This window comes from Salmo salar, chromosome 17, assembly GCF_965601325.2.
Source record: "Salmo salar chromosome 17, fSalSal1, whole genome shotgun sequence".
In the NCBI taxonomy this organism is placed as follows: Eukaryota; Metazoa; Chordata; class Actinopteri; order Salmoniformes; family Salmonidae; genus Salmo; species Salmo salar.
The window spans coordinates 58834466-58905601 of NC_138307.1; the positions used below are offsets into that span (position 1 = coordinate 58834466).

Consider the following 71136-nt stretch of genomic DNA (forward strand, 5'->3'; position numbering starts at 1 on the left):
ATTTAAGTTATGTACCCAGTAGGTCCCTCAGGTCCTCTGGCACTGGCCTTTTAACTATCCTAAAGCCTAGGACCAAGAGGCATGGAGAGGCAGCCTTTAGGTATTATGCCCCCAGCCTCTGGAATAGCCTGCCAGAGAACCTGAGGGAGGCCGAAACTGTGGACATATTTAAAAGAGATCTTAAAACACACCTTTTTAGATTTGCTTTTCCTTAAAGTGCTTTTTAGTCATTTTTATTGTTATTTTGTTTTTTATCCTCTTATGTTTGTTGTGTAGTAAATATTTGTATTGGTTTTTTCCTGTGAAGGACATTGGGTTGCATTCCATGTCTGAAATGTGCTGTATAAATCAAGTTTGATTTGATTTCACACTGTAGGTGTGATCAAGGCATACATTAAGTGAGACTGCTTATAACAGTACCACCTATAGGCCAATCAGTGCCATTCTGTTTGGCCAAGTTACTCATGGCATCTTGTTTCTGTGTGTCAAATTAGATTTTTTTTTTTTTACCAATGCTTGACTTATTTGACCATGCTTCACTGTGAACCTCTAATTATTCTATAACCACAGCATGGGCACACACACATAGTCTATACCTTTAACATTATGTTAGACATACAGTGAGGGAAAAAAGTCTGACCTCTGTGATTGCCAACAAGGGTTTTGCCACCAAGTACTAAGTCATGTTTTGCAGAGGGGTCAAATACTTATTTCCCTCATTAAAATGAAAATCAATTTATAACATTTTGACATGCGTTTTTCTGGATTTTTCTGTTGTTATTCTGTCTCTCACTGTTCAAATAAACCTACCATTAAAATTATAGACTGATAATTTCTTTGTCAGTGGGCAAACGTACAAAATCAAATACTTTTTGTCCCTCACTGTATATTCTTAAATAAGCACTTAGAGGTTGTGTGATTAAAATGTCATTTTTGTAAACATATATAATGGTTTTAGACACACAAAATAAAGGAGTTTAGTGATTAAATATGTAGACATCGAGTGTAGATGCATGAAGACACATTGACATTTAACATTATATATACTGTGGAGCTCCAAGGACTCGGGGTTATTGCATCCAGATTCCACGTTCAACTAGTCAACTAGCAGTGGTGGAAAAAGTACCCAATTGTCATACTTGAGTAAAAGTAAACATACCGTAATAGAATATTACTCAAGTAAAAGTGAAAGTCACCCAGTAAAATACTACTTCAGTAAAGCCTAAAAGGATTTGGTTTTAAATATACATAAGTATAGAAAATAAATGGAATTAAGAATCAAAAGTAAAAGTATAAATCATTTCAAATTCCTTATATTACGCAAACCAGACGGCAAAATGTTCTCCTTTTTTAAAAATTGATGGATAACCAGGGGCACACTCCAACACTCAGACATACAGTAATTTACAAACAAAGAATTTGTTTAGTGAGTCTGCCAGATCAGAAGCAGTAGGGATGACCGGGGATTTTCTCTTGATAAGTGTGTGAATTGTACCATTTTCCTGTCAAAATGTAATGAGTACTTTTGCGTGTCAGGGAAAATGTGTGGAGTAAAAAGTACATTATTTTCTTTAGGAATGTAGTGAAGTAAAAGTTGGCAAAAATATAAATAGTAAAGTAAAGCACAGATACCGCAAAAAATGACTTAAGTAGTACTTTAAAGTATTTTTACTTAAGTACTTTACACCACTGTCAACTAGTATAACTTGTGATTGACTCTACAATGTGAAAAGCATTACATGGATGATGGAATACAACTGAAAGAGATGGTTGTCTGAAATGTTTACGTGAAATTAACAAATGTTAGATCAGCTTTAATAGGATATGATGAAACAGAGGGGTTATAAATGGGAATTTAGATTATTTTACAACATATGACATACATTTTACCCACACAGTATATAAAAATGTTCACTTCTGCATTTGCAAATATCTGTATCAGCAAAAAATACACTTTTTAAGAGTAATACTTTGTAGTTACTGTGTTTGTTTTATTCTGTTTGAGGTACTGAATGAGGTATTGATATTGAGGTTAAAACCAGAGTTTCTGACACTGTTGACATAACCAAGTCACGTGTGCCTAAAGCTAAAGTCAAAGTCTGTTTCATACGGAACTTTTTGAGGTCAAATGTAATTAAATTAAAAGAACCAAAGGTATGACATCATTGCACTGTATTTGACTTTTGATAAGAGATTCTGGTACAAGCCATGCACTGAAACCACGTTCTCGACACTCTTAAATTCGTCATACACTCATGTATTACACATATGAGAACATTTGAGAACTTGTTCTCAACTTGCCTACCTGGTTAAAGGTGAAATAAAAAAAATAAAAAAAGATGGTCTCTAATCTTTCCCTCCAATTGGTTCTGTCTATTAAAAATAGTAAATTAACTGACTTCAGCTCCCCAGGACCAGGGATGGAGAGTTGGAGACCATTTATTTTATACCTCAGTACATTGCCCTCTACATGTTAGTTCATAGTAAAAGCTGCCAGTTCTGTTTCGCCCTATTTAACGTTCACTACAGAAATAATGTATTTTTAATGGCCAGGTATGAATGGGCAGGGCAGGTTTGCTCTCAGTCCGTTCTCTCTGATAAGGTGTGTTTGTTAACCTTCTCTCTCTACTACTTGACTCTGTAACAGTCCCATATTTCCTGGTATCCATTTACCTCACTCCATCGCTACAAGACAATGAAGGATACACACACCCTGCTCAATCTGCTTCTGCTGTTCGTGTATCTTGCAGGTAATATGATATGGAAAACACAACGTTATTTTGAGATAATATTTTGTCAAAATCTATTTTTGAGGATGCCGAATTCGGTTTGACATCAGTCAGTAAGTCTATATGTTTTGGAATCTTTCTGTTAAGCTCTATAACCATGCATATGTTCAGTGTCTGCTGAGGTTAAACTTTTGTTTGGACAACAGGCTAACATATTTGGGTCTAAGCATAATGATAGTTTTCGTGTTACATATACATTATAACGTCTTGATGATAGACTGTGAGGCTGTTTTTATGAACTTCCAGGATCAGCTGTGACCACTGATGGAGGGAAGATCAGTCCCAGTAGGTAAACCACAGACACATGACACAAACTAGTCAACGTATTATAGTATGGCAACATCATTATTTGGAGTGTTGGGTCCTCTGGATTGTACCTGTGGTAGGGCAGTAGTGCTAACAGCTAGCAGAAAACTACTGTACAGAAATGAGGGGTCCATTTGAAATGCCATGACTTTTAATTTTATTATCATTGTAGTAATTTATCCCTATTACAAGTAAATTTACACCCTGTGTGCCGAAAATCCGGTAGGCCTACATTGCCTGATTGTGCACTGTAACTTTCAGATGGTCCCTTGGAACTAACCATTTTGGGACCTGACTTTGTGACTGTGGGCGTGCCATGCAGTTTTGACTGTTACGCCCAGTGCTCTCCCTCCTGTAGCTACAGAATGAGTATCGACGGACAGATTGGGCAGAGGAACGAAGTGTTCTTCACAGCCCGGCAATGGGAGGAGTCCCTAAACCTCACATGCACTGCAAGGAATGATGACTCTGGGAGGTCCTCTACAGTAACAAAGATACTGCAGGTTTTAGGTGCATGGGTGGTTTGTTGTTTTAATGACACTTCACTTGAAATTAGAGGTGATGGTCTTTATGATATTAGGAATGGAGGGATAATTCAATGTGTTGTAATTTACTGACAAAATGTCTGAATTACTGGATTAGTGCTAGATTAAATTATTTTGCTCATGTTTTCACATTGGTCGTAGGATCTAGACTATTATCTAAATGTGTATGTGTTCCTCATTTTAGCTGGACCAAGCAACGTATCAATCACAGGCCCTGACTTGATGACCCCAGGTGCCCCACAAAGCTTCAAGTGTAACGCCAACTGTCGTCCCTCCTGCAACTACACCTGGGGGATAAAGGGCCGATGGCTCGGGGGACAGGGGAATGAGATTACCGTAACTCCCGAAGAGTTAGCCACCTCTGTTACCCTGAACTGCAAGGCCATCAACAGTGTGTCTGGGCTCTATGCCATGGAAACCAGGACAATACCTGTGACATGTAGGTTATTGGGAGATTTAGAGCTTCCTCTAACAATTGTAGATTCTTTATTGTCATTAGTGTAATGCAATTGTCCATATTCGTATCCAGGGCCGGATTAAGATATCCTAGGCTTTGTTTTTTTATAGGCCCCCTGGTTGGATATTTTTTGGGGCCTCTCAGACCCCATTGAGTCTTGGGCCCAGGGGCTTTTCAATAGCTTGATCTATCAATTAACACACTTCCCTTATCCAGTATACATTCTACATTTGATGATTAAAGAGTGATGTTGGGGTTTTGGTTGAAGTGATACTTGAACCAGCTTCTTCCTTTACTTTTTGTCTCCTATCAGTTGGTCCATCAGAGGTCCACGTCATTGGTCAAGACTCTGTTGCAGTCGGCTTCAAGTCCAAGTTTCGGTGCACTGCCAAATGCATTCCTGCTTGTGACTACTGGTGGACCGTTGATGGTCACACTGTTTATGGCAGTGAGATGGAGATGACGGTCGAGCGACATGTAAAGTCAGAGAAGATTAAGTGCTACGCTCAGAATACGGTCTCAATGAATTTTGACTTGGTAACCAAGACCGTACGGGTCGGAGGTACAGCAGAAATCTCATGATTATACATTTGAGTAACTACAGACATTAAAAAAAATATGTCAAGACAAATCAAATCCAAATCAAATGTATTTATAAAACCCTTTTTACATCAGCAGATGCCACAAAGTGCTTATACAGAAACCCAGCCTAAAACTCCAAACAGCAAGCAATGCAGATGTAGAAGCACGGTGGCTAGGAAAAATCTCCCTAGAAAGGCAGGAACCTACTGTAGGAAGAAGTCTAGGGAGGAACCGGGCTCTGAGGGGTGGCCAGTCCTCTTCTAGCTGTGCCAGGTGGAGATTATAAGAGTACATGGCCATTAAGGCCAGATTGTTCTTCAAGATGTTCAAACGTTCATAGATGACCAGCAGGGTCAAATAATAATCACAGTGGTTGTACAGGGTGCAGCAGGTCAGCACCTCAGGAGTAAATGTCAGTTGACTATTTAGTGTTCCTTTTGTAATATTTTTGTTGTTGTGTGTTACAGATGATGGAAAATCCATGGCCACACAGGCTAAACAGACTATAGACCTGCTTCTGTTTGCCTTTACACTCTCACTCTACACTGTAATATCACCATAATCCAGGAGAGAGCAGTTTTGTACAAGGATGTAAGCTTTTCTCCACATGCACATCTGAATAATTTGAAAACATGTCAGCATTATTAGACAGTGATGGAACATGTGGTTTATTGGTAAAGAACAAACAGTTCCTTCCATATCAGGATGTTAACCATATTTGCTAATGATAAGTGAACTGGAAAGGCTTGGCTGAATCTTTCAATATTAAAGCACTACGTGTGTGTGCAAGCACCATCACGTGTATAGCCTATTTGGATTAAATATTTAATAAAGACAAATTTACATTAATTTAGTAGCATGTCTTTTTTGCAATGTGTAACTTTTTCCAGACTTTGAGATGGAGTTGAAACCTGTAAGCATGCCATCTTCATGGAAGGCACAGACTTAGAAGTAATGTATTTTAAATGGTGTGCTGATGTGGACAGGCTCAAGACAGGCCAGGTCCAGCTCAACACGCCAATTCAAATACATTACTTCAAAGTCTGTGCCTTTGGGGGGAACAAAATATGTAATATAGATCTTGTTTGCTCAAATAATTTACACTCCCAATATTTGTCTACAAATGTGAAATAGTTCGGTATTGTTAGTTGAAGTGTTACTTTCACATATCGTCTGACTGATGATTTGCATTAACTTCACAACAGATGAGGGGCCCACCCTGCATCTACATGTACATTTTGATCTTGAATGTAATCAACATGAGTAAATATGAAAACACACTTGATCATGGAGTGCGATTAGTCCGCTTTTGATTATCACTGATTATATATCAGGAGTTTATTTTATTGTACATAAGAACAATCAATGTTCCAGAGAGGCAATGGTATCACCTAAACACACACCCTCTCTATCTTTTCAAGTTTTTCCATGCATAACCCTTTTATCATCTTGAATTATAGTTACATTGGTTATGATCAAAGTGAATTAATGCATTTTAAATGGGAAAATAATAAGTATCCTTTACTAATATAATTATTACACCAACAACCTCTGTATCTGCATAAGAGCTATTCTACATAATAGGATAAACAGATTAAAACATGTTTGCACACTTTCTTTTGTCTGTAACCTTCACCTGTCTGAATGGACGAGAATCAAACAAAGTGAATGCTCCCTAGCTCAGAGACATGACACTTGGCAGTATCAAAAGGCTCAACCGCAGTAGATAAATGCCTATGAACACAAGAAACTAGCACGCACGTCCTAACCAGAACAGAATGCCGTGAAGCTGATTACCCACATAAAGGTCCAAACACTAGCGGCGCTTTGCTGGCACTGTTGGATAATGTCCTGTTTTTGAATTGGTTCCTGATAAGATTGTCAGACTGTTTTTTTCCGGAGGTATAAGGGGAGAACAGCTCTTGTTGTTCTTGCATTTCACAGCTCTTGCATTTCAGCCACTTAGTCGCCCGGATCTCGGCAGCAGAACCATGGTTCTCCTCTGCACATTTAGTCTGCCTCTGCTGCTCACCTGCCTGGCAGGTAAGATAACACATACAACTCAATCTGTTAGTGTTGAGGTCAAATCTACTTCAAGTCAGGAATTACATTTTCTCATGCACATTTGTAATGGAAAAAAAAATATCGGAATTTTTCTGAATTGTCAAAGTAGCGAATAAGAATGAAAATCCAAACGTTTTAAACAGGGTAGTGCCTGCATGTAATGTGTAGCTAGGGCCTAGGTCATATAAATGTGTTATTAATGCTTTATAAGATAGTTCATGTAAAGTGAACCATTGTGATGGCATGGGATTCTTTTTCTTTCTGTGTTTCTGTAGGAACACTTGCCAGTGAGAGAGAGCAGGGCAGGACATCGGAGGAAACCACACCATGTAAGATACATTAGGTTTCTGGCATCATTTCTAAGTATACAAAATAAATGTATGCCAAAAAGCTATATGCATTAATCACCCATTGTTTATCCTTACACTAACATTATAACATTATGGTGAACAATAAAAAATGTAAATCCACTTCGTCCTAATTTTTTCACATTATGTTTATGACTCAGGCGCTTGTTTTCCATTCTGTCAGATGGGCCGTCCTTTGTGGAGATCAGTGGGGTGAACACAGTGACGGTGGAAGTTCCCTATGGCTTCCAGTGTTCAGCCAATTGCTTCCCAACCTGCACCTTCACCTGGACCAGAGGAGGACTCACCACCCAGGGCCCAGAGCTCAACCTCCAGCTGAAGGAGCAGGTTCCTCCACAGGTCCTGATCTGTATGGCTATAAACCCCACCACTGGGAAGTCAGTGACGGTCAGAAAAACAGTCAACGTGACGTGTAGGCTACTTATAATCAGTTTTCATCAATCTAAACCAATATTTAGAAATCATACCATGCCAACAGATGTTATGCTTTTGTGTCTCTGTACTGCACATCCAAAGTTTGTGGAGCTCTGTTCTACACTCTCCAACCTAATTCACCCAAGAACAATTATCTATTTTCTACCTGGACCGTCCAATATAAAGATCACAGGTCCTGATACACTGTCCAGTGGAGTGACGTCCAACTTTTCCTGCTCTGCTGATTGCTACCCGTCCTGCTTCTACACCTGGACAATTAGTTTTGAAGCACAAAGCACAGTGACCACCAAATATGGTCAAACCATCTGTCACACCTGACTCCTGGGAGATTGCAGAGGAATTGATCTGTGATGCTCAGGACACTGTCTCACTCCTATACATCTCAACCTATGTCACACCTTACGTGGCCCGTGAGTGGAATTTTTGTCATTTTTTTCAACTTTGGAGTGGTCCATTGAAGTCGCATTGGATAATTATTACTATACTATGTTAGTCATATATTCTGTGTACACTGCATTTTTAGAAAGCTCTAAGAGTTTATAATCACTTAAACACATAATCAAGTGTTTACTTCCACCTCTTCCCAGGCGGACCGGGGGCCATTTTGATCACGGGTGCCAGCTCAGTGACAGTAGGAGACACAACTTTGTGTGCTTTGTTGACTGCACCCCCTCCTGTAACTTTACCTGGATATTCAATGGAAAGATCTTCAATGGCGACGAGATCCATTTGCCCATCTTCCATAGGGCGATAAGCCCATGGTTGCCAGTAAACTGGTGGTTACTGTTGATGATTACAGGCAAAATGAGGTACTGACGTGTGAGGCCAAGAATGTTGCCTCAGGGGTCACTGCTATTAGCAGCAAGATCCTGAGCATCACTGGTAAGTCATAGTTTTTGTGACAAAAGACTTGTCACAAGCCAATATTTAGAATCAGATGTTTGAACGTGAAAGCCCACCATTTTTGTAAAAGCCAACTCAAAGTATTTAACTTGGTATCTCTCTGAAAATAAAATGTTCCTCGTTCTTTCTGTCCTCTTCACCTCTTTTCCACTCCCCTGTCTTCCAGATCCTATCTCTGTACAGCCGGTGTCCCAGGACAAGCCCTTGGCACACCAGCCCTTCTCACTGCAGTGTGTGGGCTCTCAGAATTCAGCCTCCATTTTGTGGTTAAAAAATGGCCTCCCTGTAGCTGTGTCCGGCAGGGTCAGTCTCTCCCCCAACAATATCACTGTGTCTTTTAGTCCTCTGCTCCAGTCTGATGGTGGCCTGTACCAATGCATCGTTTCTCAGGGGGGAGCACCCATCAAAGGGTTTGGGTACCAACTGAATGTAAATTGTGAGTATGCAGAGATGAATTCTATTTATACAGTCATTTTTGCTCACCATACACCGGTATTTCAAGAAAGATCATAAAAGACATCCAGTTATTATTTACAGGAGCAATTAGGGGTTAAGTGCCTTGCTCAAAGGCACATCAACAGAACCCTTAGGCTACTTGCCACCCCTATGTGTGTGTGTGTGTGTGTGTGTGTGTGTCTGTATATATACTGCTCAAAAAAATAAAGGGAACACTTAAACAACACATCCTAGATCTGAATGAAAGAAATAATCTTATTAAATACTTATTTCTTTACATAGTTGAATGTGCTGTCAACAAAATCACACAAAAATAATCAATGGAAATCCAATTTATCAACCCATGAAGGTCTGGATTTGGAGTCACACTCAAAATTAAAGTGGAAAACCACACTACAGGCTGATCCAACTTTGATGTAATGTCCTTAAAACAAGTCAAAATGAGGCTCAGTAGTGTGTGTGGCCTCCACGTGCCTGTATGACCTCCCTACAACGCCTGGGCATGCTCCTGATGAGGTGGCGGATGGTCTCCTGAGGGATCTCCTCCCAGACCTGGACTAAAGCATCCGCCAACTCCTGGACAGTCTGTGGTGCAACGTGGAGTTGGTGGATGGAGCGAGACATGATGTCCCAGATGTGCTCAATTGGATTCAGGTCTGGGGAACGTGCGGGCCAGTCCATAGCATCAATGCCTTCTTCTTGCAGGAACTGCTGACACACTCCAGCCACATGAGGTCTAGCATTGTCTTGCATTAGGAGGAACCCAGGGCCAACCGCACCAGCATATGGTCTCACAAGGGGTCTGAGGATCTCATCTCGGTACCTAATTGGCAGTCAGGCTACCTCTGGCGAGCACATGGAGGGCTGTGCGGCCCCCCAAAGAAATGCCACCCCACACCATGACTGACCCACCGCCAAACCGGTCATGCTGGAGGATGTTGCAGGCAGCAGAACGTTCTCCACGGCGTCTCCAGACTCTGTCACGTCTGTCATGTGCTCAGTGTGAACCTGCTTTCATCTGTGAAGAGCACAGTGCGCCAGTGGCGAATTTGCCAATCTTGGTGTTCTCTGGCAAATGCCAAACCTCCTGCACGGTGTTGGGCTGTAAGCACAACCCCCACCTGTGGACGTCGGGCCCTCATACCACCCTCATGGAGTCTGTTTCTGACCATTTGAGCAGACACATGCACATTTGGGGCCTGTTGCAGGTCATTTTGCAGGGCTCTGGCAGAGCTCCTCCTGCTCCTCCTTGCACAAAGGCGGAGGTAGCGGTCCTGCTGCTGGGTTGTTGCCCTCCTACGGCCTCCTCCACGTCTCCTGATGTGCTGGCCTGTCTCCTGGTAGCGCCTCCATGCTCTGGACACTACGCTGACAGACACAGCAAACCTTCTTGCCACAGCTCGCATTGATGTGCCATCCTGGATGAGCTGCACTACCTGAGCCACTTGTGTGGGTTGAGACTCCGTCTCATGCTACCACTAGAGTGAAAGCACAGCCAGCATTCAAAAGTGACCAAAACATCAGCCAGGAAGCTTAGGAACTGCGAAGTGGTCTGTGGTCCACACCTGCAGAACCACTCCTTTATTGGGGGTGTCTTGCTAATTGCCTATAATTTCCACCTGTTGTCTATTCCATTTGCACAACAGCATGTGAAATTTATTGTCAATCAGTGTTGCTTCCTAAGTGGACAGTTTGATTACATAGAAGTGTGATTGACTTGGAGTTACATTGTGTTGTTTAAGTGTTCCCTTTATTTTTTTGAGCAGTGTATATGTTTACAAGCTAATCATAAAGATATTTCATGACATTTTCCAGATGGACCAGTTCAAGCTGTTATCATCCAATCTGGCAAAGGCCCAGTAGGTAAAGCCCTGTATCTCCTGCCTGGATCAAAGACAGCACTTCAGTGTTCGGCCCTGTGCTACCCCACCTGTACCTACATCTGGATATACAAGGGGAGGCTGGCAGAGATGAACACCTTCTCCCTCACACCTGAGACCACCATGGACAGAGGACCCCTCAGCTGTGTGGCTTACAACTCAGTGACCAATGACAACAGCACTGTTAATACCTCAGTTGTGTTACTTGGTGAGCAGCAGTTAGATTGTATTTGTCAAAACATATTTCTATGCAGACCTTGAAACGGTGTTGTCTTGTCACTGTCGTATGAAGTATAAAAAGAGGTAGTGCAGAACGAACGAGCCATTCTAGGTCTAATGTTGACCTTTCTTTCAGATGGACCATCTAACGTGACCATCTCAGGACCAGGTGCCCTAGAGGTAGGGGTCAAGGCCAGCTTCAAGTGTATTGCCCAGTGCTCTCCCTCTTGCAGCTACACCTGGAGTGTGTATGGTCGGACCATGCACGGCAGCGTGGTCGATTCAACTGTTACGTGGCCACTGAGTCTTTCAGCTGCGAGGCACACAACACAATCACCAGGAAGACAGCCACAGCCAATGAGACACTCAGTGTCACAGGTATGGTCAAACTACTATGATCCATCAATTTAATTGTTGGTCTTATAACACTTTCTACTACTCTATTCAACTGGGCACGGCATCTCGAGTAATACTTCTCATGCAACCGGCCACAGTTATTGCCATAATCGTAATTTTAGTAGAATAATTTTTTTTCTCTTTTGTAATGTATCATTATGCACGTTTAAAAATGTGCTACAACAAACCTAATGAATACAATACAGCTTTGGTGAAACACACGTCTCAATAATTAATAGTTAACTGCTTGGAACTTTTGGAAATTAAGCTTCTCTTGACCGTGCCGTCTTGCTTGTAAAATGATCACCAACTTCACGAAAAACTGCTATTGGGTAAACTATTGAGAAAAAAAATTGATTCCCCCCGTGCTAAAATATAGGTATTAAGACAATTGACACTGTTTTTAGTTCACGCTTATTCTCCATAATTGTCAGTTACACGCTAATACAATTATCGTGCCAGCTATTAACATTTCGCCCCTTACTCCCAAAGAGTCTCACTGGTGTGGATGTTGAGAACAGTCAAGAGAAGAATTCCATTCAATGGCAGTGGGGCAACAATGCAATCTAACAGTGTCTTTATTATCTTGTACTGCTGTCTGGAAAATGTGTGCTTTGTTAATGCAGTTTGACAGACTTTCTGTAATTGGTTTATTTTCCACATAGTGTATACTTTCTTGCCAACCTCTTAGTCCACGTGTAGACGTCTTAGTCTACACTAAAACCTATATTTTACAGTTAACATGTGAAAATGCTACTTGCTGAAAAGTGTCATCTCCGTATCTGCACTTTCAGTGATAATCAAAGATTGTCAATTTATTAGGTATTCACACTCATTTACTGCAATTAATGTCTTGAACATGAGATGTATGGTCCTGGACAGAAGAATTAAAAAGAACAAAAATATTTTTCCTTTATTCATAGTTCAGTTCTCCTGGCTTTCTGAGAGTGGCAGATGCATATTTGAACTATTACCCATAATGGTTCTGTTGGGCCGCAGTCAGATAGAACATTCTTGTTTTGGCCATGCATAGTAACTACTGTTCTAATATAAGGATAGACCTTCCAATATGGCAGCCAAAATTAAGTGATGCATTGTTGCGTACATACAGCAATGTTTAGATTAGTAACATGTACTAGAGCATTGAAAAACACTACTTCAATCGATTGCTTCCTGAAGTAAACACCAATTTTGCTCTCTGTGGTAATGTCCATTTTTAGGGTTCTGCACTCACATCACACTCCATACTTCTTTTGCAGGGCTCCTACTGATGTGTCCTCAAGTCCAGCTTGATGAAGAAAGTCAAACAATTCTTGTAGAACTAGAAAAAACAAAAAGTTTGCAGTTATCAATGTCGTATAATAATTTCGCATTTGGGTTAAATAATGTAATCACAAACTGTGCCAGATCGGTACCTTTCTTCTCAGGGTTGGACATGAACATGACAGCCATGTCGAACCGCCTCACACCGGCCAGATTCCTGAGGATCTCCAGTATGACAGGTGGCTCTTCCTTCCTTAATTTGATAAAGACAATGTGATAACACAGTCACATTTCTTGTAAGAGCCATAACAGTCATAATGGCATGGTATTTGTACAGTACTTACTTGATGTAGAAGCCTTGTAACGTCCTTAGAATCTGATTGAGCATGTCTGGTTCAAGAGAGCTCTGGAAGATCTTTGCGTAAGCCTGAGGCTGGATTTGCTAAAACACAGACACACAACAAATAAACATCAGTCCTTAGTGGCATCTACATGTTTTTCTCAGCAGAAAAGACAAATCTCATTGTATGGTGATTTTTTAGTGTACAAATAGAACTCCAAACAAGAGATCAGGTCTCTGTTGAAGAATAGATGATCACAATAAGATAGGCTATATCTTATCAGTAGGTCACATGTCATTAGCAACCATTTTGTATAGGCTATAAATAAAAGGTTACATAAAAAAGGACATTAATAACCCATATTGTTTATTTATTTCCCCCTTTGAACTTAACTATTTGCACATATGACATTGAAATGTCTATTCTTTTGGATGTGTAATATTGTTTTTCATCATATTTTAATTCCACACCCACCTTCAAATACTTGTAGATGACTTCAGGGCCATTTCCAATCTTCCTTAGGTCTGCCTCTAGCTGGAAGCTGTTGGTGGGGGCAGGAGGTATGACCTCAGTTGAGGGTGTAGCAGGCGGTTCTGTTGGTTCACTGACAGTTGCCTCCCTGTGCTTCTGTGTCTGTGCTCTCACAGCATACCCCTCATGCCCTCTGAAATAAGAAAACAGCTTCATCAGTGGTGCTATTATCAAAAGCCTAACTTCACAAAAGTTATATTCAAAACTAACTAAAAACATGCATCAACAAAATCCTCAAGCCGTACGGCTTGAGATTAAGCAATTGAACAATATCTCTTACTTGACAGGGGAATGCGAGGGGACGTTTGATATTTCTTCAATCTTCAGGATCTTAGTTCTGGGGGAGGTAGAGGGAGGCGAGGCCTGACCCTCTCTCACAGTGTCTGCGATGGAGGTGGTCTTCTGGGGCCTAACACGGGGGGCTGTGGTTGAAGTCAACACAGCCGAGGACTCCTCCTGGACCAGGATCTTTCCACAAACCTCTTCAATGTCAACGCTCCTCAATGGCTTCTGAGATAAGGAAATCCAATTGGCACACAACAATGTTCCTATCTTTCAAGCCAAGTTTAGAAACAGCCTACCAAAAATATTTTCCTGTTTTATCTGAGTGACTCACGGTTGACTGCAGGTGAGGTGGTTTGTTAACTGGCTGTACTGTTCTCCGCTGTGCATGCTCTTCTGTTGCCAGCAGCCCACTGGTGCCCATGTCCTAAGAGCAGAGAGAGGCTATGTCAATGATTTGTCAACAAAGACAACAGGTGTAAGAACATTAACACAAAAACCATAGTGAGCATGGAACCACATACGTACAATTGCAATCTTCTTAATTTCATGAAATGCCTGCTTGTTTCCTGGTTCCAGCTTCAGGACCTCCTCAAAATCTACAATAAAAATACATGACATAAACAGTTGATGACTACTGCTACCATTCACACAAAGACTTTAACCTGCTCAAGGTAGTTACATAGAAACATGCCTAGCCTATACAAAATGGTTGCTAATGCCATGTGACCTAATAAGATATAGCCTATCTTGGATGCCTGTCTACTGTACCTTCTTTAGCTTGTTTGAGCAGTCCCAGAGCAGCCCTGGCTGTCCCTCTGCGGGCAAAGGCCTTTGAATAGGTGCCATCCAGGGCTATTGCTTTACTGCAGTCCTCCTCAGCCTCTTTATATCTAAGGAGAGAATCAAGCTTAAATCAATGTACAGCTTTGACAGAATTTACACTTACCCAATACTCTTATCCTGCCTTCCCTGCTGCTTACCTCTGCAGCTTTAAGTAAGCCATGGCCCGGTTGGCAGGCAGGAGGATGTTGGTGCTGTCCGCTTCCATGCCCTTGGTGTAGTACTCTACTGCTGCCTCATACTTCCCCTCTTTGAAATATGCATTCCCCTGAGAGTCAAGGTTTAGTGTCGTGGTAACAATTTAAAAACAATGCACTTAAAAACAGACAAATAGCATGCTGTAGTACACCTGTGGTATGTCTTCAGCGCTGCAGTGTCTCAGAGTCACTGGGTAACTGGTACCCAATATGTAGCAGGCCTACTCTAACATCAAAAGATAAGTGTAGCTGGTGGCTCTACCCTGTCTTTCTGCACCACCGCCTCCTGTCTCCTCTGCTGTTCCTCCATGAGTTGCTGTTGCATGACGTCCACCACAGGTGGTGTCACCACTGCAGCCTCTGGGCTTTCTGCCTTTCCACCCAGTTTAGCAATGACCTACCGATAAGAGGAGAGGTTAGAGTGGATCAGGGAGGGGGATACAGAGGTACAGTAGTAAATCCAACACCAGTTAATGTCTCACCTCTTTGCATTTCATCACTTCATTCTGTGCCTCCAGGTTCCCAGGATCCAGCTTGAGAACCATTACATAATCTAGTTATGTAGAGGAAGGAAGCAGAAATGGTTTTTAAGTGACCTATTATAAGATGATACATCATATAAAAACTATACATCCTCTGCTGGCATTCTACCCATTTGAAAACAAGTTTTGTTGTGTTACCATTACTCCTCACCTTCTAGGGCAGATTCATAATTTTGCAGGGCGAATCGAGACGCTCCTCTTTGTGCAAATGCTTTGAAGTAGTTACTGTCCAGAGCAATGGACAAGTTGCAGTCAGACTCGGCAACAGCAAACCTGACGGACAGAGAAATATGAATTCTAACGTTAATGTTGTCTTTTAAAATGTTACATATGTTGCTTATTTCCTTACATGTTGCTTACTTCTTGAGTCTGAAGAAGCAGGCAGCTCGGTTTGTTGGCAGAACGGGGTTATAAGGGTCTGCGCCCATGCCTCTGGTGTAACACTCAATGGCATCATCATACTTCCCTTCTTTGAACAGCTGACTACCCTGAAAAACAATTGTCAAATTCAGTAAAGCAAATATAGGTTTTTGCAATCTATATATTCAACAAAGTAGTAACATTTACTGACTACAGGTGACTTACTGACTGAGTATTATTGACTACTACCCTCAACGACTGGTGATAGTTGCTAACGAGGCCCCGATGGTGGTATACTATATGGGTAATTTTCTAGGATTTCAGAGGCAACTTTCTAGTCCTACAGACATCTAAATCACAGCATACTGCAAACAAATGACCAGTTTGCAAGTCTGTTCCTTGAATTGACCTTCAATGGTGGTCATTGTATCATCATAATAATAATAATAAGTCATATTTTAAAATGACAACATTTACATGAGAAATCATATTTCTGTATGTCTGTCAGGTTTGCTGTGGCTGAGTCTGACTACAATACTATGAGTGCGAAGCCGTACTTTCTCCTTCTCAGCAAGCGCCTTGTCTTGGTCAGTAGCAGGAACCCCAGAATCCTCAGACTCAGAGTCATTGGACTCAGCACTGTCCTCTTTATCCATGGACTCCAATACCTTGTCCTACCAGAAGACAAAAAAAAATAATCCCCAAAAATGTTTAGTGTAACAGCAAGCAGTACATTCTGTTTAGCAGGGTGCACTGCTGCCATTCAGTTTAAAACCATAGACTTAGTTTAAACTCACTATTGAAATCAAACGAGAAACAGGCAAGATCCACCTAATCCATTACCACATCAAATTTGTCCCATGACTGATCGTCATGAGACTTTATCCTGCGTGCTTGTTTTGGTTCAATCTTTGCATTGTTGTCTGATGCCTTCTTTTTCTCTCTCTTCTTTTTGTAGTCCTTGTTTCGCACTGGTGGGAGGCTTTTCTAAGGCAGGAATACATAGTTCAGGATCTTTATAACATAGCACAATCTCAACTCTATAGCTAAACATAAAACATACACATTTTCAAGTGTTACATACTTGAGACACGCCAACGCTCCCAGTTCTTAGTTGCTCATCCTTCCTCTTTATGTCAGTTTCCCAGCTGTCAAGATCTTTCATGAAGTTATGCAGGTCCTCTGCATTTTGTCGCATTTGCAGTTGGAGTTCAATGGCTTTGTTTTCAGACATGCCTACCTGTCAAATACATTGAATATTCTAGCTTGACAAAACAAGAGATAGGATCACTTTCATTTAATGTTATTCAGCGAGCTATACATCTAGTCAACGGGGACAGATAAATAAAAACACTAACTTAGTTAACTAACAGTCAGTTCTTTATTGACGTTACTCAAACTGTGGAGCTAGTAACATCACGCTACTGTTGACTAACTACTATAACACCAAGGAGTAATTAGCTAGTTAGCTAACGTTAGTCACGGCTGTCTCGCAGAAGCAGCAATTTATAGCTAGCTAGTTGCCTAAGCTAACGCAACGCTTTTAACGAGTTACGACCTGCATATAAGAGCTGATTACATTAGAATATTTGAGTACCTGTCCCTTGCGTCCCAAATCGATTGTAATTTATCAGTTTAAGTTTAAACGAGGCTTACTAGCATTTAATGTTAGCTACAAACTATCGCCATACTGTCGTTTTCTGTTTGTGTTCGGCGCCATGACAGCATGTCTTCTTCTTCGACGACGAGGTTTAACGGCGGTTGGCATCCAATAAATGTTGCATTACTGCCACCTACTAGACTGGAGTACTCCCCTATACTTTGCTTTAAAAATTTAACAAACACTACACTCACAAAAAAATAAAACCACGCTACTCCAGTATTTAAATCTATTTAGTCCTTCCTCAGCTCAACAACCTGAAAGGATTGGACGACACCACCACTTAACACACCCTGTAACTCTTCGGATGTCAAGTCTCGCACATCCAAATACCTCTCTGCAGCTGCCACCACAACCTACATTTTCTACGACTTACGTTCCATCCCTGCAGTACAGTTGATAACCATTGCTATAAATGCTAAAAATCTAAATCGTACTGAAAAATATATCACTTGCTGGCCTATACCTCTGTACTGGTACAGATCTACTACTCACACCACTCCTCTCAGGAGCTGTCCCATTTCACCCATCTTCCTCTACTTTCTTTACTGCCTCAGCATATGACAACTTTTTCACTACTCTAACCGTGGAAACCTCAACCTGTCTTTCTCGCACGGGACATTTCTGAGCCACAGCCCCATGGTCACCCCTACAATTAACACATACCACCACTTTCCCCAATGTTACACGTTCCTTTGTCTCATGCCCTTCTGCACACTTCTCACACATAGGAACCTCCATTCTACACACTGCTGCCACATTTGTACTTATTTTTATTTCACCTTTATTTAACCAGGTAGGCCAGTTGAGAACAAGTTCTCATTTACAACTGCGACCTGGCCAAGATAAAGCAAAGCAGTGCGACAGAAACAACAGAGTTACATATAAACAAACGTACAGTCAATAACACAAAGGAAAATAAAAATATGTACAGTGTGCGCAAATGTAGAAGAGTAGGGAGGTAGGAAATAAATAGGCCAGAGGGGGAAAATTATTTGCATGCCCATATGCTTGACACCTGTAACAACATAATGCATTTGGCACAAAAGCTAGTACAGGATAACGTATATATCCTAACATCACTGTCGGGCAAAGACTCAAAATCAGAACTCAAAAGAACAGACAATGACGCTTCTATTTAAACCACTCACGACACCCTGTCTGTGTCGCACCAAACGACGAGCATCACAAACATCGGGAATCTTCCCCTTCAGTTGATCAACTTTTACATGTACTGCTACTCCAGTAATCGCTCCTTTCAATGGCACCCATTTCTTGCGAGCAAAACTATTTACATTTCTTGCCCACATTCCGTTTAACGTGGAGCGCTTTCTCCCTCTGACCAGCAGAAACAAACAATTATCACAAGACCACTTCTGGTTACCTTCACCGATTCCACAGCACCCAACTCTGTTTTCACCCACCCTGAAACCACAAATGGATCAGCGAAAAGACAAGGGTCCCCTTTTCCCAAAAACTCCACTCCTACTGTCAGACTCATCTTTATCCTGACCCTCGGTGCAAGCCTCGACTCTGAGAACTTCACCTCCGATACTTCAACCTCATTCACTTCCATTTCTCCTCAGCTTACTCTTTCTACCATTCTTCTTTAACAGACCATCTCCCTTTCCCCCGCCATTTTTAACCATCTCTCTCAGTATTCCAAGTATACTGCACCTGTACACAGCCCATCTATAATTTAGCCCAAACTACTACCTCTTCCCCTACTGTATTTATTTATTATTTTTGCTCCTTTGCACCATATTATTTATATTTTAAATTTGAACTTTCTTCAAATTATAAATCTACCATTCCAGTGTTTTACATGCTATACTTTATTTACTTTGCCACCATGGCCTTTTTTGCCTTTACCTCCCTTATCTCACATCATTTACTCACATTGTATATAGACTTATTTTTCTACTGTATCATTGATTGTATGTTGTTTTACTCCATGTGTAACTCCGTGTTGTTGTAGGTGTCGAACTGCTTTGCTTTATCTTGGCCAGGTCGCAATTGTAAATGAGAACTTGTTCTCAACTTGCCTACCTGGTTAAATAAAGGTGAAATTAAAATTAAAATAAATACATCTCCTTATGATAATAGTGCACTTCTTCTAACATACATATTGTTCTTGCCTTCTCAAGGGACGCCATTTAACCGGCTGTCACAATCGCCATACAATCAGCACGAACCCCTCGGGATGTAGCGCTCAATTTATAAAGCAGCTGCTTCATCTTGAGGTTCTTCTTCATGAAAAGCTACCGTGACACTTTTCCATTTCAAATAAGCGCGCTGCTCCTCCAACCACCATCCATGGTCTCGCGTCATCCGACTCTCCCTTTGACAGCATCTCCCAGCAGCCTTTGCGTTTTCTTCTATACCGAACGTGCACGCAGTCAATGTCACTTGCCAATGCATGGAGTAATGTGTTTCAATAAACCTTGTTTGTAATTATATTACAAAAAGCAAATGTATTTTCTGTAACTAGCTAGCAACAATGTTGTTGCAGACATTAATTGAATCTTTCACCTCTGGCTTACAAGGTGAAATTAGTTTATACTGGATATTCTGTTTTCTCTTGTCAATAGCTATTGATCCAAGCATGCCTTGACTATGAAATTGGTGTATTCTGAATCAGCATGGGTGGATAGAAAAAAGGTGTGGATTTTTCTCCATACATCTCTTTCTCTCATATATATATATATCATATATCATATAAAAAACAGTATATCATTATCATAGTCATGGCACGCCGTGTGAGAGCTATTGATGATTGAAATAGGAATATCCAATATAAACTAATTTGACCTCGATCTGGTTTACCACGTGATTTGAAAAACAGACCGACCTCTCGTTGCTAGGCTGTGCTTGTTCCTAGAAGCAAAAGTATATATTTTAGAAACAATTCTCATGCAATGGCTCAAACTGAACAGCAAGAAGATGACTATGGATATAACCTATTCCCGGAAAGGAATTCTGGAAAGTTCCAAAAGGGATCGATAGCAGAAAGCTTGTTCACTTTCAATCACAAATGTCAGGTTATGCTACAATTCGCAATGGAAACAAGTAAGCTAACAGGCTAGCAAGCTGATATGTCTGTCATCCTCAAATATATCGCATGGCAATAGTTAGCTAGATGACCGTGTAACCATTGATGCCGTGTTTACATTTGTCATATACGTCATAGCCATGTTTCTAGCAAGCTTAGCTAGCCAGCTATCGTTGAACAGTAAAGAGACTGTCATGAGTAAGCCAGTTAGCTATACGCTAGTTGTTGAATGACCTGATTGCTGTCATGGTGTATAACCGATTAGGCCTAATCTCATTCTATCTCCCTTTCAGGTCCATATGCAAAGCTTCTCCTTGGAGCCATGAAAAGCTCAGGATGGTAAGTGTCAGCCAGCCACTATCCTCATCAATCACAACTCAACACAGCTGTCAGCTGCCATAATTCTTCTTCTTCCTCCTATCAGTTACCGGCAGACTAGACAAGTAATGCGTATTGCTGCCTTTCTCAGGCTGGAGAGTGAAAAACACACTTCATTATATAAATAGCCTAGGTGCAAGCCGATGGAATAAAGAAACCACAACAGCTTCCTTTCTATTTTGCTCCGCCTGTCATTTGAGCCCAAAATAGTTACAAGCGAAAATGTGGTTACACCCAATTTAGTCAGCTCACAGAAAAATATCCTCCTATCCTCAGCATACTGTCTGCTATAACAGAACATGCGTCACAGTCGTACAGTCTCTTCCTCCCCACATTCGTCACACTTGCCATCTGGGTGTTTCTCCACTAACAATAACCCACTTCCCAATCCACAATGCCCCAACCTCCCCACTTCTTCCACCCATCCCAATGCTCACACTAGTGCTATCATTTCAGCAGAGAAGACTGAAACTCCATCAGACAACTGCCTCCCCTGATGTATCTGAAACCAGGAACATGTATCCCAAACTCTGCTCTCCCACTGCCTGGTTTCTTTGATCCATCTGTGAATGTGTAAGTAGGGACCCCCAGGCCCACGGCAGATGGGCCTCAACCACCAGAGAAGGCTCTCTACAGTCCTTAGTCCTTATTACATCAAGAATGGTCATGTTAACATCAGGCTCTGGCAACAGCCTCAGAGGAACACGCAGACAGGGACCCCCCCCACTTCCAGACCTCCCATTCCTGACTCCTACCCCTCATTCCTGCACTTGGGTCAGATAGCTTGGCCTACCTCTTCTCACTCCAGTTCCCTCTCCCCATTCCCATGCCTCTCCCAACAGACATCTTGCAGGGTGAGATGATACATGCCCCTGCACTTTCATCCCATAGCGCATGGCCAGCTTAGCTAGTTGTAGCCTCAACGGGACCTCCTCCATTTCAGTCAACAACGCAGGGATAGGGGTAGTTTGAAATGCCCCACAGCACAACCGCAGCGCAATTGCCTGTACCACATCCAACATCTGTAGTGTTGTAGCTGCCGCCGACCCAAATGCCATAGTCCATAGTCCAGCACTGAGCAGATCATTGCTTGGTAAATCATTTGTATGGAGCTGATGTCTGCTCCCCAAGATATCCTGGACAGGCACCATATTATATTAATAACTTTACTGCACCGTTCAAAAACAATTATTCCCCACATGGATACTCTAGGTCATTCACTTCCAACCAAACCTACATGAATTTGAATGCCTTGACCCGTTCCAGCAGTCAACCACACATTTTAAAACCCTTACATCACCTTCCTTCTTTTAAATCCCCAAATTACAAACTTGGTCTTTGCTGCTTAAATTCTAAATCCCCACTTATCTGCCCTATCCACCACCTTTTCCATTGCCTCTTGCACCTTCTGGACCACAAACAGGATATTCCTTCCTCTTTTCCAGAGCGCCCCATAATCGGAAAACAGGGAAAGGCCAAAACCAGGCCCAACATCCTGGAACATGGCATTCACCATTTATGTTAAACAAAATTGGACTAATTACACTTACCTGCGGTGTCCCATTCTCTATCCCCACTAACTCAGAATAAGCTCCACCAACTTCGACCTGTGTGGTCCGGTTCTTGAAGAAATCCTGGATCCAATTAAACAGCAACCACTCACCCCAGCAGAATATAGCTCCAGCAGCAGTCCCCCTTTACAGAGCATGTCGTATGCCTTTTCAATGTCCAGAAACAACACCACCACTCCCTCCTTGTTGGCCAGCGCCTTCTTTATATCACAGTCCATAGTACACCGTCCTAACCTAAAACCACTCTGGTACGAGGAAAACATACATTTACTCTCAAACATATGTACTAATCTGTCTGTGACCATTCTTTCCATTACTTTTAACACAGTACAGAGGTCAACGCTATGGGTCTGTATGAACCCGGGTGTGATGCTTCTTTTCACGGTTTTACAGTTGGTACCACTAAGGCATGTTTCCGCAGTGCTGGTAACACCCCTTCTTCTCACGCTGTATTCATTAACGCCAGTACCACCTCCAGTACCAAATCATCCAGGTGTTTAAGTTGCTCATAGCATAGCCCATCCATTCCCGGGGCTGTGTTTCCTCCTTGTATCTCAGCTCATTCATTGCAAAAAACACGTTACTCGGGTCTAGCTGCCATAATGCTCGGGTCTAGCTGCCATGACACTGATTTATTGTACACTGAACAAAAATATAACGCAACATGTAACAATTTCAGATTTTGCTGAGTTACAGGAAATCAGTCCATTTAAATGCATTCATTAAGCCCTAATCTACAAATGTCACATGACTGGGAATACAGATATGCATGCATCTGTTGGTCACAGATAGCTTTTTTTTTTTAAAGGTAGGGGCGTGGATCAGGAAACCAGTCAGTATCTGGTGTGACCACCATTTGCCTCATGTGTCGTGCCTCATCTCCTTTGCATAGAGTTGATCAGGCTGTAAATTGTGGCCTGTGGAATGTTGTCCCACTCCTCTTCAATGGCTGTGTGAAGTTGCTGGATATAGGCGAGAACTGGAGCACCCTTTTGTACACGTTGATCCAGAGCATTCCAAACATGCTCAATGGGCGTCATGTCTGGTGAGTATGCAGGCCGTGGAAGAACTAGGACATTTTCAGCTTCCAGGAATTGTGTACAGATCCTTGCGACACGGGGCCATGCATTATCATGCTGAAACATGAGGTGATTGCAGCGGATTAATTGCTTGACAATGGGCCTCAGAATCTCGTCATGGTATCTCTGTGTTCAAATTACCAACGATAAAATGCAATTGTGTTCGTTGTCCGTAGTTTATGCCTGCCCATACCATAACCCCACTGACACCATGAGGCACTCTGTTCACAATGTTGACATCAGCAAACCACTTGCAAACCACACGGCACTACACACGCTCCCTGCCATCTGCCCGGAACAGTTGAAACTGGGATTCGTCCGTGAAGAGCACACTTCTCCAGCGTGCCAGTGACCATCGGGGTGAGCATTTTCCCATTAAAGTCAGTTATGACGCTGAACTTCAAAACCTTGGTGAGGACAACGAGCACGCAGATGAGCTTCCCTGAGATGGTTTCTGACAGTTTGTGCAGAAATTCTTCGGTTGTGCAAAACCCATGTTTCGTCAGCTGTCCAGGTGGCTGGTCTCAGACGATCTCCCAGGTGAAGAAGCCAGATGTGGAGGGCCTGGGCTGGTGTGGTTACACATGGTCTGTGGTTGTGAGGTCAGTTGGACATGAGGCCAGTTGGACGTACTGCCAAATTCTCTAAAATGACGTTTGAGGTTACTTATGGTAGAGAAATTAAAATTGTATTCTCTGGCAACAGCTCTGGTTGTCATTCCTGCAGTCAACATGCCAATTGCACGCTCCCTCAAAACTTGAGACATCTGTGCCATTGTATTTTGTGACAAAACTGCACATTTTAGTGGCCTTTTAATTGTCCCCAACACAAGGTGCACCTGTGTAATGATCATGCTGTTTAATCAGCATCTTGATATGCCACACCTGTAAGGTGGATGTATTTTCACTAGTGCTCACTAACAGGGATGTAAAGAAATTTGTGCACACATTTTGAGAGAAATAAGCATTTGTGCTTATGGAAAATGTCCAGGGTCTTTTATTTAAGCTCATGAAACAGGATAAAAACATATTACATGTTACGTTTATATTTTTGTTCAGTATAATTGTAAGACAGACATTACAATTAGAATAAGACATATTGTAAGGCTTTAGTCACATGAATAATGTCATTACAGTTTTGCTACAGTATCTATTATATTATACACTGAGTGTACAACACATTAGGAACACCTTCCTAATATTGAGTTGCACCCCCTTTTGCCCTCAGTACAGCCTCAATTAGTCGGGGCATGGACTCCACAAGGTGTCAAGTGTTCCACAGGGATGCTGGCCCATGTTGACTTCCAATGCTTCCCAAAGTCGGCAAGTTGGCTGGATGTCCTTTGGGTGGTGGACCATTTGTTAATACACACGGAAACTGTTGAGCTTGAAAAACCCAGCAGCGTTGCAGTTCTTGACCCAATCAAACCGATGTGCCTGGCACTTAATATCAAAGGCACTTAATTATTTTGTTTTGCACATTCACCCTCTGAATGGCACACATACACAATCCATGTATCCTCCCATTCATCTACACCAGTGGTATTCAAACTTTTTCAGCGGGACCCCATTTTTTTCGCCAGAATTTCTGAGGACCCTATGTTTTCCCCCAAGAAAATTCAGATTTTTTTACATCAACAAATAACCTTAAATTCATTGCATTTTCATTTCTTATCAAAATGAAAATAAACCAATAAATATATTTACTCTGTAAAATGTTTGTGCATTGTCCCATACAATAATCTGTACTCTTAATGTTTTATAGAAATTATTTATTTTTAATTGGCGACGCCAGTGCAGTTCCCTAGTGGGGTTGCGACCCCGACTTTGAATCCCACTGATCTACACTGATGTGGATTTAACAAGTGACATCAAAAAGGGATCATAGCTTTCACCTGGTCAGTTTGTAATGGAAAGAGCAGGTGTTCCTAATGTTTTTTTATTTTCTATTGTGTTATTGACTGTACGCTTGTTTATTCCATGTATAACTCTGTGTTGTTTGTGTCGCACTGCTTTGCTTTATCTAGGCCAGGTCGCAGTTGTAAATGAGAACTTGTTCTCAACAAGCTTACCTGGTAAAATAAAGGTGAAATAAAAAAAAAGAAAATGTTTTGTACACTCACTGTAGGTAATACAGGGGTGTCAAACTAATTCTACGGAGGGCCGAGTGTCTGGTTTTTTGTTTTTTCCTTTCGATTAAGACCTAGACAACCAGGTGAGGGGAGTTCCTTACTAATTACTGACCTTAATTCATCAGTCATGTACAGGGTGGAGCGAAAACCCGCAGCCACTCTGCCCTCTGTGGAATGAATTTGACACGTGATGTAATAGATATACAGTGGGGGAAAAAAGTATTTGATCCCCTGCTGATTTTGTACATTTGCCCACTGACAAAGAAATGATCAGTCTATAATTTTAATGGTAGGTTTATTTGAACAGTGAGAGACAGAATAACAACAAAAAAATCCAGAAAAACGCATGTCAAAAATGTTATAAAATGATTTACATTTTAATGAGGGAAATAAGTATTTGACCCCTCTGCAAAACATGACTTCGTACTTGGTGGCAAAACCCTTGTTGGCAATCACAGAGGTCAGACGTTTCCTGTAGTTGTCCACCAGGTCTACACACATCTCAGGAGGGATTTTGTCCCACTCCTCTTTGCAGATCTTCCCCAAGTCATTAAGGTTTCAAGGCTGATGTTTGGCAACTCGAACCTTCAGCTCCCTCCACAGATTTTCTATGGGATTAAGGTCTGGAGACTGGCTAGGCCACTCCAGGACCTTAATGTGCTTCTTCTTGAGCCACTCCTTTGTTGCCTTGGCCGTGTGTTTTCGGTCATTGTCATGCTGGAATACCCATCTACGACCCATTTTCAATGCCCTGGCTGAGGGAAGGAGGTTCTCACCCAAGATTTGACGGTACATGGCCCCGTCCATCGTCCCTTTGATACGGTGAAGTTGTCCTGTCCCCTTAGCAGAAAAACACCCCCAAAGTATAATGTTTCCACCTCCATGTTTGATGGTGTTCTTGGGGTCATAGGCAGCATTCCTCCTCCAAACACGGCGAGTTGAGTTGATGTCAAAGAGCTCCATTTTGGTCTCATCTGACCACAACACTTTCACCAGTTGTCCTCTGAGTCATTCAGATGTTCATTGGCAAACTTCAGACGGGCATGTATATGTATTCTTGAGCAGGGGGACCTTGCGGGCGCTGCAGGATTTCAGTCCTTTACGGTGTAGTGTGTTACCAACTGTTTTCTTGGTGACTATGGTCTCAGCTGCCTTGAGATCATTGACAAGATCCTCCCATGTAGTTCTGGGCTGATTCCTCGCCGTTCTCATGATCATTGCAACTCCACGAGGTGAGATCTTGCATGGAGCCCCAGGCTGAGGGATATTGACAGTTATTTTGTGTTTCTTCTATTTGCGAATAATCGCACCAAATGTTGTCACCTTCTCACCAAGCTGCTTGGCGATGGTCTTGTAGCCCATTCCAGCCTTGTGTAGGTCTACAATCTTGTCCCTGACATCCTTGGAGAGCTCTTTGGTCTTGGCCATGGGGGAGAGTTTGGAATCTGATTGATTGATTGCTTCTGTGGACAGGTGTCTTTTATACAGGTAACAAACTGAGATTAGGAGCACTCCCTTTAAGAAGAAGAACTCTTTCTGATTGAAAGGGGGTCAAATACTTATTTCCCTCATTAAAATGCAAATCAATTTATAACATTTCTGACATGCGTTTTCTGGATATTTTTGTTGTTATTCTGTCTCACTGTTCAAATAAACCTACCATTAAAATGATAGACTGATCCTTTCTTTGTCAGTGGGCAAACGTACAAAATCAGCAGGGGATCAAATACTTTTTCCCCTCACTGTACCATGCCGTGATTTTTTTCTTCTTTTTCTTCCATGCTAATGTACATTTGACATCATTATGCCACCCCTTTGTCAAGTATTATCCTGTCTCTTCAGTGCAGTGTACAAAGACAGACATTTCTCCTGTGAAGACTGTGATGGGACTGTCAGTGGTGGTTTCGATGCAACGTCATCACAAGTAAGACAGCTAGAACCGTTACCTTTGTGTACAGGTTCACATGCTACACTGTGTACTTTGTATCACATCTGTAAGATACCAATTGTTTTCCCCCCTTCCCATTTCTAGATTGTTTTGTGTCAGAATAATATTCACCAGCAGTCCCACATGAACAGAGTGGTTACACATGAGCTCATCCATGCCTTTGACCACTGCCGGGCGCATGTGGATTGGTTTAACAACTTCAAGCACTTGGCCTGCTCAGAGGTGAGACCAAGAGATAAACATGCATGTTATGGGGGAATGAATTGTGTTTGTGCTCAGTTTTAATTGTGTTTTAAAGGAAGTCATGCTAATTGTTCGGCTCTTATTTTTCAGATTCGAGCAGCCAATCTCAGTGGGGATTGCTCTTTCCACAATGAAGTATCCAGGTTCAACTTTGGCCTCAAGAAGCACCATCAGGTAATATCTGGAGATCATGTGAATTCACTGCAAACAAAATTATTCTTACTTGTATGTATTTCAGTAAAAACTGGTATCCTTCATGGTATAGCATAACATGATTTTTCCCATCCCGTGAACTGGTATGTCTGAATTGACAACCAGTTTAGTTGAAACTGTAGTACAATGTAATGGCACGTATAGCACTGCCTTTTTCAGTGCTTAGCGATTAACAAGAAGTGCATATGATGGCCAATATTCACATGAAGAACTTCCTACCTAACCCATTCACTACTACCTATCAGGAATGTGTTCGGGGACGTGCCTTGCGCTCCATCCTTGCTGTTAGGAAGGTGAGCCGAGAGGAGGCAGAGAAAGTGGTGAACGAGGTATTCGACACCTGCTTCAATGACCACGCCCCCTTCGGCCGCATCCCACATGACAAGAAGGACGCCAAGTTTGCCTACAGAGATTTTGAGAACCGAGATCGGTATTACGCAAACCTTTAATGTGTTATTACGTGCACAAATGAATTATAATTTAATTTCCATGGGTGCTATTGTAAGGATCCTTGCAGAAACCTGGGCAACCTACCACTGCCCTTAGCAGAATTACTGTCAAAAATTGTATGAAATTACCTCCTGAAGGGAAAAATTCAGAGTTCTTTCTCTCTGTCATTTAAATAAATCAAAGGATATAATAAATTCTATGTTTTCATGGCACGCTATTGTGGACTCTAATACTATAACTAAAGAATGTGATGGAGTGGTTTCCTTTTGGATATTGATAAATGTGGCCCAAATATTTGTTGGTCGTCCTTTTTAGAGCGGTTCCAAAGTTGGTGTTTGAAGGGTATATGATGCCTGTAAAATTTATTTCAAGACTGAAAGGTGGGGACACATTTCCAAGGGGGACTCTCCACCTCTCTACTCTGCCATGTGGACATAAAATGACAGAACTGGGAGTTCACTGTAAATAGATTTTATTGTACTGTACTAAGTCAACTTGTTTAAATAAATATTTGATTATTATGAATAATATGATATTGAGCCTTGATTATTATCGCATTAGCGTTTATGAATTGACAAAGACGATTAAAAAAAACGAATTCTACAAAGTGCTCAGTTTGTACCCACGTTACATTAAACAGACACAGCATTCCCTGAAGACAACATGAAACATGCTTATTTAGATTTCATACTATCAAGAAGCATGCATTAATCCATTTCAGCATCATTCCATCAGATGAGCAAATCATTTATCCATCAGATGAGCAAATCATTTATCCATTAGATGAGCAAATCATTTATCCATCAGATGAGCAAATCATTTATCCATCAGATGAGCGAATCATTTCTTGAACAAGTTTGACAAGTGATGTTACTTCTCAAGACCATATACAGTGCCTTCTGAAAGTATACACACCCTTTGACTTTTTCTACATTTTGTTGTGTTACAAAGTGGGATTAAAATGTGCAAAAATATCCAAAATAAAACATCTTCATTACATATGTATTTATTAACCCCCTGAGTCAATACATGTTAGAATCACCTTTAGCAGCGATAATAGCTGTGAGTCTTTCTGGGTGAAAGACGCTGCATGTTCAATCTGAGATCTGCATTGGCCGTGCAGCATTTATGGTGATATGGCCTCCGCAGAAATCATGGCATTCATACTTCTTGCGCTTCGCCGAGCAGCTCAGAGCTGTTGTAAAGGAAGTGAGTTTGTGTTTATACAGGACCTCCTGCTCTCACCTACCGTCAACCAATCATGTCTATACGGAGTCCTTCGTATTGTTATAACATTTGAGAGACGCACGCCGATGCGGTAGAGCTCAATTTTGGCTCCGCAATTGAGTCACACAAGCCATACTGTGCCTACGACCACATCTTTGGATCAAGCATAAATTGTCTCTAAATCTCGAATAAGAGTTTTGCATACCTGGATAACACCATGTTTGCACATCATTTTTTTTTTTTATTCTTCAAGCTCTGTCAAGTTGGTTGTTCATCATTGCTAGACAGTCATTTGTAAGTCTTGCCATAGATTTTCAAGACGATTTAAGTCAACACTTTATACTAGGCCACTTAGGAACATTCAATGTCGTCTTGGTAAGCAACTCCAGTCTCTGTTGGAAAGCTGACGGTACCAGGTTTTCTTCTTGGGTTTTGCCTCTTCTTAGCTTTATTCAGTTTTCTATTTATTTATTTTTACTCCCAAATCCTTGCAGATGACAAGTATGCCCATAACACGATGCAGCCACCACCATGCTTGAAAATATGAAGAGTGGTACTCAGTGATGTGTTGTGTTGGATTTGCCCAAAACATAACACTTTTTATTCAGGACATAAAGTTAATTTCTTTGCCAATATTTTTGCAGTATTACTTTAGTGCCTTATTGCAAACAGGATGCATGTTTGGGAATATTTTTATTCTGTACAGGCTTCCTTCTTTTCCCTCTGTCATTTAGGTTAATATTGTGGAGTAACTACAATGTTGTTGATCCATCCTCAGTTTTCTCCTATCACAGCCATTAAACTCCGTAAATGTTTTAAAGTCACCATTGGCCTCATGGTGAAATCCCTGAGCAGTTTCCTTCCTCTCCGGCAACATAACAAAGGGGTTGAATACCTATTGACTCAAGACATTTCTGCTTAAAATGTTGTATTAATTTGTAACAATGTCTAAAAACATAATTCCACTTTGACATTATGGGGTAAATTTCATAAATGTTTTATTCAGGCTGTAACACAACAAAATGTGGAAAAGGGGGTGTGAATACTTTCTGAAGGCACTGTAGAGACAATTCTCACCAGTAGCTGTCAGTCCCGATTAAGATGAGGGAGGACAAATTATTTTTTCAATGAGTATAGTCTTATTTCTATTACAGCATATTAGATGACTCTCATTCATATTCCATTCACCCAGTTCAATGTAACAGTGATAGGTTTAGGCTACTACATGAAACTCAAATTTTCCCTATACCCATCACGAGGTTGCTACAACAAGGTTGCTATGAATTAAAGTTTACAACACAGGTTGAGAGACAAATGTGAGGTGACAGACAGTGACATTCAATACAGCCTTGCACACTCTTGCCTGCATCTAGCTGAGTTTCTATTGGACAAATGCAGGAATATTTATCCTCGTTTTGTTCCATTTGCTTCCGTTTAAGGAACGCTTTTCAACAGAATCGGCGGAAAGAATACAGCCCTGATCTCGCGTAAATGGAGTACACTCTCATAGCAGCCACGTTGTATTCCTTCTCTTTTCTTCGTTTGTGGACTTCAATGCACAACACATCAGCTGTATGTGACCAGACGAAAAAACTTTTCCAAGCCAAACCATAAATGCTACACACAGCCTAGATCATTGTCACCATATTAGCTAAAGTAACATCATAGTCAGCATAGCTAATAGAACTAACGAGTTAATAAACCCGCTACAATCATGCAGTAACTTTACAGTGTACAGTCAGTAAGCAGTTACACCGGTGGTTCTCCTGGCAATACATTTGTGAAAACCAAAAGCTTACCTTGACTTGGAAGATTTCCAGTGTTGTAATGGAAAGTCATAGCCAGCTAGCTAACATAGTGTCCCTCTGTTTGAGCAGCGTGTTTCAGTAGGCTAAACGATCTAGCTGCATTTGCTAGCTAAGTAAGTGAAACTGAAAAAAAATTACGAAATCGCTTTCTCTATGTCTCTCTTGCTTCTCCTTCATTAGGAAGAAATGTATTTGTTCAAAACGGTTCAACTACTGTCTTTCTCTCTCTCTTTGAGTCAACCACTCACCTCATTTTATACACTGTAGTGCTAGCTAGCTGTAGCTTATGCTTTCAGTACTAGATTCATTCTCTGATTCTTTGATTGTGTGGACAACATGTCAGTTCATGCTGCAAAAGATCTGATAAAGTGGAGGACGTCCTCCAGAAGTTGTCATAGTTACTGTGTAAGTCTATGGAAGGGGGTGAGAACCATAAGCCTCCTAGGTTGTGTATTGAAGTCAATGAACCCAGACTGAAGCAAGCTGTCCTCCGGCTACACCATGGTGCTGTAGACCTTCTTTGCAAAATAGTGTGTTTTAATCAGTTATTTGGTGACGTGATTATATGTAGTATAGTTTTATCTAAAAATGATACATTTTTAAATGTTTTAGCATTTACATTTTTATGAAATTCACTGAGGAGGATGGTTCTCCTTCCTCCTCTGAGGAGCCTCCACTGATTCTCACCTATATTTTAAGGTACACTGTTGCCCTCTGAATGTCAGTGCAGCTGAGGCCTCTCTTTCTCAGTGTGTGGGGGGAAAAGTAAAACAAAAAACTTATTCCCCAGGCAGATGATGGCAAACACTACCTCTACATCTTATAAACTTCCTCTGTAAAATGTAACTGGGGACATTTTTATAGGACATTAGCATTCTGAGAATCCGTTATCCTTCTTTGGATTAATGAGGAACGGTTACGCGGGAATTAGCCTCATAATCTTCCCACACCATATACTGCATATGGTGACTCTCAGGCTATCGCAAAGAGTCCAGACATCGACTACGACATTTGAATTGTAATTAGAAATAGTGTGGTGAAAGTTACACTGTACTTGTCTTTAATGTACACTCCACCAACAGGCACTACAGAGGGCATACATTTTACATGGGATCAAACAACAAGAAGAGTTGGTTGAATAAGACAAAGAAAAGAAGATTAGGTTCATTTGAGTAGTTTGCAAAAAATGCACCCTCATAGGCAAGCAGGGGATTAGTGTTAACTGCATAATAACTAGTAAACAACAGCAGTTAGAGGATATTAGCCAAAAGACTATGGGAATACCAATAAAATATACTGCCATTCATATAAAACAATACAATTACTTGTAGAATTATTAACTGAACTATGTTAATTGCCATATTGAACAACACTGTGCTTTGTGACATTATCCTTTCCCCCCCCATACAAACACTTGAGTATGTGGATTTATTACTTGTATACTTGTTTGAATGGCTGGTGTAATTTGTAATCTAATTCAATAGGTCCTTCCTTTAGGGTATTTCCCCCAAATCTGCCTCATGTAAAACAACTTTAGAAACATGATTTTGGAATTGGAACTGACTGACTTGGTTCACACAGGACCAAGCATTTGACTCCTGTACATATTGGGTGATTTCACACATCTCCGTTGAAGTGCAGAGCCAATGTCGAATATATAAATGCTCCGCACATCTGCATGCTCAATTTTGATCCTTGCATTCAAGACCTATGACACATCAGGAGTCATCTTATCTGTAGTACCATCATTGTCCTTAGGATGGCAGTCTTGATGTATCAAACTTCAGGCTACAGTGGTCGATTAGACTCCATAAAGAAGACAGAAGAAAGTGCAATCACAGTTTTAGTGAAACAGATGATTTAATCCATTTCAATGAGCCCTGGTTCAGGTGAATGCCAGGCCTTTATAGGGTAAAATAGAGCATGGTGATTAAGTTACCACTGAGAGAATGACTTATCTCATTACTCCATCCATTTAAACAGGCAGCTCCCACTGAGTTCTAATTAGAATGTTCCAGCATCATTTAAGTCCCCTGCCTTCTCTAATCTACTCTAGGACAACACATTAACCCAGACCTCACTGATGAACTAATGTGTTTAATTTGAATAATTCCAGATTTAGTTGTGAGGAGTAACACTAAAAACATGAACTTGTGTTTGGTATAATGTTTTTGGAAGTCATCTTTAAACTTGAAAAACAGAAGGAATCCGGTTTGTGTCAAAATTCCACAAATAGGTACCCAGCATTTTGTAATGTAGTAATGTTGCCACTGGATTGTTCTTGACTTTTTTGGCAGGGACAGCCCTGGGTATATGCTTTGTGCCACGGTACAGTTTTGAAGAGGCAGGTGGGAAACCAAGCTTATTATGCCAGGACTGGAGCAGGTACTCGTTCTATTTGGATGGCTCTTCCAGTCCAGAGAGTGAGCTAAGTAGCATGCTGAAGTGTAATACACTGAAGTGTAAACATGGGTAACGTGGGTAAAAAAAACCAGCTGGAGAGAGACTAGTCCAGTAGAATTTACAGTATATGGATCTTGCCAATGTTATCTGTCTTTCAAAACACCCTGGCATGTGTCCACCATTATGTTAAAGGTGTATTTTAGCCAATTATTGCCTGTTTCTCCATATCTGTCGTGTATGGTGATTACCATAACAATTAAAACGACAGTACATTATCCCACTTCTTTCGGATGTTTAATGAGATTTCATTTAAGCCCAAATGAAGAGTTCTGAGGAGTGATATAAAAGGTTAGGTCATTTGTTTTGCTAAGATGGTCATGCACCGCCCAATCTCCCTCGCTCGTGGGTAATGCTATAACAAAAGAAAAATATTGAGTCCATCAGTGTCTGTTCTTTAGCCTGAGGTGGACAATGACTTTCAGCTTATTGAGGACAAGGTTGCTTCTCTAAAGATGGATTCCTGAATCATTTAATGTCCTTGTAAACCACTCAATACATCAAAATAAGCATAATCATGATGCACTAAAACTAAACAAACATCAGCTGGTTTACTAAGGACGTTAAATTATCACTTATGTTATGAATTATAAAATTGAAATATATGTGATATGTAGGCATACTGTAAATTAATAAGTGCCCACATTGTGGCATTATGGGTATTAATATGATTAGGAAAACTGTTATCAGCTCACTCTGACGGAATTGAAACGACTAGCTATCATTATAATTCACAGCACCAAGCCACCTCAGGCTAAGCATCTAACCTGACGATTAACTTGCCCAGCAGGTAACTGCTGTAAGAGGTGCTCAGCATGGCGGTTGGAAATCAATTAATTATGTGTGTAGGGAATTTAATTAAGAAGGTGTTTATATGTTGGCTTAAAGGTTGGCACAGACCCAATGGCCATCATCATCTTCTTTATATATATTTTAAAATGGAATGGATTGGTACTGAGTCTCGGGCTAGTTCTAAAGGCGAACTGCACATATTAGCAAGTCAATTACCTGGCTAAACAGTTCTTACGTGAACACATAGTTCACTCAAAATACTGTGATCAATTTATAATTTAAAACACCTATATATTCAACCTCCCCCACAGAAAAATGTGTTCATTGCCAAGTTTCTGCAATGAACGATCCAATGAAACACTGTAGGCTTAGTATTCTTGCGAAACGATTTTAATGAGTGAAAAATATAATTAGGCTAGTCCCTTCTCAATTTAGAGTCCCTACTTTGGCTTGATCACTATGAAGTCACCACTGTATCTACATCACCACAGTATAATAAATGTGGAACTGTGTAACATATTCAACAACAGTTGTATTAATCTCTGCTCTCAGACATACATAGCATGTAAGGGCAGGGCAGAACAACAGGTGGTTTAGTGATACAAAGCATCTTAACACTGCACCTCATTGTGTCTGCTAGATGACAGAGATGAAAGGAATGTTCATAAATGACTCTTGGCAGATTGTTAGCATTCATGGCAGAAATGCTCGACAAGTTCTTCAGCGGTAATTAATGTCTGCTGGCATTTAAATCTTAATTTTCCACTAATGATATGCGTGGTATTAATTAAGTGATTAGCATAACAACCATTGGACAATGTCTTGGGGGAAGAACAGGGGGGGCTGCTTTTACTCTCTGTGAGCCATGTGCTCATTAATTAATCCTTTCAGCTAACTCCAATAACCTTAACAAACTTTCCTCCACAAACATAGTGTTTTTGTCATTAATATTGGCTAATTCATTAATATTTTCTTTCCATGAATCCGGAGGCAGATTTGATGTGCCTCACTCCTCCACCTTGAGGCAACGCTCAAGCACATAATTGCAAAACAACACAGTTTGGCCTCGAATTACTGATGTTATTGATTAAAAATACATTTGAATGAAAGCAAGGTTTTTCAAGCATCAATGAAGATGGAATTTTGATCATCATTATGTGTATGTGTGCAGTGTCAAAAGGAAGAGGATGATTCAATCCATCTACGTTCAAGGCAAGGGGAAATTGCTCAATGCCTTTTCATATTTAACAAATGTTCAAATATAGACATCAACAGCAGGAGCAAGAATTAGGTAGAGTTACAGTAGGGGAAGCGGAGTGTAATCCATATTTACTATGTAGACTAATATGCCACAAGGATCAACATTCTGAGAAACTGAGAGAAACTGAGAAAAAAGATAATCGGTGTTTGCTCCCCTCTGCTGTGCACAACATGACTGTCCCAGAGCTCCACTGAGGAGGCATTGCACCCCAGTAACCACCACAGCCCACAGCTCTGCTTTGTCTCACTGCTCTGAGAGAGAGGGAGGGAGAGATCCCCCGCTGATACTGGGAGGCAATTAGTTTGAAGTTTGTGCAGCAGAGCCTTTGCATACACTTGACTCTGAAACAGTGAAGAAAACTTTCTCCCTGATCCCGCTGTGTAGTGTCTGTGAGTAAGATGCAAGACAAGAAAGTCACTATGACCATGGCTTTGATAGCCTGAGGTCAGAGCTTACTCTAGTGGCTATGATGTGAAATATCTTGAAACATACTGTCAATATGAAGGCCAAACCTACCATCAAACTTGATATAACATAACAGAATGGTGTGGTTAAACGCTCTATGATGTTGAGCTCTTTGTCAGTCTCTGCTCCAAGGACACAGAGGAGAATCACTCCATTCTTCTAGCTATCGCTCCATTTGCAAGACAGCGGTCAGCCTTCTCTGCGCCACAGAGTGGCCAGGGGAGTTACACATCATTGAAGGGAGGAGCAGGACTCAGATTGCCTTGAGGTGGTGGACAGATCTCTCTCGTGAGCCAATTTAGAGTGACCTTGAGTTGTCCCCTGCGTTTGGAAGTCCTGATAAGTGTCCCCTCAATCTGGGGGCTTTGTCACACCCCTGTGTGTGTGGTCCTGCAGCAATGAGAAGGAAGTGAACCCGAACAACTCTGACCAACAGGGATTTACCTTGACTTCGCTGAGCCGCAGAGCCAGGGACACAGTTAAGAACAGATTTGATGCCTTTCAGTGAAAATGTTCAGCACTTTGTTGAGGGAAAATGGATTGTAAAACACATACTGCCTAGCACACAGTTACAGTAGGAATGTGTTTTATTTTGATGAAAGGTCAAACATTTGATCAATTTAGGATCAGAAGTGTACTGTGTGTTTACATTAATTAGCTACTACTAAGGTGATTAGAGAGACTACAAGAAGTGGTGGATGAAAAACCCTCAGAATTATCTTCGAGCAATCCATAGAATGGAACTCTCCTGTCTACGTCAACATTATTGATTTTGAAAAGGTGTTTCACAGTATGGACCGAGAGATGCTGAGGAAGCGTATGTCACACTATGGATTCCCACCCAAATTCAGGATATCATTAAGCACACCTATCAAGGAATGCAGTGTCAAGTCCTTCATGAGGGAAGTCCATCAGAAAAGTTCAAAGTCCTTACCGGGGTTCGGCAGGGCTGCCTGCTCTGTCCCTTCCTCTTCCATCTTTGCGTCGACTGGATCTTGAAACAAACAACCAACAATAACTGAACCTGTGTTCAGAGGAGCCTGACCGAGCAGCTAGAGGATCTCTGCTGATGATTTGGCACTATTAGCACACACTCACCAGCAGATACAGCACGACTCCCATACTGTAGAAACAATAGCAGCTATGCTTGGACTTAAAATCAACCCCCCCCCCCCGAAAATGAAAGTCGTGAGGATCAACAATAAAGACATCGCACCAATAACCATGGAAATACCACCTAGAGGAGGTAGTCAGATTAACCTACCTAGGTAGATGGAGGATGGAGGAAGATGTGAAATAAATAATTGGTAAAGCAAGAATAGCATTCAACACTACATTTTTTTAATTTATTTAACCTTAATTTAACTAGGCAAGTCAGCTAAGAACAAATTATTATTTACAATGACGGCCTACCAAAAGGAAAAAGGCCTCCTGCGGGGATGGGATTAAAACATTAATTTTTTTAATAAAATATAAATATAGGACAAAACACACATCACGACAAGATAGGCAACACAACACTACATAAAGAGAGACATAATACAACAACATAGCAAGGCAGCAACACATGACAACACAGCATGGTAGAAACACAACATGACAACAACATGGTAGCAACACAACATGGTAGCAGCACAAAACATGGTACAAACATTACTGGGCACAGACAACACCACAAAGGGCAAGAAAGTAGAGACAACAATACATCACGCAAGCAGCCACAACTGTCAGTAAGAGTGTCCATGATTGAGTCTTTGAATGAAGAGATTGAGATAAAGTTTGAGTGTTTGTTGCAGCTCTTTCCAGTCGCTAGTTGCAGCGAACTGAAAAGACGAGCGACCCAGGGATGTGTGTGCTTTGGGGACCTTTAACAGAATATGACTGGCAGAACGGGTGTCATGTGGAGGATGAGGGCTGCAGTAGATATCTCAGATAGGGGGGAATGAGGCCTAAGAGGGTTTTATAAATAAGCATCAACCAGTGGGTCTTGCGACGGGTATACAGAGATGACCAGTTTACAGAGGAGTATATAGTGCAGTGATGTGTCCTATAAGGAGCATTGGTGTCAAATCTGACGGCAGAATGATAAAGAACATCTAGCCACTCGAGAGCACCCTTACCTGCCGATTTATAAATTATGTCTCCGCAATCTAGCATGGGTGGATGGTCATCTGAATCAGGGTTAGTTTGGCAGCTGGGGTGAAAGAGGAGTAATTACGATAGAGGAAACCAAGTCTAGATTTAGCTTTAGCCTGCAGCTTTGATATGTGCTGAGAGAAGGACAGTGTACTGTCTAGCCATACTCCCAAGTACTTGTTTGAGGTGACTACCTCAAGCTCTAAACCCTCAGAGGTAGTAATCACACCTGTGGGGGAGAGGGGCATTCTTCTTACCAAACCACATGACCTTTGTTTTGGAGATGTTCAGAACAAGGTTAAGGGTAGAGAAAGCTTGTTGGACACTAAGAAAGCTTTGTTGTAGAGCATTTAACACAAAATCCGGGGAGGGGCCAGCTGAGTATAAGACTGTATCATCTGCATATAAATGGATGAGAGAGATTCCTACTGCCTGAGCTATGATGTTGATGTAAATTGAGAAGAGCGTGGGGCCTAGGATTGAGCCTTGGGGTACTCCCTTGGTGACAGGCAGTGGCTGAGACAGCAGATGTTCTGACTTTATACACTGCACTCTTTGAGAGAGGTAGTTAGCAAACCATGCCAAAGACCCCTCAGAGATACCAATAGTCCTTAGTTGGCCCACAAGAATGGAATGGTCTACCGTATCAAAAGCTTTGGCCAAGTCAATAAAAATAGCTGCAAAACATTGCTTAGAATCAAGGGCAATGGTGACATCATTGAGGACCTTTAAGGTTGCAGTGATACATCCACAACCTGAGCGGAAACCAGATTGCATACCAGAGAGAATACTATAGACATCAAGAAAGCCACGTTTTTCCAATACTTTGATAAACAGGGCAAAAAAGAAATAGGCCTATAACAGTTAGGATCAGCTTGATCTCCCCCTTTTAAATAAAAGACGAACCGTGGCTGCCTTCTAAGCAATGGGAACCTCCCCAGAAAGGAGAGACAGGTTAAAAAGGTTGGAGATAGGCTTGGCGATGATAGGGGCAGCAACCTTAAAGAAGAAAGGGTCTCAACCATCTGACCCAGATGTTTATTTTGGGTCAAGTTTCAGGAGCTCCTTTAGCACCACGGACTCAGTGACTGCCTGCAGGGAGAAACTTTGTAGCGGGGCAGGGGGAAAAGAAGGAGAAGCATCGGGGATAGTTGCATTAGAAGGGGGGGAGATGAGGAAATGTTGGACGGGCAAGGAGGCATGGCTGAGTCAAATAGGAATCCTGACTTAATGAAGTGGTGATTAACGAGCTCAGCCATGTGCTTCTTGTCAGTAACAAACACATCATCAACTTTAAGGGACACGGGCAGCTGTGAGGAGGAGGGTTTATTCTCCAGGTCTTTAACCGTTTTCCAGAACTTCTTGGGGTTAGACCCACAGAGAGAGAACTGCTACTTAAAGTAACTAACTTTTTCTCACTTTGAGTGCACTTATTTCTCATTTGCCTAAACGAGTATGCGAGTATGCGTGTGCCGAGCTTTTCGCCAAATGCAATTCTTGAGGTGGAGTAACTCTGCAAGATCACGGTCGAACCAGGGGTGAACCTGTTTTTAATTCTCATTTTATTAATGGGAGCGTGTTTGTTAACAATACCACTGAAAATATCAAAAAAGAAGGTCCAAGGGTCTTCGACAGAGGGGATCAAGCTGATTATATTACAGAGGCCAGTTCATGAAGGAAGGCTTGCTCATTAAAGTTTTTTTGCAAGCGTCTATGACAGATCATGACAGGCTGTTTCACTGAGCAGCCATTACGAATACAGGCTGTAAAACAGTGATCACTAAGGTCATTACAGAAAACACCAGACTGATACCTATCAGGATTATTTGTGAGGATAACATCAAGAAGAGTAGCCTTTCTGGGTGTTTGGAGTCATACCTTGTGGGATTGGTAATAATCTGAGTGTCATGTGTGCTCCCTCTCTGGCCTCTAGGTCACCAGGCTGCGCGTTAGGGTGCACACCTGTCATCAGTGTTAAGGAAACATAATGACATTCACCTGGACTCCATCACCTCCTTGATTACCTGCCCTATATATGTCACTCCCTTTGGTTTCTTCCCCAGTCGTCATTGTTTCTGTTCCTGTTCCATGTCGGTGTGCTGTTTGTGTTACGTGTTTGTTTCATTTATTTATTAAATGTATTCACTCCCTGAACTTGCTTCCCGACTCTCAACGTACATGGTTAGAATGGGATGGGAGGCCAAAAGTCTGTGTAACCAATAGAGAGTCAGAGTCCTGAGTGTGGGATCAAACATATTGTGTCCCACAGTTGGATAAAGAAAGTTTGGAGTCAACAAAGCATGCAGGAGTCATGAGGCAAATAGCAAAATGCACAAGAAAAAAACGAAATATATAACGACTTCAGAGTCAGAGTCACTCACACCAACAGTGCCTGTGTGCTGGAGATGAGCAAAGGCTCGGGGGGGGGGGGGGGGACAACCAGGGCAGACGGTGAACAGATCGCCAGGTGGAATCCAAGCAGCAGTGCAGCAGGCAACGGGCGTAGGTGTCACACCCACAGAAGCTTTAATTTATGGAGGCAGATTTCTTGTAGAAAATGCCAGTGGATGGCCCTGAACATCAGGAGGGGACTTCAAGGCCTCTGGATTTGGGTGGGGTAGCCTGCCATTTGTTGGGCTCAAAGGCTTCGACACCTCTCGCTTCACACGTCAGTGCTAATTGAAGTTATATCTCTTTGTCCTAGCAAGCTTGGTAACCTTAGCATTCAGTCCTTATATAAAATAAAATATATCATGGTAATGTATTTTTCTTCTTGGCTTTTGAAAGTAAGAAAAATTGCTTCAGACTAAGCATTACTGACTCAGTTCCTGGTTGGACGGTGTTTTCTTTGTTTGTTTGCCAGAGCATTTGCTGTATAGCTTGGGAATATTATTCATTGGGTGTAGGAAGCATTCCAGGCAATTCTGTCCAAAATCAGGTTGTAGGTTTGGAGTTTTGATTTGTAGTGGAGATTATGTTGTTTATGGTAGCATCCTGTATATATATCCCTGCCAAAAAAATCCAAGTTCTAAATATATCAATGTTTTTTAAAACATGCTGAAAAACATGGGAGCTCATCTGCTCATGACCTCTCTCTCTCTCTCTCTCTCTCTCTCTCTCTCTCTCTCTCTCTCTCTCTCTTGAATCTAAATAAGATCTGGAAAACCAAAAACATCTCACTTTAAACAAAATGGAAAATCTTCAACTAAAATGTGAAATCCATTCTTCTGTACGGATCTGAAACATGGAGAACCACCACTAACGTACTGAATAAATTACAACCACCACTGTCTCAGACGCCTTCTGGGAGTCCACTGGCCAGATACCAACAGCAACATCAAGCTGTGGGAAACTACTAAACAATAACCATTAGAAGAACAACTCAAGAGTAGAGTGAAGTTGGATAGGTCACACACTCTGAAGAAACAATAATTAAATCACAAAACAGGCCCTAACATGGAACCCACAAGGCAAACACATAAGAGGAAGACCTAGAACAACCCGGAGACAAAGCACGGAGCAGGAGATGAAGGCTGAGGGTCTGACATGGCAACGCCTGGAGCGGAGGGCAAAAGACCGGAAGGATGGAGGCGATTCATCGATGGCCTATGTTCCGCAAGGAATATAAAGTTCTAAGTAAGGACATCATAAAAAACACACAAAAACAATCACAACTCTCTCTCCCATCCAACCAAACCAAACAACCATCTAATGTTTTGATCCAACGTCAAAGCAGAAAGACTTCTCACCCACATCAACTCCTCATCAGCCTCTTTAGGGTGCCCCGGTCAAACGAGTCTCTAATTGCACTTTGCGTGTTCATTAACCTTCGCTGGCCCACAATCCACAGGGGGTTCATTATCCGGGAGGATGGACCTCCACGGTACGTCTCTGACCCAGTCTTTGACCTGGCCCACGTCGACGTTGCATCTCACTCTCATTAGTAACAGCTAGGCGAGTGAGGCAGCCGAGCCACGAGCCCAGTGCTACAATGCAACCCACTGTTATTGATCAGCCTTTGTATTAAATGTTGTGGTCGCTCCGAGGCAGTGAGCAATTAAAAAGCAAGAAGCTGTGTAACCATACACACTTAGCGTGACATAATGAATGCATGCTAATTATTTCTTTTGCGAGTAGGAAAGAAACTCTGTGCACTCTCAGACAGTGGTGTTGAGGAGAAAGAGTGAAAACAAAATACAGATGTAGAATCTTAATTTGATCACTCTTTTGTTGCTGAGAATCTTCCTGCGCTGCAGAAAATACAGATGAGCTTTATGATATACATTTAAAAAAATGAGTTACAGTTCATATACTGAAATCAGTCAATTGGAATAAATTCATTAGGCCCTAATCTATGGATTTAACATGATTGGGCAGGGGCCCACCCACTTGGGAGCCAGACCTACCCACTGGGGAGCCAGGCCCAGCCAATCAGAATTAGTTTTTCTCCACTAAAGGGCTTTATTACAGACTGAAATACTTCTCAGTTTCATCAGCTGTCCAGGTGGCTGGTCTCAGACGATTCCGCAGGTAAACAGGCCGGGTGTGGAGGTCCTGGGCTGGTGTGGTTACACGTGGTCTGCGGTTGTGAGGCCAGTTGGACGTACTGACAAATTCTCTAAAATGGTGTTGGAGGTGGCTTATGGTAGAGAAATGAACATTAAATTATCTGGCAACACCTCTGGTGGACATTCCTGCAGTCAGCATGCCAAATGCACACTTCCTCAAAACTTGAGACATCTGTGGCATTGTGTTGTGTGAAAAAAACTGCACATTTTAGAGTGGCCTTTTATTATCACCAGCACAAGGTGCACCTGTGTAATGATCATGCTGTTTAATCAGCTTCTTGATATGCCACACCTTTCAGGTGGTTGGATTATCTTGGCAGAGGAGAAATACTCACTAACAGGGATGTAAACAAATTTGTGCACATTTCTGGGATCTTTTATTTCAGTTCATGAAACATGGAGCTAACACTTTACATGTTGCGTTTATATTTTTATTCAGTATATATTAACAGTATTGTACTTTTCATGTAGCTTACTTTTGTCCAGCTCACCACTGATCAAGCAACATTAAGGACTAAACAGTCAAATCCTGATGCTGCAGGATTATTTTTCTACGACAATACTGGTCAAATTAAGATCCTATATACGTATGTAATCATAGCGTCATAGCATGTCTTGAAGAAAGTGAATAGGATAACCATGTTATGATAAGAGCAGACAGATATTCTCAAACCAAAGATGAGATTCATTTTGTCTTGAAAATGTTCTGGCAGTAGTTTTCTCAAAGCCACCAAATGTTACTATGGTGACACTTTACCTGCAGTGGTAAAGCGTCCTCACATCTTGTCCTCAAAGCAACACAACCTTTCACTGTAAGGGCCGACGCTGGAGTAGAGAAGCAGGTACTGGGAGTCAACATTTAATAATGAACAGACATGGCCCAGCGTCAGCACACGGGTAACACAACGACGTACAACAATTAATGCTGAAGTGGGGAACAGAGCAGGGGAACAGACCGATATAGGGGAGGAAATGACAGAGGTGATTAAGTCCAGGTGAGTCCAATAATCGCTGATGCGTGTGACGGGGGAAGGCAGGTGTGCGTAATAATGGTGGCAGGTGTGCGTAATGCTGGGGAGCCTGGTCGACCTCTAGCGCCAGGGGGGAAGAGCGGGAGCAGGCGTGACATTCACAGTGTCATGACTGTTCTCACCTTTACCCATAGTAACTGACTTTGTTCCTTAGACCTCCTAAATGTCATTCCATTGTATGACCAAGTGCAGTAATTATACAATCATTATGGTCAACCGTACTGTCTATCAAAGAGGTTCTGAATGGCATTGAGGAATTGTGAATATTCAGAGGTGACGGAATTACATCTATGCCAAAGAGGAGACCTTTCTCAACCTGCAAATGTCTTGTTTGACACTTCCATTTTCTAGAAAGTTCACAGAATTGACAATAGTGATTCGTGTTTATTTTCTACCAGCCAATTAGATTGGGAGAGAATTAGAAGACCAGGTGCTGTTGGGAATAGTCCACTGCACGAAACACACTGCATTAACAAGTAATATGTTCGTTTAAGAGAGTGGAGAAAGTCTTCCAGCTGTAAAATGAAAAACAGAGAGAATGGATGCATGAGCAAGTTATGAGAGGCCTTCCCCGGATACCAAGCTACCTAGTACTGTACCTCCTTGCATATGTTCATGCCAGAGGTTACTGGTGGGAGGAGCTTTAGAAGGACGGGCTCATTGTACAGACTGGAATGGAACATATGGAATGGTATCAAACACATCAAACATATGGAAACCAAATGTTTGACTCCGTTCCATTGATTCCATTACAGTCTTTAAAATGAGCCCGCCCTCCAATAGCTCCTCCCACCATTCTCCTCTGCTTCCTGCCTACCTATTAGTTTTTTAACCTTTATTTAACTAGGCAAATATTATTTACAATGACGTCCTACACCGGCCAAACTTGGACGACGCTGGGCCAATTGGATGGTATATGCCAGGATCAGTTCATGGAGATTGGCTACCTGAATGGTGGTCGGATTCACAATCCTACCTAACTACCTACATGTCTTTTCGCATGTCTGCCCATCCATCCGTCCATCTGTGTCTGTCTGTCTGTCATAGCATCTGTATTCTAATATGTTTCAACAAGGCTGTGTTTTGCTGATAAAGGAAGGCAGGAACCATGCAGCTGACCAACAGCCACATGTTTTCTCATTTAAACTCTCTAGACTTCTCTGGCTTTCATCTACACCCCTGCCTCCCATTCTCCTTATTCCCTCGCTCCCCTCCGCCTCCAAAAGAAAAAAAACACTTTCTAACCACTTCTAACGGAAAATGCAGCTGTTTGCAAGTTTTCTCTGTGAGAGTGCATGGAAATGGTTTCTGAGGCACGTTCCATCAGACAAGAGCACTGTACAAGAGGGTGGAGAGAGCGGGGGGGGGAGAGGAGAGGGTTGAAGGAACGTACGTACACAAGGGCACAGGCCATGGGGTTGTGAGTCATTGACCAGAAACATGACTCTTCTCACATAGAATGGTGGGGTGTATCAACCCAAAATATTGCTGGACACAAAATAATAGGATCATGTTCAAGAGGTGTGTCGCTATCTACCCAGGGGTACATGAGAGTTTAAATCAAACAATATATAACACTCATTATCAGGATTTGTGTCAAAGTTAACACCATAGGAGTCAAGTTGCTTGAAGAAAAAGTGATTTGAGTGAAATTAATTTGAGCTAAAAACTCTTTCTTGTGGTGAAGTCAGCTGCTAGTCAGGGAATGCATTCTCCCCCCAAGCAGTATTTGCCACAAAAAGTGAGAGAACATTTAGTTTTTGTTCTACGTGGTGAATAACAATAGGTTTTCATGTTGTTTATCCAAGGCCATACGAGTTCATAACAACACCACCACTGATCTGAAGAACTGTGAACTTGGTGGATATGATCTGGTTATAGGGCCTACACAGAAATGAACAGTGTCACCTTTTCTGGTTATAAATCCCAAAACATTTCATGCCAGATATACAACATAGTTCCCCTCTCTTTCTTTTCTTATCTCAAAAGATACATTTGAACCACTTTGTGGGTGTCAGAATGATCATTGCAACCGTGGCGAAGTGATTAAACTCGGACGTTCTTCTTTGATTGATTGATGCAATATGGCCCACATATGTGCTCTTGCACTCTGGTAATTACAACACTTTGAAAGCCGTGGAATTCGCCTTTTGATATGTGTCCGTCTGCGCCGACTTTGAAGAGTCCAACTAAAGGCCATCTGGGTTTGAAAAGAAAGATGTTCGTCAGGAAAAGAAAGGGAAAAAAGCCACCCAGTGACATTCATGTCTGAAAACGCAGTGCAACAAGTCGTTTGAACAGAGCCAAGAGTTCTCGGCTCTTGACTTTGGAGAGAGCTGTGACGTGTCCAGCATTTACATGACGTAGTGGACCATATGGTGGTTTTTAAGACTCATGGGTAGTTTGAGGCTGCTAGAGGGAGGTTTTCATGTGGGTTATATGGAGCGTGGAGGTTTAAAGGCGTCAGTACATGCTGGTATAGTGCATGGTTGGAACATGAGTAGTATATCTATGTGGAAATGGTAGGGCTGTTTCCCTATGACCACATAAATGTGTGATTTAATTGTAGTACACAGAAGTCTGGATGAAGCAAAATACCTAGTCAGTTGTACAACTGAATGCATTCAACTGAAATGTGTCTTCCGCATTTATCCCAACCCCTCTGAATCGGAGAGGTGCGGGGGGCTGCCTTAATCGACATCCGAGTCAATGGCGCCCAGGGAACAGTGGGTTAACTGCCTTGCTCAGTGGCAGAACAATAGATTTTTACCTTGTCAGCTTGGGGATTCGACGCTCCGACCCACCAGGCTACAGATGAGGGATGTCACTTTACGCCAAGAGTATGTGTCTTCCCACTTGATTTTAGTAGGGAGTAGGAAGGACATTGATCAAAAGTCTATTAACAGTACTTTTCAGCCTTTATTGTACAAAGGAACGGCATGCCCAAATGCATTCAGAACTGAGTGCTGTTGTGGTGTCTGCTAGCTAACCGAGGGGGCATATCAAAGGCAATAGTGCTGGGCAATGGAGGGAGGTTGAAAAACAGTTTCATACACACCGGGTACATAACCTAGAATGATTGTAGGATATAACAGTAGGGATGGAAAGGAACAAACAGTACAAGGACAGGATCTCCTCAGGGAGATAATCAGACAATTCTACCACCAAACTGTGCATGTTTTCTCCCCAGCTACCTCCTCCATTGTGGACATGATTAGTTTAACTGCAGCGAAGCAAGTTCCACCCACTACCATGGAAAGTAATGCTGTTTTTTCTGTAGGGAGTAATTTGTCCACCTGCACTTCTGAACACCAGGTTTGGTAACAATTACTGGCCCCAGGAGAGAAAACATTACAGAGCCATTACAATAATGATAGTAATTCAAGCCAGGATTGATCTAGGGCTCTGCAGGCTTTCTCTCTACCTTCTTCCCTCCACCTCTCTCTCTTTCTTTCTCTCTCCCTCTTGTCCGTTCACTTTCTCTCTCCCTCTTGTCCACTTTTAATTCCTTGGTCTGTGTTTCACTTGAATGTCTCCCAATACTTCTCACTCACTGTGAACACACACATTGGCATCTGAAATAGCACAGGTTAGCCCCACTCAAAATCTGACTGAGGCCTTTGACTGAAGTGAATTCATCTGAATGCAGAATTGGAATCACGGCAGGGTATTCACACCACATATGAATACAATCTGAGAAAAGCCTGAGGGATCAAAGGTTATTTTACATGTGCATTGAGTTTTCCAGCAGGGGGCACAAGCCAGCAGAGACAGAGAGCTGCTGGACTCATTCTGCCGTCACCACCACCATCTTTTATAATAATCTTATTTATGTTTCAGAAAGCTAGCAGTGCCAAGACATTATCTAACACACTGATGGAGCCACCACAGTGCTTGCTGCCGCTGCTTTTCCCCCCTTCTCTGGTCTGGAAAACATTAGAAAATCTTTGTTATGAAAAGAGTGTGATGCTCACCAAAATTAACTGCACGTTTGAGCTCCTCTGCCTCAGTCTTCATGTTGTAGAGAGAGTCTTGAAGAAGAAAAATAAAACAAATCTCTATTTCCATTTGGATCGTGCTAAATTGATGTGGGGAGGAGGGGGTAATGTGTACAAGACTTTGGCACCATACCCAGAAAGTCAACCTATGGAGAGGAGGGTTGTGTAACTTAATAAACATTTATTGTAATATCCTTCTGGGTGGGCTTGGAGATGTACATCTCAGAAGATGTCTCCAGGGGCTTAACTGTACTTCTCCTTCATTTTGGGGTGAGAGAGAGCCATCAGCTTCAAAAAGACCCTGGCTAAGGTAGACCTATCCATCAACGGAGAGCCCCTCTGGACAAATCCACCTGATATGGAAACTCTATCAACTGGAGTTGGTGTTATGTCTTAAACAGAACCAACAGACTGCTAGCCAAATGGCACACTATTCCCTATTTACTGCACTACTTTTGACCAGGATCCATAGCGCTCTGGTCCCAGGGTCCTTGGGGCGCTGGTGAAAGTAGTGCACTACATAGGGAATAGGGTGCCATTTGGGATGTACAAGTCTGGGCTGGGAATGTGGGAAATCCCCCTCTCTCTGTCTCCACTGTGGGCCTTGTTGCTACTCAAGTCCAGTGTCATAATTCAGTGTTGTAACCCAAAACCAAACAATAAATATTAGACAGTTTAGTTGTTTTAAAAGCAGCCGTGTTTCTACAACAGTGCACGCCTGAACATGTTTGCTTTATTGCGATGTGGAGGCTTTTTCTATTGTCAACCACCAGCCTCAAAACATACTGTAGCCTACTATACACAACCCAAATGAGGTTTCACAGAGGCTCTTACATAACTTTATTGCAAGTTCTCCAACAGCACAGATCTGTCTGTATTTTTACATATAATATTTTATCAGTTCAATAGTCTTTAGGCACATGGTACATGTCAAGTGTGTACATTTTCAGATTGACTGCAGATATCATGATTAGCCTGGAAAACACACAGCGCATCGCATCAGGGCTCCCCAGACAGCACCTTTAGAGCACGAGGCAAACAAATACACCATGGAGCCAAGAGTGGATTCTTTGCATGTGAAGGGATCGAACAGATCGTTTCCATTAACCACTGGCAAAACCCAGAAAAACACAAGATAATTGCCTTAACATACCAGCCAAGACTTCAACTCAACATATCTGCAGCGCTCTCTGATGTTCTACAGAGAAACTCTTGGAGCTGAATACTTATAATACTGTATTTGGGTATATAGAAGTACTCCCTATAATGAAAAGTCTCTGGCACATTCAGGTAATCTCCATAGCACAGTACTGGCTAGCTATCTTCCCTACACTGTATGTAGCCATATTACTCCCCAATGCCATTCCTGGTCCACCTTCTGTTCGGCTGAGTCATTTGGAATATTCTAAAACAGCAGCCATTTGGCAACTTTGGCTCTCAGTAAACAGTGGATTGGTTACCGTGGTAAAAGACCAACTCAAACACCCCCGCTACTCTAAACCTCTTCCCCTGTTTGTTTTCTGTCATCAGATCTGGTTTCTACATAGAGCACTTTAAATCAATGAATGAGTCATTTTGGGGGGTGAGGGGTCGATGTCTGTGTGCCCTCCTCCTGCCTTCCTCCCCCCTCATCCCTCCTCTCATTCAGGTGTTGTTTGAGCTGATGACAGGGGGCTTGGCTTCACATTACAGGCCTTTGGTGTTTGCTTGCTCATAGTCAACAAAAGGGCCTCCTCCATCCATGTATGGAGGAGCATCACTCACACCTTTTCAAAGCACATCCATTGACTTGTCCCAGGCCATCCATTGCAGTGCGGTAGGTAGACTCCCAATGGTGGAATTGAAGATATGTCATGTCATCGCTTGACAAGGACTCATCTGCACCTCAGTTCCAGGACCGCATCTTCAATGTCTTTAAAGGAAAGCTCTCTTTATTTAAGAATTTAAGCAAATAAGTGAAAGACCCTTGAGGTCAGGTCTTTGCCCATTTTTGCAGAGTGTGTGGTTTGAACATTTGTGTGTGCGTATGGTGAGGTTTTCCTGAGTTGTTGTGTCAGCATGTTTGACCCTGGAGTGTCTGAAGTGGCGGTGCTCCAACAGGTCAAGGGGCAGATCAGTCAATACCTCATGTGGGAGTGTCACCGTGGCCTACATGATCAGACACTGTGTGGCACCCCGAGTTTTGCTCCATTTCACCTGTCAGTTACTCCAAGAATTTATGACTTAATAACCCCGTCTCAACCTCTCTTTGAGCAAATCTCCTATTTGCATTGATGTACGATAGCATCTCAATTTCGAACATGTGCCTCAAGTTAGCATTCATCTTTAGGTTTCTTGTAATTGTAAATCAATTCTGAAATTCTTGAATCGGACGAAAATTAGCATGGCACTTCAACAACGCAGACTCAGCCGCATTATTCCCTTCACTATGGATAGATTGGGGGGGGGGGGTATCTTACATGGAATAGCCTTGGGGTCAAGCCAATCAGGCCCTTCTCACGAGTGAATGACCCTCTCCATCGTCAAGCGTGCAGGGGGGTACTAGCCACATGATCTTAGAAGTTTCATGTGGCTGGTGAAAGCACCACAAAAGGGCAATATTCATGCATATTTTAGATTATTCCCCATCTTTGCTGTTTTCTACAGCTTTAATACGGAACATTGTAATACTGAATATATTGTTTTAATATGAAGTTGTAATATGAAGGCGGTGGAAGATCTATCAGTGCCTAGGGGCATCTTCTATCTACAGAGAGCATGGGGCACCCTTGATTGATTGATATTTGTGCCGGTGCCCTCCAAGGTCCTTCACTAAGTGAAGTAAGCCATGAAGTGTGGGTTTGTGTCAATGACCGATAATGTCATAGTTGCCGAGGTCAAAGCGGTTAACTCATGACACAATCTACCAGGCTTGACAAATAGCATGCTGTAGCTGTACAAAACGTTATGTTCTCATCTGCCTTGCTAAGACTGTCATTGCCATCATCGTGGCGTCACAGAATCGTGGCTGAATGATGAATGATCAATGATGACATGGATATTCATTTAGCTGGATATATACGCTGCACCGGCAAGATAGAACAGCACACTCTGGTAAGACGAGGGGGGACGGTCTGTGCATATTTGTAAACAACAGCTGGTGCACGAAATCTAAGGAAGTCTCTAGATTTTGCTCGCCTGAAATAGAGTATCTTGTGATAAATTACAGACCACACAACTTGCCTATAGAGTTTTCAGCTATACTTTTCGTGGCTGTTTATTTACCACCACAGACGGATGCTGGCACTAAAACCTCACTCAGTCAGCTGTATAAGGAAATTAGCAAACAGGAAACCGCTCACCCAGAGGCAGCGCTCCTAGAGGCCGGAGACTTTAATGCAGGGAACTTAAATCAGTTCTACCTAATTTCTATCAACATGTTAAATGTGCAACCAGAGAGAAAAAATGTAAATAGATCACCTGTACTCCACACACAGAGACGTGTACAAAGCTCTCCCTCGCCCTCCATTTGGTAAATCCGACCACAATTCTATCCTCCTGATTCCTGCTTACAAGCAAAAATTAAAGCAGGAAGCACCAGTGACTTGGTCTATAAAAAAGTGATCAGATGAAGCAGATGCTAAACTACAGGACTGTTTTGCTATCACAGACTGGAACATGATCCGGGATTCTTCCAATGGCATTGAGGAGTACCCACATCAGTCACTGGCTTTATCAATAAGTGCATCGAGGACATCGTCCCCACAGTGACTGTACGTACATACCCCAACCAGAAGCCATGGATTACAGGCAACATTCGCACTGAGCTAAAGGGTAGAGCTGCCGCTTTCAAGGTGCAGGATTCTAACCCGGAAGCTTATAAGAAATCCTGCTATGCCCTACGACAAACCATCAAACAGGCAAAGCGTCAATACAGGGCTAAGATTGAATCATACTACACCGGCTCCGACGCTCGTCTTATGTGGCAGGGCTTGCAAACTATTACAGATTACAAAGGGAAGCACAGCCGCGAGCTGCCCAGTGACACGAGCCTACCAGACAAGCTAAATCACTTCTATGCTCGCTTCGAGGCAAGCAACACTGAGGCATGTATGAGAGCATCAGCTGTTCCGGACGACTGCGTGATCACGCTCTCCATAGCCGACGTGAGTAAGACCTTTAAAGAGGTCAACATTCACAAGGCTGCGGGGCCAGACGGATTACCAGGACATGTGCTCCGGGCATGTGCTGACCAACTGGCAGGTGTCTTCACTGAAATTTTATACATGTCCCTGATTGAGTCTGTAATACCAACATGTTTCAAGCAGACCACCATAGTCCCTGTGCCCAGAACACAAAGGCAACCTGCCTAAATGACTACAGACCCGTAGCACTCACATCTGTAGCCATGAAGTGTTTTGAAAGGCTGGTAAGGGCTCACATTAACACCATTATCTCAGAAACCCTAGAACCACTCCAATTTGCATACCGCCCAAACAGATCCACAGATGATGCAATCTCTATTGCACTCCACACTGCCCTTTCCCACCTGGACAAAAGGAACACCTGTGTGAGAATGCTATTCATTGACTACAGCTCAGCATTCAACACCATAGTGCCCTCAAAGCTCATCACTAAGCTAAGGATCCTGGGGCTAAACAGCTCCCTCTGCAACTGGATCCTGGACTTCCTGACGGGCCGCCCCCAGGTGGTGAGGGTAGGTAGCAACACATCTGCCCCGCTGATCCTCAACACTGGAGCCCCCCAGGGGTGTGTGCTCAGTCCCCTCCTGTACTCCCTGTTCACCCACGACTGCATGGTCAGGCACGACTCCAACACCTTCATTAAGTTTGCAGACGACACAACAGTGGTAGGCCTGATCACCGACAACAACGAGACAGCCTACAGGGAGGAGGTCAGAGACCTGGCCGGGTGGTGCCAGAATAACAACCTATCCCTCAAAGTAACGAAGATTAAGGAGATGATTGTGGACTACAGGAAAAGGAGGACCGAGCATGCCCCCATTCTCATCGATGAGGCTGTAGTGGAGCAGGTTGAGAGCTTCAAGTTCCTTGGTGTCCACATCACCAACAAACTAGAATGGTCCAAACACACCAAGACAATCGTGAAGAGGGCATGACAAAGCCTATTCCTCCTCAGGAAACTAAAAGATTTGGCATGGGTCCTCAGATCCTCAAAAGGTTCTACAGCTGCAACGTCGAGAGCATCCTGACTGACTGCATCACTGCATGGTACGGCAATTGCTCGGCCTCCGATCGCAAGGCACTACAGAGGGTAGTGCGTACGGCCCAGTACATGGGGCTAAGCTGCCTGCCATCCAGGACCTCTACACCAGGTGGTGTCAGAGGAAGGCCCTAAAAATTGTCAGACCCCAGCCACCCCAGTCATAAACTGTTCTCTCTACTACCACCTGGCAAGCGGTACCGGAGTGCCAAGTCTAGGACAAAAAGGCTTCTCAGCAGTTTTTACCCGCAAGCCATAAGATTCCTGAACAGGTAATCAAATGGTTACCCGGACTATTTGCATTGTGTGCCCCCACCCCAACCCCTCTTTTACGCTGCTGCTACTCTCTATTTATAATATATGCATAGTCACTTTAACTATACATTCATGTACATACTACCTCAATTGGCCCGACCAACCAGTGCCCCCGCACATTGGCTAACCAGGCTATCTGCATTGTGTCCCGCCACACACTACCCGCCAACCCCTCTTTTACGCTACTGCTAGTCACTGTTTATCATATATGCATAATCACTTTAACCATATCTACATGTACATACTACCTTAATCAGCCCGACTAACCGGTGCCTGTATGTAGCCTCGCTACTGTTATAGCCTCGCTACTGTATATAGCCTCGCTACTGTTTTTTTCGCTGTCCTTTTACTGTTGTTTTATTTCCCTACTTATCTATTGTTCACCTAATACCTTTTTTGCACTGTTGGTTAAAGCCTGTAAGTAAGCATTTCATTGTAAGGTCTACACCTGTTGTATTCAGCGCACGTGACAAATAAACTTTGATTTGATTTGAATAATGGTTCAGTTTCTGTTCAGGTATTGCCACACTGAAATCTGTTGATTATGCTGAAATTAAACCTGTAAATACAAAAAGGTAAATACATTTTTTGTTGTTGTAATAAAGTTTGTAAGTTTGCCTTATTCTTCCTTTAAATCTACAAACACCTGTCCCCCTCTCCATCTTACGATATGAGTTTCTTCACAACAAAATTACTTTTAACAAGAATTTTAACACAGAATTTCTATTTTTCACACCATTAATTTTAAGGCTTTTGAAACAGAGTTTCAAGAGGGATCAGACGAGCCCAAACAAATGAATATGATAATGATAGCCTGCCAATTACAGTGCCCACTGGGCACAAAGAGCATTGTTTGCTCCCTGCAGTGGCTCTTTGCATTCAGTGAAAGAATGCAAAGAGGCTGGAACGTCGATTGTGTTGACAGAAACCACCTGTAGTTAAATTAAACAGGCAAGGTCACCATTCTTCAAAAAAATATTAATAATAATATATCTCTCCGCTCACAAAAGATGCCCCGAAGACATACACTTAACCAGTCTGGGTTTATCCAGGGCTATAATTTCAGTCAGGCTAAACACACACAACATTTAGCTCTTTATTGGCCATTTGTTAAGGGATTATTTCTGGACTGTTTGACACTATCAATATTCTAACACTATGTTCAGATTTGGATATCCATTAGCTACAGTTATTTTATTGATACACTAACTGTTCCATTCTTGTTTTTACTATGATAATGACTATCCCTTTCCAACAAAACAAAGTAATGAATCCTTCTTTTGTTAATCAAGGGGAATACGCCATGGAATTAATATAACTGTTCACTCTGACAACACAAATAAATTGACTGAAACGTACTACTTATGAAACAAGAAAGGACGCCTCACAGTCAGTCTTCAAAGCAGCTTTAAACCAAAACAAAAACCTTAATAGGGTCTGAGGTAACCCCGTTGCAGGCGAGACTCTAGTGGGTTGCTGTCACCATCACCTCCATAAATCCTGACACTTAGCCTCTCGTCGCTGTACTCCCTCATTCTTCTCTCACCCCTATCCCTCGCTACATTACACCCCCAGTCCACTACACTCAGAGCAAAATGTCACAAACCCCTATTACAAGGTCAGGAAATGAAGAATGAAAGGGGGCACACCACTATGAGTTAGTTAGACTATATTTCACCTGCAGGGTTTGTGTCAACTATAATGGGGGCATGTAACTGTATACTAAAGCACAGAAAGGTTAAACAATGATGAATAAGACACATCTTGCTTTAATTGATCGGGAGAACTGGAATTCAAATCCATCTAGAGATTGAAGGTCTGAAGACAATATTTTTTTCCTGTATCTTAGTCTAATTAACAGTAGATTAGTTGTGTAGACAGTACTGTGGTAGTCACTATTCTTGTATTTGTGTCTGCATAGCAAGATGTCTTCTCCTCTGGGTTATAAACATAAAATCCTCTGGGACCCTGTCCTAATCCACCATTATCAGTGTGAAATGCAATGAGATGGGAGTAGTCAGTAGTGTGGCTTTGAGGCTATGGTGAGACAGCATCTTTTTCAAAGCTGTCAAGGGACTGATTCATGGCCTTGGCCGTCGCCTCAGCCATTAATGCTTTTTTTTTATGGGGTTGGGGTATTAGCTAACACCATCCATGGAGGCTTAGGCAGCCTGGCTGGTTCAGCCGCCATCATTTTGTGTGGAATTAGTCACAGTGGAGACTGCATTGGAGACAAGGGAGTTTAAGACCGTAGCCTCCATGGTGAAAATAAACCAGTGTGAGAGAAAGAGAAAGCCGGCTGTGGGCGTTGTTTCCTTCCTTTATGGTTCCTTCAGGTTTTCACCTGTGCTGACATGGCTGGGAGTTTACAATTGTCCCGAAAGAGTTACAAGCAACCTGGCAGAAATTCCAGACTTTTTTCTTCAAATAGTTTTTACGGGAAGGGTGGGGTGGGGGGCTTAGTCATTGTGGAACATTTGTCAGACAGCCAGTTGCCTAGGCAGGGCCAACTAGTGATTTATTACAACATCTGCAAGATGAAAAATGCTTCTATCTGCTTTTAATCCCCTATGGTTCGATGGGAGAGCCAAAGGAGAGCTTTTTAGTGGCGGAGAGGGTGGGATTCACTGATGGTTAACTTAAAGAGACGTTCCGGAACTTTGGCGACTATGTAAGTATTTTTTAAACCTCCCAATTTGGGCTGGATTTGTACATTTTTTGTTCATACATGCATAATCTATGAGCATCATTACTGTCTTACAGTGGCGCGTCATTCAGGGCAGGTGGGGCAAAAACCAAAAATTATAATTGAGTTAATAAAACCGCATACAAACATGGTCTCAGCAACTTTCTGTGCCAGCGGAAAATACGGAGCATAGGGGTTGGTAATGTTCTTTGGTTGCACCGTGATTGGCTCAGTATTCTGTCACTCATGGGGACACTACATCACCGCAAAATCTACGGGTAGAGCTCGAAATTCAAGCCCTTTGGGCGCTGCCATAGACTTACATTAGAAGTGCCCATCCAAGAAGCCTCAAGGTCATTGGCCACAGATAAAATGACGTCAAATCACGTTATATCTACCTTAGCTTTGATTGGACTGAGCATGTCAACATCAAACAACTGGAAACTCAGATCTAGGAAATCTCAGATTTCAATACGGAAAATAATGTTGAACGGTCATCCAACTCTGAATTCTAAGTCAGGATTTCAGGCCTCTTTCTAGAGCCCACAAGAAGGACCATCGTGCTACCTTCCTGTTCAAGTGAGCACAGCACAAGGTGAGTGCAAAAATGTATTGTATGCTGCTGCATAATTGATCAAATGAAATTGTATTTGTCATATGCGCCGAATACAACAGGTGTACCTTACCGTGAAATGCTTACTTACAAGCCCTTAACCAACATTGCAGTTTTAGGAAAATATAGTTAAGAAAATATTTACTAAATAAACTAAAGTAAATAAATGCAATTAAAAAAGTTACACAATAAAATAACAATAATGAGGCTATATACAGGGGGTACCGAGTTAATGTGCGGCTTTCAGGTAAGTCGAGGTAATTTGTTCATGTAGGTAGGAGTAAAGGGACTATGCATAGATGATAAACAGCGAGTAGCAGCAGTATAAAAACAAAGGGGTGTTTTGGACCTAGACTTGGTGCTCCGGTACCGCTTGCCGTGCGGTAGCAGAGAGAACAGTCAAAGTCTTTGATCAGGAGGTATCTTTCACTGGCCACTACTCCAGTGTTACCAGCCAACTCTCAAGATGCTACAGCTAGCTCCCCGCTTGTGGAAGATCTAAACGTTTTATCATGCGGTTAATGACAATCAGCCAAAACCAAGAACGTCCTTCAGGCAAAACCAGCAGTGGGTTTGAGTTACTTGAGAAGGGTAAACTGTGACTGCATGAACAAACTTGCAAACAAAGTCAAATTTGCATTGGTTTGGGGGTGGTACTGTTGTTTAGAAATGACATGATGCGTGGAAGAAGCAAGCGCTCACCATTTTGTTTTCCCCCAGAAGTTGTATCAACCAAAAAGTTGTGAACTAGTCGTCTGGAAGGGCTTGGAAGAATATCCACAAGAAAGAATCTCCACTGACCAGTGAATGTAAGTCTCACCATGTTCAGAAGCAGATAAAGGAAAACATGTTTTTTAAGAGAATCATTATGAATAATTCTTATTATTCATGTCGGTGAATAAACATGATTTTCTCTATGCACGGTCTGAAAACTTCTCACCGACAGAGTTTGAAAACAGAACATAGGGATGTGGAGGTAGGTAGTAAGAGTTAGACACCATTCCCCCAGCAGATTTTCTGAGCTTCACAACAAAATAATACAATTTCAGCGAGCCGCCCGTGGCCATTTAATATCATAAACATCTGTATCCATGTCGCCACATCTGGCAACAATGAAGACAAATTAGTTACGAATTTCAGAGTGTCTGGCAATGAGATAAGGCTCTGGCGTGCTAAATTCATTTTCTGGGCTTATTCACAGGGTTGGGGAGTCCAATGCTGGCCTAAGGAACTGATCTAAGACCAGTGTTCGATTGCTCCCAGTAAACTGGTATGGGTCAATGTGTGGGGCTCAAAAGCTGATCCAGGACCAGGGGTTGGGGGGGACTCACTAACCTCTACTGTCAGTCATTTGTGGTCTGAGGAATAGTCGACTTCCTGTCTCGTTTCTCTGGATCCGAAATCAAAGAGGGGAAATTATTCTGCAATCTGGCCAGTGTTTTCTTTTTTTCCCCCGGCTGGAAACGTGAAGGTTCTCGCTGGCTGCAGTCTCTGCAGGAGTTTACTGGCTCTAAATAATTTCTTTTTTTCTCTCAAGTAAACCTTTTAAACCCCCCTCAGCCCCTTGTTATGGCACAAATTGTTTCTCGATTGCTGTTGTTTTCAAAACTTTCCCAGAGGAATAAATAAACCATTTTGGCCTCACCCAAATGTGTGGAGGTAAATTACATCCACACAGGTAATTGCTACATGCATCGTAGTTTGGTGTGTAGTTATAGTAATACATAGTAATAGTTAAGTGCAAAACTATGTTTGCTAGTGAGAAGTCTCATCTGAACAACATTGTGGGGAAATCAGCAAGGTATAATCTTAACCTAAAGAAACCCTTGGTGATAGTTCATGAACTATGATTTTTTTATTTACACGAGCAGCTAACTAACTCAGTAATGGGAACAACATATACAATCCTAGATCAATGAAAAAGACACGAGCTGAAGTTTGGTTTTAGTGACTAATAACATGAACTTCAGCATTCTTTGTGTTCATCAAACATCAATTATCTAGCCATAAATTCACTACACTGTTTAAATTCAGGAAGGTTTGATGTGAATGCTTGCAGGCTTTAGTAATTCTCCAAGTTGATCAAACATCACATCTTTCTGCACCACCTAATCTGTATCGGGTCATGTTTGTTAGACCCCACAAGCTTCTCTAAACCAACGGGAAGCCTTGGGTTTGAAAACTAGCTTCAGCAGCTGTCTTCCAGGTGTTTAAATGTGTGTGGTTCTGGTTCCACCATCTTGTGCTTATCCCAAGTTCCTCAAAGAGCTGGCAAGACTTCCAACAGATTGTTTCATTCCTTCACACTGGGGTGAATGCATACTCCCCAATAAGCACTCAGTGAATAACAAGGTGTGTCGCTGAGGCTCAAGGACATGGATTGGTTTTCAAACAAACCACTCTGAATATGATTCCATAAAACAAAAGGTTTAAACAAAACATTTGAATAGATCTTGAAAATGTGTTATAACTCAATGAGGTCTTTATAAGCTCTTGTAATATATTCCACATTGGAAGATTGGCAGATGAAGTGGACGGCTGAATTGAATCCCCTTAGTAAGGCATCTTTCTATAAGCCCACCTCAAAATACTGGCACCACCATCCCCTCTCAGTGAATCAGACATTTTATACACACATCTCCAATGTGGCAGTGAGAGAGCCCGCAAGACACTTTCCAAGGGCAAGTTTCGACAGCTAGCGGACAAGCACACCTTTTTCCTCCATGTTGAAAAGGAGAAGCCTGAAAAAACAAACCCAAGATGTGAAAAAGCCAGAAGGGGACAGGCTTGGGGAGTGACTCATCTGGTGAAAAGCTTCCATGTGCTGGATACAGCAAGAGCAGCAACCCCCACCCTCCTTCCCAGAGACGAAGGCCCAAAGAGGGGGAGAGGGGAGCCCTGTGACTGGCTGGTTTGGAGAGAGCAGGACCAGACCAGAAGGCCAGCTCCAACAGTTCCAGAGACCTCATGTGACTGTTCCTTTCCTTGACATGTCTTCACTAATTTAGCCTTCCATCGATTGTCTCCAGGGTACTGAGTCTACACTGAGCCAAAGACTGAAGAAGCTAGCCATGAACTTCCCACACACACAGACAAATGCCAAACGTATACGCACACACACACACTTTCCCAGCATACACTTGTTGGATTCTATTTGGACAGCATGGTGGGGGGCCTCATGGCAGGCGCAAGCCGTCCTTGGCGGTCTGTGGTTCTGCTCGGAAAAGCCACGCTCTATGTCAACCCCCCCCTTCTCATCCCCGGCTTCAGCAATACTCTCTTATACCTCGATTCTCTTCGTCCTCCATTACAGAACAGTGGTGTCTGTGCATGGTCCAGCCATTTAAAGATTGGAAAGAGTCACAGTACTTTTAATGTACGTAGCAGCACATGTTATGGTGTTTTATTATGTATAGGTACGTGCAAAGGGGTGCTTAACTCAAAGCAAAAAAAAGCGAGAATAACTGAACAGGCGTGGTCGTTCACACAACACAAAATACTCATTTACAGGAAAAAGGACAGCAAAAATAATGGATTCTATTTTACAATTAATTTACAAAATATAATAAACTTTGTATAAAAACGTATATATATTCAATATCTATCTTCAATTGAAGATGTTTCCCATTTTTCTTTCTTAAAAAAAAGAACAGTCCTCACTGTTAATATCTCCTCATATAATTTTTCAGCATTTTGTAGGCACAATGCATTATCCCTTTACATTCAAGCGTTGCACATTTGCAGTGTCCATCATTGAGAAAGTGTCCATTCACTGAGGTAGTATTTTTTTTGGTAATCCTCATTGTGAAGAAAAACTAAAAGGAATGTCAGATTGTTTGAATGCACATATTCAGCTATGTGCTCACTCGACCTTGCTGACAAATAGCAGTCCTGTTGAGATTATATGGTTTTTCATAGATATTATTGCCACTCTTTTCCAATTCCGATTTAGAATTCTTTGACTGGACGCTGTTCTTGTCTTCCTCGCGGTCCGAATCTGTGTCCAGGGCTGCGTAGGGATTCTCGTGTAGCATCATGCTGTTGTGCAGGGCCAGTGGCGGTGGTCCAAATTCGGGGTAGAACTCCTGTTGAGGCCTCCAGGGGGCTTTCCCAAACGTTCCTGCGAGAGGGAAGGATGGAGGGAGATACAGGGTAAGGCCTGAGACATTCACATGTTGTGCTAGTTGTCAAGAAAATGAATATTCAATAAATCACTTAGTAATTGAGTGAATTTATTTGGAGTGGATTTAAAATGTGCTTGACTTTGACCCAAATCCATACTGAGAAATTTCCTCAAGACGTACCCATGAATGTGTTGGAGGAGAGCCTCGTCTCCCGAGGTCGGCCGTACTCGCTTCCATCTCCCTCATCCATGGAGGGGGGGCCCTCGCCCTGTAGGTGGTGTGGCCCATGGAAGCTGCTGCCGTTGGGCATCTGCATCAGCACACTGGGGCTCCCGTGGTCAAAGGGGTCCTGTAGGGCCCCGCCGCATGGATAGTAGTTCCTCCTCTTGGAGCTGGTCAGGCTGCCACTGTAGGAATCTATGCAGATGGGCCGCTGGTCCATAGCACAGCCTGAACGGAGGGGGGGGGAGGAGAAGTTACAGTGAGCCATGGGAAATGAGATCAGTATGACAGCAACACATTATTGTTATTGTTTAATTTAGGGAAAAATACTTATAATGCTACAATTTAAAAATATATATATCTGTTGCACCAACCTGTGAAAGCCTCTGAGGGTTCTCCGGTGTACATGTTGCCTCTCCTGAGGAGAGAGCTGATGGGTCCTTGGTAATGGCAGAGCAGGGGATCTATGGCCGCCTCCATGTCCGCTTCACTTCCTGTGTCCAGCTGACACAGACCTGTTCGAGTCACATGACATATTAGTAATGGATTGGTACTTGCCTCAAATTACTTACACTATTCCAATATGTATTCAGGTGAAACAATACATATAGAAAAATGCTCAGAGTACAGTTGGCTGATATAATGCACATATTCATGACATAAAAGTCCCCATGCATTTCCAATGAAAGAGCTGCTCTCCTACCATTCATGTCTTTAGACTGCATGTAGAATCCACTCATGGAGGAAGCCATGAACTGGTGGTTGCCACTGCCACTCTCTGAGGGGACATAGCCATCTTGTCTGTCGGCCAGCGTACCCTGAGAGGACAGGTAGCTGGGGATGTCTGCAGGCAGGTTCGTCTCGTCTGCAGGGAAAACACCAGGGAGGGAAAATTCTCAGAAATGTTTTCATAGAGAAATACAATAATAATAATCTGTTCAAGGCAATGGTCTGTCACTGATTCATTTCAAAGCATTCGTAAAAGGTATGGTTTTAACAACATGCCAACCAAAATATGTGGAGCTGGAGCCCAAAACTCAAGCTCCCCCAAAAATGTAATTTTCTGTTTGAAGGAGGAGGCAACATGGGCATGCAAGTACTGAACTCCTCAAAACCAGTTCCGTGCTGACAAAATAAAGTGGCACCCTCTCCTCACCTGTGTTGGTGACGCTGCAGTCCTCATTGCGCCGACGCGTATGGTAGATGATGACCACCCAGACCAGCGAGGTGCCCACCACGCAGCACACCACCGCTATGATGACGATGCCCACCGTGGTCCAGCCGTCCTCGTCCGAGCCTACGCCTCCCGAGGCGCCCACGCCCACGTCACAGTTGGGGTTGGGCAGTACGGCTAGGCGCACGTTGCCCCGCTGGGTGCCCAGTGTGTTGGACATCTCGCACGTGTACTTCCCGGCGTCGCCCTCCGCTGCGTCCACGATTATGAGCAGCTGGTTGCCGGCGGCAAAAAAGTGGCGCTCTGTGACCACAAGGGGGCTGTCGTCTTTGGTCCAGTTGAGCCTGGGGGAAGGGCTGCCGCCGGCGATACACTGGAGGACTGCAGTCTCCCCTTTGGCCACGGTGCGGTCCATGAGAGGGCGCAGGAAGGAGGGCGTTTCTGGAGGAGAATGGGGTAAGGGGGAGTGTTAGTTGCCTTACAGTCTCAAAACGCCTGATTTATATGTCAATTTGTGGGGGGAAAAACCTATGGAATACCATGAAAGTAAATTGATCTGTGACAAAATAAAGAGGCACACACAGACAAATGCAAAGATCTTTGACAGCTGGTGAAAATAGAAAGAACAATTCTCACCTAGCACAATTAGCGTAGCGTTAGCTGATATGGCTCCGGCGGTGTTCTGGGCGGTGCAGCTGTACAACCCGATGTCCTCTGTCTTCACATCCACGATGAAGAACACATCGTCTTCAGGCATCACGTGCATACGACGCTCCCGGGCGGCGGGGAAGTCTGTGCCCCCGTCTTTCTGCCAGGCGATCTGTGGAGACGGGTGACCCACGGCGGCACACTCCAATCTGGCCGTGGCACCGGCCCGGATACTCAGGTCCATGGGCATCTTGGTGAAGGACGGAAGCACTGGAGGGACAAAAGGGATGGACATTTTATTTTACATCTAACTGCACAGCAACATGATAGTTACAAGGTTTTGCAATGCCAGTCATAATGAGATTCCTTATATGTTCTTAGGGAACTCCAAGATGATACTTGCAGTGTACTTGTGCACTGGTTCGTCATAGTTTATCATGCCGAGAGTTATACTAAGAAAGACAAAACTCTTGAAATAACCAGTGTAAGGGAATTCCGCCCTATGTGCACACAAGTGACCCCAGGAAACTTCTTTGATCAGAGGTTAGTTTGTTTAATCATGATTGCAACCCGGAGTATTCACCCCCCTACTGAGGATCACCCCGCCCAGGGTGATGTCCCTTAACTTCAATACCATATAAGCTCATAATAAATAGTTGCTAATACAAAGATGTCTCTGCTAGGCGGAGTTCAGCTTATTGTTATTTGCAGTTAGTTTCCCAATCCTTCTTCCTCCTATTGCTACCATGTGCTAGCAGAAGTAAGACTGGAACATAGTATCAACACGAACTGAAAGTATAGTTTCAACACACAGACATCCGACTTTTGTACAGTTGACCTCTTCATGCACTTACAAAGTCTCTACCACTGATTCTTAATCTCAAGCTAAAGCAAAACATGAATCATTGTACTTTTGTAACTACAGGTGTTCCTACAATGTACAGAGATTATAAAATTCCTTTCACTAGTCAAATCAATACCAGTAGGTTATTTAACTTACTGTTGACAGTGAGCTTGGCCTTGGTGGAGTAGGAGGAACCAAAGTGGTTTGAGATGACACACTGGTACTTCCCCTCGCTGGTGAACTCTACACTGCGTAGCTGCAGTGTGGTGGTGTACTCTGTAACCTCTGTTTCACGGCCTTGGCCTCCCCCCTGGGCTCTGAGGTGTGCCTGGTTGTGGATTTCAGCGTCATTCAGGACCTCATTGTCCTTCTTCCAGGCAAAGGTCATGGGTGAGTCGCTGGAGCTGGCCGCCGAGCACACGAAGGTGACGTTGGTGCTTTTGATGGCCGACTGGGTCTCAGGTTGCACCGTGATCTGAGGTTTGGGGAAGTCGTCTGGTTGGAAGACAAGAGGGGAAAAACATTAGTTTCCATTTGATGTGAATGGGGCTAACTCAAATTGACATTCATTTTGGGACTAACCAGTTTTTGTTTAAACCGTGATGGTCCACAAACAGCTTAAATATGGAAATGATACTATTTTATGCGCCAAGATTCAAACTACCTGACTGGGGAAATGTTGAAAGCTCTGAAGGCAAAGCACCTCAGCTCTAATAGTAGTCATTACTTAAAGAAACTGATCCCAGAAATTCCTCAACAATGATTTATTTTCTCCCTGCTCTCTCTGACTCCACCTGGCCAAGCTGTTAACTCACTGAGTTTCCACATGGTCCCATTACTACGCTGGCTCCATCAGAGTGTCCATGAGTTGAAGGAAAATATGGAACAATCTGGGTCAGTTCATAAAATGGAAAACCTGTCACGGCTAAATGGCTGTTTTTAACAAGGGCTACATTAAGAGGCTTGTGTGTGTGTGTGTGTGTGTGTGTGTGTGTGTGTGTGTGTGTGTGTGTGTGTGTGTGTGTGTGTGTGTGTGTGTGTGTGTCAGTCACACTCACCACACACAAAGTCCTCCTGTTTGACGGTGAACACGCTCTTGCCCTTCAGCATCAGGGGATGGGCACAGCTGGCGTTCACGTAGGGCAGGAAGGCCTGCTCCGCCACCCACAGAGGAAACCACTTGAGCTGGCAGTCACACAGCAGGCTGGATGTGTTCAGGTGCCTGGGGGGGAGAAGGTACTGAATTAGAGCCAGGAATCACAAGAGAGACCCAGCACAAAGATGATCCATAATACTTGAGCAGATTTATAGTCGTTACATTTTAAGATAATCACTTTTATCAGTATAGGTGCTTTTGAAGTAATTGTCTATGAAAGATTCTTCCTTTCCTCAGTTAGTCCAGAACAGTGACTCTGGTCTATTGGCATTGCAGAATATGAATACAGTGTAACTGAACCTAGAGATACTTACAGTTCCTCAAGCTTCTTCATCTGCACAAAGGCGTTCCCTTGGACCGACATGATCGCATTGTTACTCAAATCTCTAAGGGGGGGGGGGGAGGGGGGAACGGATGGATCTTTAAACAGAAAGATGGCAAACATTCCCCTCCATCTAGGCCTATCTGGAGGAAGACTGCTAATACTTCAATCATCAGAGAGAGGGAGGGAAGAAAAGATCTTGAGAACAATAGAAATCTGGGCAGCACTGTGCTTTGTTAATCAAGAGGGGCCTGACTGACTTCGGCTCCTTTGAGCTCAGACACGACTGGGGGAAAAAAGTTAATTACAATCAAATGCAGCTGTTTCACAGATAGAAATACACACACAGATGTCCACATACACACACACACTTGTACACACAGAAACCTGCACACATGCAAGCACGAACACACAGGCGCACACACACACTCCTCTCGCCATGCCTAAGCAGTTAGTGATCAATAGTCTCCCCACAAATGGAGATGGTGAAAACCAGACAGCTCTGTTTTTCATCAAAGTGTGGACAAGAAGCAGAAACAATAAGGTCATGTGGTTCTCACTAACAGGCTTTGTTTCTCATGGCTATGGATTCTCCCATATTTAGTTTACAGCTTTAGCACAGTTGAGACAGACGTATGAGGATATTGATTTGAAGGTCAACTCACAGGTGCTCCAGCGTGTCCAGGCCAGAGAATGACTTCTTGGTCACCGAGCGGATTTGATTTCCTTGAAGGAACCTGAGAAAAGGATATCTGAGTTTTCATTCAAATGCAGCAATTTAAATTATGATAACAAGAAAATAATTCCAGTTACAATCCGTTCTCATGGTCCATTTTATCATTTCTAATCTAACTTCTGGAAACCAACAGGTTAGAAGACAACGCCATGGTAAAGTCAAACCTACTCACAGTTTCCTCAGTTTGTCCAGAGCAGAAAATGGTCCGTTCATGTCTTCAATGGTCCAGGAGATTTCGTTGTTCTGCAGATCTCTATTTCCAGAGAAACAAAAACAAACCACATTGTAAAAATCCACACCCAGAAAACAACTGCACTTGTTATAGTCTTAACAAACCTTGGTGCGGCTTTGCGTTACGTTTGAAGGACGAGAAAGAAGTCAAAGGCTTTACATTTGTATTCAAAGTGGTCCCATCACTGGAGGATGTTTCTCGCTAACTTTGGGGCTTTTTAAATGTTTGCGATGGTTTCTCCGTGTCTCGCAGCGTAACACTGCTTCACATGCAATGCAGCGTGTTTAGCAGGGAGGAACTCAAACCCACACGTTGGTTCTTCTTAATTTAGTGAAAAATTATACGTTTTTAGTCATGGGTTTTATGGCTGGGGTAAATAACATTTTAACTATATATCAAAGGGTTTTGAAAAATCCTAAATATCTTTTAACCTAACTGAATGTCATGTGCACACAGCAGTACATCATGTCTGCTAAAGAGATTTGCTGGATGTCTTCGCCCTTCCCCCGCTCCTTCTCTCTCAAGTCTCTAAATACTTTCAAACAGCTAGTTTCCTCCTCTGCATGCCTGGTTACAAATTATTGGAGTTGAGGAGGGGTGGAGGGGGTAGAGGAGCAGGTTGTGGAGAGAGGCTGGGGGGTAAAGCCCTCTAAGCCACCCAACTCCCCGTCCACCTACCTACATACCTGCCCTCTGCTGACCTTTCACGCACAGTTAACATTTGGTTCCATTTAAGAGAGGGACCAGGGCAATGTTATGGAGCCGGTGTGGAGATGGGGGGGATGGAGCGGTGGACTCAGTCTCACTCTGCTGACTTGTTGAGGTTATGTCTGTGGAGAAACCACAGGTAGTACGTTCATCTATTCCACATACGGAAAACAAACAAGGCGGAATATTTCCACTCACGCCTCGACGAGTATGGAGAGGGACAGGGAGCGAAATGCCGCAAGCAGGCAGCATCTGAGAAGTTAGCTAGCTGCTAATGTACTCTCATAGATGTGAGATAGGGCTTCTCTTATAGAACACAAAGCAATGATAACGTGTAGGCTGATGGGGCCTCCAGAGTGGCGCAGTAGTCTAAGGGACTGCATCGCAGCGCCAGAGACATCACTACAGACCTGGGTTTGATCCCAGGCTGTGTTGCAGCTGGCCGCGACCGGGAGGCCCATGAGGCAGTGCACAATTGGCCCAGCGTCATGAGGGTTTGACCGGCCGGGATGTCCTTGTCCCATTGCGCTCTAGCGACTCCTTGTGGCAGGCATGGCACATGCATGCTGAGTTCGGTTTCCAGCTATACGGTGTTTCCTCCGACACATTGGTGCAGCTGAGTCCGTACGGGAGTTGCAGCAATGGGACAAGACTGTAACTACCAATTGGATATCATGAAAATAGGGTAAAATATATATATATTTTTAAGTGTAGGCTGATGACTGTTATAACCATGTCACTGAGGAGTTTAAATCGAGTTCATCCCTAAACTCTCATGAGACTTGAGGCTTCTCAAACAACATCAGGGAAAACTCTAACCAGGATTAGTGATATTAACCATGGCTAATGCACTCACTGCCAGTGGGATGTTGAAAATAATAATTTAATGCTTCGGCACCATTATACAATAGAGCTGTCATCTCTGAGAAGTAATTCACTGAAATTGAGTTTAGTCATCCTTATTCAAACTTACAGCATCTGTAGGTGGGAGAGTCCTCGGAAGGCTCCGTCTGCGATGAAGCTCACACGGTTGTTCCCGATGTGGAGTTCGTCAAGCAGGCTGAGGCCTACAAAGCTGGACTCCTCCAGTCTTGTCAAGTGGTTGGACGAGATGTCCCTGTCGGGTGGAGAGAGAAGGAACATCAGCATCACACAGTTCATACCCCCAGGGCAAATGGAAAGGGGGGGTAGAAAGAAACAGTTGATGTAGAGGATAAACTGGCCTCAGATCACTAGGAACGTGCACCAAATATAGCCAGATTAGTCTATGAATTACCAATAAGGTAAAAACCTTTCGGTATAGACTATTTTAAGTTAAGTTTTGAAAGTTAGATTGTACCTTGCACAGCTGGTCTACTTTGTTTAACCGTATGCAGATAGTATAAAAAGTATTAACTTTGTACTAGAAATCCTCAAATGCAAACATCAGACGAAAAAAAACGAACAAACCAGAAAGAAGGCTATTTACCAAAGAGCGGCCGAAAAAAGATCAGTCAACTGCCAATTTGTTTAACGCTCAGGCTCACTTGATGAGAGAAAAGGAAAAAACAACAACTCCCCTTTCAGAAACAACCTAGTCGCCAGTAAAAAAAAAAACATGGCGGACTTAGTAATTGGCCAGTGCCATAAACAAAGTTAACAACAAAGGAAACAATATGTTGCTGCCGCCACTTGTCGCAGCAGACACTCTGGTTGTGAAATCCCTCCCTCCTTATCCCCCCTTTCTCCCCTATAGACGTGGCGAGGCATTAAAGGAGGGGGGCTATAGTGGCGGGGGTGAAGTGGGGGAGTAATATTTTGTCAGGAGCCCTGCATTGGTGTTGGCACTGGGCACTAGGGGTGGAGGAAGAGAGGGTGTGTGTGTGTGGGGGGGGTGGAGAGTTGGAGACTGCGAGGAAGGTGGGGGAGAGCAAAGGAAAGAGCGAAAGAGAGAGGTGTTTGGAGTTCACAGTGTGAGTAGGAGAGAAAGTGAGAGGGAAAAAGAGAGGGAGAAGAAGAAGAAGAAAAAAAGGGTCACTCACAGCTCGCTGAGTTTCTGGCAGAACTCCCAGGCGTCGGGCCGGATCCGGCTGATGGCATTGTGGCCCAGGTGGAGCTGCTGCAGAGTCAGCAGGCCGTACAGCCAGCCCTTACTCACCTCCGTCAGGTTGTTGTAGTCCAGCTGCCTGCAGGGACACACAGAGACATACAAACAGAGGTCAGTCATCAACATATAGACATATAGACACACACAGACAGACAGAGATGAAGACGTATGCTAGCCTGGACTGATACCACACTGTATAGGCTCGGGTCAACTATTGTTGTCTAGACATATGGCTGCAAATATGTATCCAAAGATAGTATGCAGACACTTGCAACCAGACATATGCTGTTAAATCCACCAATGTACACTAGTAAAGGAAGACACATTTTCTTGTCACAGAGGACAGTTACTTACAGGACCTCCATGTTACTGAGGCCCCAGAAGGCTCCGTCCATCAGGCGGCTGATACCGTTCCTCTGGATCTTCAGCGAGCGCAGCGCGTGCAGACCGTGGAACGTCAGGCCCTCCACCCTGCGCACCCGATTCCTGTTCAGCTCCCTGCAAGGTTGGACCACAACCAGACCGTAAGAGAACCGCAGCATCATATATGCAGGGAAAGAATAAGAGTTCACTCAACTCAAGAAGTGAGGCTGAAAAGGAATCTAATTCATCCAAGACAAGCCAAGAAGATGTCAATGACTGTTGGAAGAGTGGTCAAAGAGTGGTTGGAGATGTCAACACACTGTCAATGAGTGCAGTCACAATGCATTTTCAGGAAGTTCACAGAGCAGTCAGAGAAACATCAAAGAGTGGTGAAAAGTCGTGGACCGTTACACAAACGTTCAAAGAGCGGTCATAGTATAGTTTGTGGTCAACCCTAACAGTGCTCAAAGTGCAATTGTGACTTACAGGTGCTGGAGGTTGGGGAGCTGGAAGATCTTGGCAGGGATGGTGGAGAGGCGGTTGCGGTTCAGCCTGAGGATCTGCAGAGTGCTGGACAGGTTGACAAAACAGCCCGTCTCCAGGGTGGAAACGCGGTTGTTGTTCATGATACTAGAGGAGAAGAAAATACAGAATGAGATATTGATCATATAATTCATTCCAAAGAGGAAAAATGACCAAAGAATGTTGTACTTCCACCAAAATGTTACTATTTGATCCAAACACTTATATAGTATCTTGGACGGAGTTTAACCATGCATTTTAGTTAAAAAGTCCAAACGGACGGACTCACAGGTTCTTGAGAGGCAGCGCAGGGAAGGAGTCAGCCTTGATATCCACTATGCTGTTATTGCTGAGGTCCAGGGTCTCCAGGCGTTGCAGGGGCCTCAGCTGCTCCAGAGAGATCTTCGTGATTCTGTTGTTTGCTCTGAAAACACAAATAGAACGGCTCCAATGAACGATAGAAAATACAGTGTATTTTAACAACGAGGGTCACCAGTCTAACGTTTCCAGACATACAAACACTCCGAGCAGTCAATTAGCGGGTGGTATTAAATAAATGACCAACCTCGCCCGACTATTCCCTTCGACCCTCACTACCCGTTTTCCCATTATTATTATGTTATTAGACATTTTCCCTAGAACATTGAGTCTCTCCCTGAACCATGAAAAAGAACACCGTTCCCTGGTTGTCTAGGAAAGGGGGGAGGACGGGGCAATACTAAGGCTAACCAATGTCACTACTCATCTCAACAGGTCAAAACAGCCGTTTGGTTTAGTGCTGTGTTATTTTGTTTATAAGGTAATTACTAACAAGGTATTTAAAAAAATAACCTGCCAATTACTTGGCTGATGAATACCATTCCCTCAGTTAAAGCATGCCTCAGCAGAGGCTGGCAATTTCCTGAGCTGCACGCCTCCTAAATTGCAGTGCA

General features: G+C 42.8%; 4 protein-coding genes across 10 annotated transcripts in view; 2 read left to right on the forward strand and 2 right to left on the reverse strand.

The window, feature by feature from the left end:
* Positions 1–2644: 2644 nt before the first annotated feature.
* Positions 2645–5528, forward strand: LOC106576256 (uncharacterized). 3 transcript variants are annotated; one of them, XM_014153324.3, is made up of 6 exons: positions 2645–2750; positions 3036–3078; positions 3357–3653; positions 3825–4079; positions 4411–4659; positions 5147–5528. In XM_014153324.3, exons 2-6 carry the CDS (start codon positions 3054–3056, stop codon positions 5239–5241), a joined length of 921 nt encoding a protein of 306 aa, XP_014008799.1. In that variant the 5' UTR covers positions 2645–2750; positions 3036–3053; the 3' UTR covers positions 5242–5528. The 3 variants fall into 3 exon arrangements, with proteins under 3 accessions (XP_014008799.1, XP_014008797.1, XP_014008798.1); XM_014153322.3 differs by having other exon boundaries at positions 3036–3074; XM_014153323.3 differs by having other exon boundaries at positions 2647–2750; positions 3036–3074; positions 3357–3605.
* Positions 5529–5995: 467 nt separating this feature from the next.
* rpap3 (RNA polymerase II-associated protein 3) lies at positions 5996–17514 on the reverse strand. Of its 4 annotated transcripts, XM_045698490.2 has the most exons (18): positions 17357–17514; positions 16844–16999; positions 16603–16746; positions 16317–16433; positions 15760–15887; positions 15551–15672; positions 15340–15410; positions 15120–15254; positions 14801–14928; positions 14589–14710; positions 14346–14416; positions 14152–14244; positions 13816–14045; positions 13479–13668; positions 13008–13105; positions 12816–12916; positions 12635–12721; positions 5996–6715 (listed from the first exon to the last, which is right to left on the reverse strand). In XM_045698490.2, exons 2-17 carry the CDS (start codon positions 16991–16993, stop codon positions 12636–12638), a joined length of 1986 nt encoding a protein of 661 aa, XP_045554446.2. In that variant the 5' UTR covers positions 16994–16999; positions 17357–17514; the 3' UTR covers positions 5996–6715; position 12635.
* Positions 17515–20228: 2714 nt separating this feature from the next.
* Positions 20229–29012, forward strand: LOC106576246 (mitochondrial inner membrane protease ATP23 homolog). Its single transcript, XM_014153314.3, has 6 exons — positions 20229–20488; positions 20765–20810; positions 27473–27554; positions 27663–27800; positions 27912–27995; positions 28280–29012. Exons 1-6 carry the CDS (start codon positions 20338–20340, stop codon positions 28481–28483), a joined length of 705 nt encoding a protein of 234 aa, XP_014008789.1. The 5' UTR covers positions 20229–20337; the 3' UTR covers positions 28484–29012.
* A 31421-nt stretch (positions 29013–60433) lies between these two features.
* The window catches only part of LOC106576247 (leucine-rich repeats and immunoglobulin-like domains protein 3), a 21073-nt gene continuing 10370 nt past the window's right edge, over positions 60434–71136 (reverse strand). Inside the window, exons 4-19 of one of the 2 annotated variants that reach the window (XM_014153315.3) lie at positions 70494–70628; positions 70169–70312; positions 69674–69817; positions 69255–69398; positions 68207–68350; positions 66466–66546; positions 66223–66294; positions 65550–65621; positions 65138–65301; positions 64236–64574; positions 63224–63505; positions 62570–63028; positions 62117–62278; positions 61788–61928; positions 61372–61641; positions 60434–61187 (exon numbers count right to left, since the gene is read on the reverse strand). In XM_014153315.3, coding sequence (XP_014008790.1) covers positions 60922–61187; positions 61372–61641; positions 61788–61928; positions 62117–62278; positions 62570–63028; positions 63224–63505; positions 64236–64574; positions 65138–65301; positions 65550–65621; positions 66223–66294; positions 66466–66546; positions 68207–68350; positions 69255–69398; positions 69674–69817; positions 70169–70312; positions 70494–70628 — 3019 coding nt within the window. In that variant the 3' untranslated portion in view covers positions 60434–60921. The remainder of the gene's footprint in view (positions 61188–61371; positions 61642–61787; positions 61929–62116; positions 62279–62569; positions 63029–63223; positions 63506–64235; positions 64575–65137; positions 65302–65549; positions 65622–66222; positions 66295–66465; positions 66547–68206; positions 68351–69254; positions 69399–69673; positions 69818–70168; positions 70313–70493; positions 70629–71136) is intronic. The other variant, XM_014153316.3, reaches the window with a different exon arrangement.

Coding starts and splice junctions, on each gene's coding strand:
- LOC106576256 (XM_014153322.3), top strand. CDS start 2,696: ATGAAGGATACACACACCCTGCTCAATCTGCTTCTGCTGTTCGTGTAT. Junction 4,080..4,410: donor CAGGACAATACCTGTGACAT/GTAGGTTATTGG, acceptor GTCTCCTATCAG/TTGGTCCATCAGAGGTCCAC. Junction 4,660..5,146: donor CAAGACCGTACGGGTCGGAG/GTACAGCAGAAA, acceptor TGTGTGTTACAG/ATGATGGAAAATCCATGGCC.
- rpap3 (XM_045698490.2), bottom strand. CDS start 16,993: ATGTCTGAAAACAAAGCCATTGAACTCCAACTGCAAATGCGACAAAAT. Junction 14,046..14,151: donor CACCTCACCTGCAGTCAACC/GTGAGTCACTCA, acceptor TCCTTATCTCAG/AAGCCATTGAGGAGCGTTGA. Junction 12,917..13,007: donor TTACAAGGCTTCTACATCAA/GTAAGTACTGTA, acceptor TATCAAATTAAG/GAAGGAAGAGCCACCTGTCA.
- LOC106576246 (XM_014153314.3), top strand. CDS start 20,338: ATGGCTCAAACTGAACAGCAAGAAGATGACTATGGATATAACCTATTC. Junction 20,489..20,764: donor ACAATTCGCAATGGAAACAA/GTAAGCTAACAG, acceptor TCTCCCTTTCAG/GTCCATATGCAAAGCTTCTC. Junction 20,811..27,472: donor GCCATGAAAAGCTCAGGATG/GTAAGTGTCAGC, acceptor CTGTCTCTTCAG/TGCAGTGTACAAAGACAGAC.